This window comes from Protomyctophum bolini (genome assembly GCF_963924005.1).
Source record: "Protomyctophum bolini genome assembly, chromosome: 2".
Lineage (NCBI taxonomy): Eukaryota > Metazoa > Chordata > Actinopteri > Myctophiformes > Myctophidae > Protomyctophum > Protomyctophum bolini.
This window is the reverse complement of record NC_137863.1, coordinates 42,586,681-42,658,769: the sequence shown is the minus strand read 5'-3', so window position 1 is coordinate 42,658,769 and position 72,089 is coordinate 42,586,681. Positions and strand designations below refer to the sequence as shown.

At 42.3% G+C, this 72,089-nt stretch overlaps 3 protein-coding genes across 5 annotated transcripts in view; 2 read left to right on the top strand and 1 right to left on the bottom strand.

The window, feature by feature from the left end:
* Nucleotides 1–2,502, top strand: part of chd6 (chromodomain helicase DNA binding protein 6) — a 54,213-nt gene extending 51,711 nt beyond the window's left edge. Inside the window, exon 49 of the mRNA XM_080783135.1 lies at nucleotides 1–2,502. This exon is cut by the window's left edge and continues 565 nt beyond it. Coding sequence (XP_080639261.1) covers nucleotides 1–338 — 338 coding nt within the window. The 3' untranslated portion in view covers nucleotides 339–2,502.
* A 25,148-nt stretch (nucleotides 2,503–27,650) lies between these two features.
* Nucleotides 27,651–64,680, top strand: LOC308328822 (uncharacterized protein). Of its 2 annotated transcripts, XM_080782930.1 has the most exons (8): nucleotides 27,651–28,123; nucleotides 42,183–42,227; nucleotides 43,007–43,067; nucleotides 55,050–55,087; nucleotides 56,228–56,291; nucleotides 58,010–58,225; nucleotides 61,808–61,930; nucleotides 63,428–64,680. In XM_080782930.1, exons 1-8 carry the CDS (start codon nucleotides 28,043–28,045, stop codon nucleotides 63,559–63,561), a joined length of 762 nt encoding a protein of 253 aa, XP_080639056.1. In that variant the 5' UTR covers nucleotides 27,651–28,042; the 3' UTR covers nucleotides 63,562–64,680. The 2 variants fall into 2 exon arrangements, with proteins under 2 accessions (XP_080639056.1, XP_080639057.1); XM_080782931.1 differs by lacking the exon at nucleotides 42,183–42,227.
* A 6,368-nt stretch (nucleotides 64,681–71,048) lies between these two features.
* Nucleotides 71,049–72,089, bottom strand: part of LOC308323658 (dual specificity calcium/calmodulin-dependent 3',5'-cyclic nucleotide phosphodiesterase 1B-like) — a 21,742-nt gene continuing 20,701 nt past the window's right edge. For both annotated transcript variants that reach the window (XM_080775423.1, XM_080775424.1), the window contains exon 14: nucleotides 71,049–72,089. This exon is cut by the window's right edge and continues 267 nt beyond it. The gene's annotated coding sequence lies outside the window, so the exon portion shown is untranslated.

The following is a 72,089-nucleotide window of genomic DNA, read 5'->3' as shown; positions in this document are numbered from 1 at the left end:
ACGGCCTGCTCTACCCCCACCACATGTTCCTCCCCCCTCCCCCCCACGGGGGGGGTATCATGGCGCTGCCCGCCATGCCCCCCCTGCCCCCCCACGGCCTCCCCGCAGAGAGACGGATCAAGACGGAGGAGCGGGACAGTATGACCCCGCCCACGGTCTCCTCCCTCGGCCAATCAGAAGAGGGAGTCGCTTCCTCCCTCGGCCAATCAGAAGAAGGAGCCACTTCCTCCGTCGGCCAATCGGAAGAGGGAGCCACTAACTCCCTCGGCCAATCAGAAGAGGTGGCGGAGTGTCAGACTGAGGAGGGGGAGGGTCAAAGAGAGGAGGCGGGTTCTTAACTGTGACTGACAGCTGATCTCCAAGCTCACAGCCAATCACCATCACCGCACGTTGTGAGCTTACAGATCGATAACAGCGGTGGGCGTGGCTTACAGATCGATACAGCGGTGGGCGTGGCTTAGTTTGATACAGCGGTGGGCGTGGCTTAGTTTGATACAGCGGTGGGCGTGGCTTAGTTTGATACAGCGGTGGGCGTGGCTTAGTTTGATACAGCGGTGGGCGTGGCTTAGTTTGATACAGCGGTGGGCGTGGCTTAGTTTGATACAGCGGTGGGCGTGGCTTAGTTTGATATAGCGGTGGGCGTGGCTTACAGATTGATACAGCGGTGGGCGTGGCCCAGTAGGACTCTAGCCCCTCCAGTGTGTTTGTACCACATAATGTGATGATTTGGTTGGCCGAGCACGGAATGTGATGATGTATGATGATGAGAGCGCCCCTCACTTCACACAAGTGTGATTGTTTTAAATTGAGCTCCTAACATCGTCCCTCACATCACCTCAATCTGAGCCTCAATTCAGAGAGTAACACCGCTAAAGATCCTGCTTGTAGTCTATGTGGACGGAGTTTGGGGATGTCGATGACGTCACACCGTGGAAGCAAAACGTTGCCTAGCGACGGGAAGCCAAAATACAGTAAATATAAAAGTATTCATTGTGGATTATAGAAATCAAAGAATGACGAGATTCTCGTCATCTGGCAGAGGCGGGTTTTAGCGTTATACACGAGAAATCTCGACGTTGACATAGATTGTGTTAACGGTCCCACTAACCACCCAGCTATAGCGCCCCCGTGTGGACAGTAACGGCGAACCAGCGATGTTGGCACGATGGAAACAACAGATCTGGCTGGGGTGAGTTACGAGGGTCTCTTCCATCTACCGGAACAAAAGAATCGTAACTCTGTTATTTAGTAATAGTATAGTTGTAGGCAGTTGAAAATAGCTCGTTTTCACCATTTCGTCATTGGGTATGTGATACAATATTCTTTTATTTAAATATCCTTTTTGGAAAACCTGCTAAAATAAAACGTGAAACCGTCCTTTTAGTCAAATATACTAATGCCAATGTGTATGAACTCCTCACAAAGAGTTCGGAAACGAGGTACAGCTTGTGAGAACCGGGCATTCATGGAAAGAGCAACACAGCTAAACGTGTGGATAGTGCCCCTTAAACAATTGCCAAAATGGCAAATGGTTGGTATTCACCCTTGCTTTGAGTTCCACTCTTCCCCAAAAAATGACACATATTGGCCATTTTTACACTACAATTTTACACTCGGTGTTAGGGAACTCAGTAGCGTGTGGAAGATCCATACGCAGCAGATCCATAACAGCTCCTCATGCTGGTCACCAACCTAGACACATTTTGCTGTGGGATGGCATCCCATTCCAGATGAATTGTTTTTATTCTTTTCTTAGATCATGTTAGTCTAAAGGAGATATCTTTATTCTTTATGTTGTACTTTTCAGACAGTCCCCTCTTTGCCCAGAGGTGGAGCCTAACCATGAAATATTTTGCACAAACAAAAACAAGAAACATTGTCAGCCAGGCCACACGGGGGTGGTAGCGACTCGCGAGCAGGTCTTATAGGGCCCGACAAAGAGAAGGACAGGAAGTAGACACACGTAGACACCCCATTGGTTGCTGACGTTCATTGGTTCATATATTGGTACGCCACGCCTAACCCTAACGGGTGCATGTGTTTGGTCCGACGTACAACAGTCCTACAGTCATGAGTCAGACTCCCAACCCTAAACCTAACCGCTATATTGGTTCGCCACGCCTAACACCAGCCCTATTGGAACAGGAAGTCCCATCCCATACCCTAGATGTTACAGCCAGGTTACTGTAACCCTTACGTCGCAACTTAACCCAGGACTGTGATTGGTTGCACCCCCTCATAAAACCGAAGGGAAGAAATATGCCACAAAAAAAATTGAAAAAACATACAAGGTACAAAACAAAAATGGTCACAAGGACGACGTCTTGAGTTCCGGTTTTCCATAGCGATGCCGTCCTCGCCTTGCTTTCCCCTCCCAAGGATGGGATGGTTTCCATAGCGACGCCGTCCTCGCCTTGCTTTCCCCTCCCAAGGATGGGATGCTGTGGAGCTTAAAGGTTAAATGTTAAAAGGGAAGTGTTTTGTCTCTGTTTTCTTTGTTGTTTTTTTTAGGGGGGGGGGGGGGCAGAGAAAAGGAGAGCAAGACTGACATAAATATTAAGCCGTGGGGGGAGGGGAGGGGGGCATAGAAATCTGAATCTGTAGGAGGGGGGGGGGGGGGCAGAGTATAAAGGCTTGATATACTTTGTAAAAAAAAAAAAAGAAATAGCAGATGTACAAACACCACAGCACTGTGTGAGCTTGTAGGTCTGCTATCCCTCCCTCGAAGCGACCTGTTCTGACATAATGTTTTAATATCCTGTAGACTAAACTTTATCAATATGTAAATCTATCGCTGTATATTGCTGTTTTTTTTGTTGTCGTTGTCTTGTTTACGAGTGCCCCATGTTTATTTTTATCGCCTTTCATTTGATTTTGTCACTGATATATTACTTGACATTTAGTGTTTCCTTTTGTCTGCGTTCTAATCAACCCCCAGTGTTTCCTGCAGTCAACAGACTTGAGTGTACTGTACTGTACTGTACTGTAATGTACTGTACATTAATGCATATTAATGCAACATGCTGGTTTCAGTTAAACCTGTACAGCATCACATGAGTCACATCATGACCACACTTTAATTTTCTGATATGAAAACATTTTTATTTGCACAGTGTTTCTTCTCGGTGGATATGTACGTTGTATGTTTTTGTTTTTTTATCATGTTTTTATTGTGTGTGCGTGTGTATGTGTGAATGCATGCGTGCATACACACACACACACACGGTGTGTGTGTGTGTGTAAGTGTGCATGCATGCGCACACCTGCACACAACCTCTCGCCCACGTCCACAATGTATTTCTTATTGTCTTGACCTAAAAAAAAGGAAAAACCTTTTCTCATTGAAAAGACATTATTGTTGCCTTGTCACAACTTCGGTGGCTACCTATAATTTATTGTATTCTGTTTTCTCTTGCATTGCCAAATCTTTCACCAAATATGTTTTTTTTTTCTTCTTTTTTTTATCCTTGTTTTCATGGCGTATAATCAAAGTTAAAAAAAATGCCTTATTTAGCTAGTGCTTTTTTATATAGATGTTTGGTTACATCTCCATATTGGAAGTTATATATCAAGGTATTTGTGTTTTAGTTGGTTTGGTTGTATGCATACATGGCCTCGGTGGTGTGTTTTAATGTGTCAATAAGGGTTATGGTTAACCCTTATTGACAGAGTTAGGGTTAGCCTAACCTTAACACCTAATGTGTCAATAACACGTACAGCTTATACTTATATAATTATACTCGTTAAAAGGCTCTCAGTCGGTGTTTATGTTACCGACACTTCAGCAGTTAATCAGTCAATCACTCCAAGCACAAGAGAGTTAACAAGACTGAATTCTTAAACAGTGCCTCCGAAATTAGTTTCTCTTCACTATTTGCTCTTTATTTGCGCTTTACACACATGCACTTACGGTGATGACATCACACTGTCTTGGTGACATCGCGGATAGAAGAGTCGCGTCGGTTTCCTGCGGTCTCACGAGTTGATGATGTCATGATTTCCGGTAGTGTTGGCGAGTCAAAATCTCTTGCCATTCTCTCTATTGTACGAGGCCTTCAGTTCAATAGTTCCAGACATTCTCTCTATTGTACGAGGCCTTCAGTTCAATAGTTCCAGACATTCTCTCTATTGTACGAGGCCTTCAGTTCAATAGTTCCAGACATTCTCTCTATTGTACGAGGCCTTCAGTTCAATAGTTCCAGACATTCTCTCTATTGTACGAGGCCTTCAGTTCAATAGTTCCAGACATTCTCTCTATTGTACGAGGCCTTCAGTTCAATAGTTCCAGACATTCTCTCTATTGTACGAGGCCTTCAGTTCAATAGTTCCAGACATTCTCTCTATTGTACGAGGCCTTCAGTTCAATAGTTCCAGACATTCTCTCTATTGTACGAGGCCTTCAGTTCAATAGTTCCAGACATTCTCTCTATTGTACGAGGCCTTCAGTTCAATAGTTCCTAATATCTAAGTCTGGCCATGCCAGGCTAAGTTATCACATCCAGGAAGGTATGTATACAACTCAAGGTTTTGGTTTGTTGCGCTTGTGTGTCTAAAAGATTAGGCGAAATAAGGCAACAATGTATCGAAATGGGAAACTGATTATTGTACTACAGCTACGGTAGATGTACGTTTTTTAAGAAAAAAAAAAGAAAAAAACACTTTAAACTCCCATAAGCCCCACAGCCTGTCTCACGCACATAACTTCCTGTTACTGGCTTGTTCTTGTATAAAAACCTGAAACAAACTCATGAGTGCAGTATATGACTACAAGGTCAAGAGTTTTCATGTCATGATGTGCATTAAGTGTTTGCTTGTTCCGTTTTCAAGACAAATATCAATTTTTGGTAAAACTTTTAAACGTTCTAAAGAAGGGTCACCTCAATTTCAACTCATAAAATAATGTAAACATTTATCTCTTGTCATAAAACATGTATTTATTGTACAGTCCTTATCAGCGTTGTCACATGATTGTCTCTTTTACCAAATATTCAAACTTTATATATATTTATCCAGATAATTTTGTATATTTGCACTACTACAATATGTAATGGACCCTTCGCTAAGCCCCACCCACTCCACACTGACCCTTTGCAAAGCCCCACCCACTTCACTGACCCTTTGCAAAGCCCCACCCACTTCGCTCTGACCCTTCACTAAGCCCCGCCCAGACCAAGGCATGCTTAACATGCTTCTGACCCATTGATATGCATGTTAAATAACGGGATTTCTCCATTTAAATAGTCGGTCATTTTAGTAGCGGGAGCTTCAAAATGCATTCTAAAGGCCTGCAGTAGGCCATGCACTGGAGAAAATGTGCATGACATTATTTCAATAAACTTCCCCACCTTAGCGACAGTCGCTAAACTATTTGGATTGGCATTGGACAATCGTTTTTGGGGCGGGGTTTAGCGAAGGGTCCATTGTTTTACAAAACAGACGCACACAATACTTAAAAGGGCAAAAGCACTTTGGTAGAGGTTTGGGTTGTGTAATAATTACCATGCCATGATGTAACTCCAAAATGTGGACAAGAAATCTAAAATAATTGTTCCAGTGATTAGGTGTGCGTTCGTGTTACAAACCTACAAGGGTCCATTTGGTACATTTTGCTTCCACTCAGAGTTACACAGACCTGTAAGGCCTCATACACACGTATCAAACGATGCCATTCCAATGGCAGTCACATGGTTTGACAAAACATTTTGTGTTTGATTGCTGATTGCTGCCCCATCAAACACAAATGTTTGGTCAAACCATGTGACTCACATTGGAATTGCATTGTAGCAGCCATTAATCACAGACAGCACAGAACATTCGTTTGATATGTGTCGTATGAGGCCTGGTAACTGCTTCATTCACTGTCTGAAACCTGGACTCTAATCATCCAGACAGACTATAACTGCTTCATTCACTGTCTGAAACCTGGACTGTAATCATCCAGACAGACTGGTAACTGCTTCATTCACTGTCTGCAACATTGAGGCAAGATGCTTTTTATATCCGATCTCTGATTATTAGAACACAGTTTGATTAGTTGGATCAAATACATCTGATCTGTTTAGTAGACTACTGTTGGATAGTTGGATCAAATAAGTTTAGTAGACTATACTACTGTTGGATTAGTTGGATCAAATACAGATCTATGACAGTCTTGATCCAAGGCTATACAGTTTAATAAATAGTTTATTTGTGAGGACAAAGAAAGACTGAACAACATCTTCCACAAAGCTCTCCTCGCCATGACGTCACCACCATACTGTGAGTATTTTATTGACTTATTTAGCTATTCTTATGGTCTGTATCGCCCTCAAGTGGACAGACTATACATAGCAGGCTGACAACATTAATCAAAAGGAATTGATCTGCACATCCACCTTGACTGAAGTTTCTCAAAGTATAATAATATTATACTTTGAGAAACTTCAGTCAGAGGCAAATATTATTTGCCTCTGAGATGTACAGTAGAAGTAAAAGTTCTAAAATTTGGAAATAATCCAGTAAAGCACATTACTTAAGTAAATTTACTTAATTACCTTCTGCCACTGCCTCAACTGTGACAATAATGAACCAATAAAATGTCATTAAAACACATTCCACGCGTTATAGTATAATTGACAAGATACTGTGACTGCCGGTTTAATTACCTTTGGAGCATACGCCGAAGTATTTGCGCCTTTTGATCCATGAAAATCCCCCTGAAAATAGTCCCACGATTTGTTATTGAGCCGACAAAAAAAAAGCCACTTCTGTGATCCGCCTCACAGACAAAGAGCAACGCGAGCTAAGATTGTCTCTATACCTCCGCATTCACTTTGCATTGGAGTCAGTTTCCCAGAAGCCCTTCCAAGTGAGTTATGTTTCATTTCCGGTTATGTCAGCCTCGTCACTATATGTCCAAAGACGGATTTCCATAAATCTAACGGCGAATTAAACACAAAACAAATAGCGTGTTCAGCGTATTACGCATGGAAAGACAATGAATAAATGTCGTGTATGGCGGGTTGTGCGGTGTTAAATCACATAATTCCTTGTAAAAAAAAATATATGTACTTGTTTTTGTCATTGACAATTTGATTTGAATCAAATAATATTTAGAGTTCATCTCACAGGTGTTGGTGAAAAGCACCCTTGGAATCTGTTTAGCAGCAGCATGCATGCATGCATGAACACAGGAGTATTCTGTGGCCATTATGAATCTGGTCCTGTTTAGCCAGATATCTTTTTATTATTTTAAAGATGACATTTCTGTCTGTCTGTCTATCTGGACGTCCGTCCGTCTGTTAGTGTGCATGTGTCGTGTGCGTTCAAGAGGGGCGGGGGGGTACATGTTGCATCAAGGTCTTGTTTAAACCATGGCTGTGGTAATTACTAATTGGTAGAGCCACATGGGGATCCACCATTTGCCAAACATAAACCCCCATGAAAGATGACTCACCACTGGTGATGTCACTGTCCCCGTACTGCTCAGAGGTCAAGGCAGGGCCAAAATTAGCCTTGGGCCGTTGTTGGGGCTGTGGCCCTTGGCTCTCAGGGGCCATTCAAGGAAACTGGACTGCGCAGTACTGGGTTTGAGACCCTGAAAAGGGCTCCAGGGGACCTTCATTGGCTGTTGATTGGTAAAAAAGAAAATTGGCACACACGCTCGCCATGGGGCCCCCCAAAAAACATACTGGCCCAGGGGGCCCCGTGGGAGTTAACCCGTCTCTTTCTGCTCCAACTCCAAATGGAGGTCCAACTTGTCTGATAGTGACGTCCAAACAGCAATTACATCTAGTTCTGTTTCTTCTACACTAATCTATAACTCTGAGGGCGTACAAGTTAGGGTCAGTTTTAAAGTGCAGAGGTGTTCATCAAACCATGCAATGTGTTCACAAACCACACCTACTAAATACCAAGTGCTGGACATTACAACACATTTAATATAGAAACTATACAATACCCTGCATGCATGCTGGCTTCCGTGCATTTATTTGATTACCAGCAAGGTGACATTACAAGCGCCTATGCTATTCAACCTCGTCCGAGGCACTATGAGGAGAATGCAACAGAGTTTACATCTCACTTTTTATATTGTTGAGCTCCAATGACTAATGTCTGTCTATGTGGTCGCATTCGGGTCACACACTGTTGAGCAGCCTGAAAGGGCCATTCACACTGAGCAGTAGAACTATAACTGTTCGTAAAAGCCCCCTTGGAATTTGTTTATCACTTATCAGCATGTATAGGTATAGTTGGACCTTGGGATATATGGAATTAGGAACATTGTCACCTTGTGGACTGGACACCATGCATCTAGGCCTGTTTAAAAGCCTCCATGATGAGTATAATGCTGGACTCTAAACTGTCTAAACGGCGCCTGATGGAGGGGAAAGAAACTGGTCGGAAATAACGTGTTCCTTCCACGCGCCAACGTCCAACCAGGGAAACTCCCCCCCTGTCAGGTGAAAAGGAACAACTTGGACACTCAGGCATGAAGGAAGCATGAGTTCAAGTCCGTTGCTCTCCCCAGGTTAAGGCGGAGGGTGTGTATGTGTAGAGCCCAGGATCACATTAGATAATTGACACAGGGGTGAAAATGTGTGTGTGTTAAGACTTAAGAGTAAGACCACACAGAGCAGTCGCATCAAGTCTCTGCTCACTGTCCTCTTCAATGTTAATGGTCTGGAGCAGTTTGTAGAGTGTCTATTGTTATTACTGTATACATATCTCTATCTTCTAAAATGATTGATTCTTTTCTCGCTTTATGAAATCAAAAAGTATAATTTGGCTGTTGTTGATGAGTGTTTCTCTTGACGTCACACACAGCGCGCAGAGACGCATATAGACAACAGCTAGGGACTGGTGGGGGGGGGGGGGGGGGTCCACTTTACTGGGATTTATTAGTTTAATAACTGGGGGACTTGTGTTGTTACGAACCCAGAGGACCCAAATAATGACGTACTATAGCTCAAAGTCATCACTAATGGCCTGATCCTGCTAAATGGACCTGGTTAACCCATTCTGAACGGGAACCCATTTTTGTGTCAGCATCATGTTATGCTTTAGCTATTGAAAAATAGCAGATCTACAAGCTCATAGCGCGCCACCGAGTGGCGCGCTACGAGCTTGTAGGTCTGCTATTTTTGAAAAATCAGAGAACGACTGACATTTTTTAGAATCTGATCTCAGGTCAGAATGGGTTAATCAGCCCAGTGTGTGTCCAGTGGAAACCTCGTATGAATCTGATCTCAGGTCAGAATGGGTTAAGATCCATATTAAGGACATGCCTTGTCCCTTTAGAGCATCCGTGGCCTATACTCTTGGGGGTCTTCAAACCGGCAGGCGTATAAAGCCGTATAAAAAAAGGCACTGAGGCGATGCAGAGGCAAAGAAGACCCGAGTCATACCACATCTGACCCCGAACGGATCAGAGCCCCTCCGCGTCCTCCTCTCCAACGTTTGGATCCAGCCGACCAACCATCTGTAGCCGATAGAGACTGTCTGTCTCTCTGCACTCTGACAGCATGGATACAACACAAGGTTACAATAGTTTTGGTTGATTTTTCATTTTAGTTTTGACATTAAAAAAAAAAAAAAAAAGAGTTTGTTTGAATGTGTTTCTAGAGCGGATTTGCTAGTTTTTATTTCTTTGAAAATGCTAATATTTTGTTAGTTTTTTATACTTGTCAGATTGTAAACATGTCACGTCACGTCACCGACCGCAAGGGGACACAGTGCTGCCGATTTACTTTACAGCGAAATATTTGGATTATAGATTTCATATAATCCCAAAATCTCATAAATTAACAAAAAACTTAAAAGGGCTTTTTGTCTCGTTTGTTTCAGTTACACACGAGTTTACAGTTTTATAAACACACAATACAGTTTCGGTTATAGTTATCTTTTATTTCAGTTAACGATTTTTTTCCCCTTCTCATTAGTAATAAAAAATAAATAAAAAGTATAATAACGTTTGATATTTTCCGACAGCAGCGGTGACGGTCCTCACTGTCCTCCTGGCCGTGGCCGGTGTCAGCCAGGCATCTCTGCAGCAACCTCTGGGAAGCTCTGAGGAGATCACTGTGGACCTGCTGGGCCCGGTGAGAGACACTGTTGATTTGGACAGCACATTTTGACTTTAGTTGTTAGTCAGTCTTTTGAATAATTTTCATTGTGCGTGTGCGTGTGCGTGTGCGTGTGCGTGTGCGTGTGCGCGTGTGCGTGTGTGTGTGTGTGTGTGTGTGTGTGTGTGTGTTTTCCAGGGGAGTGAAAGCATAGATGACAAGTTTGATGATCGTCTGTGGAGCTCCGTGCTCCGTGGTGTCTCTCTGCTCTCGCAGAGAGACACCAGGAACCCCATCGTCGGTTTCCATCAGCCTCAGAGGTCTGTGAGCGTCACATTTTAACTATTTTGGAAAATGTTAACATTCTTGAAAATACTAGAAATGTCTACACCATGGGTAGGAAGTGGTAATAATAACACTGGCTTGATAAGCAGGATTGTACAATCTTTGGTGTGTCTCAGTGAGTATCCTGTGAGCAATATACAAGTCTGCCAGAGAGCATGAGTCAGCAGTAGTAGTCAGTTTGTCATATCAGAATTGTTAAAAGACACATAAGGGCTCCATCTTGCGCCACCCTTATCCCTTATCCCTAAACTAATTTGCCATGTTTTACTATTTAAAAAAAACTGTTTGAAATAGTTAAACTAGCCGATACATTGAGACATTGTGAGCTTGTAGATCGGCTATTTGAACTATTTTTAAAATAGTAAAAAAATGCAAATTAGTTTGGGGATAAGGGGTGGCGCAAGATATAGCCCATAGTGCCTCACATAGGCTTAATTGTATCCTGAATTTGATCATCTTACTGGAAAAACAATCAAAAAGAGAGGTTCTGTTCTCAATCTCTTGACTGTTTTGGTTACATAAAGCACTGTGTCAACTCCCATTGTGAGTTGTGGAACAATTTGTTCACTCTCAGAGTTAAATGAACACAAAATGGTATCACACGGGGTCCTGTGTGGCCCTGATGCATATCAAAATTGGTGCTACTTGAAAATAAAAAGATATAGAAGTTGAAGATACTGCAAGAGAATCACTGAACTTAACTGCACTGGAAGCTATTCTCTAATCCGGAGTGCCTATTTAACGAGAGTGTACAAATGGGACCAAATGGACCAGTAAATTATTCAAACAGATAGAAAAGAAAACGGGCCGAACAGGTACTTTCCTGTGTGAAGGGGGGCAGTATTTCTTTAGGTTATGGTTTGGCTGAGCTATAAGAGTCAGCCATTGTGGTTTACGTCAGTGTCGTGTTCATATACAGACGTCGTGTTACGGTGGTTGGAAGTTATTCACTTCACTATTGTAAGTTCATCTTCTTTTGTGCTTTTATGAAACTTTGTTGTAGTTTTGTTACTTTATTTAGTTTACACTTCTTTGTAAGGAATACAGTTTACTTATCCATTTATATGAGCGAATCAGCCTACTTATAAGTTAATGTTTATTTTTTTGTTTGTATTTACTGCAGGGCTTCTTCTTTGTCATAAAAAAAGAGTGCATTATTTCTTCACTGTGTAATCAAATCCCGTATCCCTCCCTTTCATCTTTCTCAGGTTTGGCCGCGGCTCCAGAGGCGGGGTAGTAGGAGCCGGGCCTGTGGAGAGGATACAGTCCCGGGATGGGGAGAAGAATGCCCCCGGACCCATCTGGAGCATGGCTATACCGCAGAGATTTGGCAAGAAATAGACCAGTACCCCCACCCCCCTCTCTCTGCTGTGAAATAGACCAGTAGTAGCCTACCACCGGCCCCCTCTCTCCCCGTGCATCACTGCTATCATGACAGCCAGGGGGTGACACAGCAGCATTTACAGCCAACGCTGCAGAGACCAAAGTGTTAACAAATAAAACATATGTACAGTACATAATGAAGCTCTCGTCTCTGTCATTTACCATCACTATAGTCCGTTACCACTGAGGCCTATAAGTACATATTGATCTGCATGGGGTTTTTAACCGTTTTTAGATATGTTGGGTATTGTTATCTTTGTTATGTACTTGTAGGCCTACATCCTTGTGCCACTAAACGACAGGAATGTTGAATCCCGAGTGCCCTCCTGAAAATAACAGATTTATAAGCTCACAACAATGCATTGCATTATTGCGGCACGATGTGAGGTTGCAGAGGGCTGTGTGTGGCTGTGCAACGCCCCTGCACAGTATAGAAAGCATCCATCATCCATCTTTGACACATCTTTTTGGACCCACTTGACACCAGTGGAAGTACACTTCTAAGTACAATTTGAAGGTAGACCTAGCCTATATGTACTTTACTTGAGTGTTTCCATTTTCCAGTACTTTTAGTTAGTTCTACGTACTCCACTATCTCGGATACAAATAGTGTACGCCTACTCCGCTACATTTATTTGAAAAGTTGTGTTACTTTGCAGATTTCGATTATTACAAAACTTACATTATCCACTTCAGTCTTCAGCAACTTCAGCCATATACATTTCGGCCATTTGAAAACAGCTGATCATGTAATCTTTTGAAAATAGCTCTACTATTTCCAAATTATTTTTATACATTTGAAAACGTGTCATGATTAGACATTTTAGAGGTTTATAGGCTACAGTGAGTTAAGTCCCGCTCTCTTCCAAAAGAGCTCCTGGGTCCTGACAAGCCACTGGCACCACCTGCTGGACAAAGTCAGAGAGACACTTTGCTGCTCTGACTTTGAAACCAAAAATCTAAGTCGAGTCAGGTGCGCAGATGAGTCTGGGACCGAGCTAGGCTAAGTCAGGTGTTCCCGTTACCGTGTTCCCATTGTGACTTTTGAACTTTGGGTGTGCCTTCATGCAACAAGTAAGTGGTAGGCCTACTAGTAAGAGTTCATTCAGACACCGTCACACCAGGGTATATTTGTGTGCGCGTGTATCCTTTTGTACGAGTAAAAATGTAAAAGTCAAAATGTCCTCACCCTGGCTAACATGTTGTTGTCCTTCCCACCCCGTGCCAGGGAAGTTGTTGTTGGTTCGAGAATCTCTCTGGTTCGATTGAGATGGATAGGAATCATAGGATAGGGAGGTCTTCTCCGTGCAGGAAGTTGCTGTGGTTGTGGTCAACAGACAAAAAGGGGGCAATAAGCGGGGCTTCATCATGTATGTGAGGAAATGTTGTCTCCATCGGCGTTCCTGCTCCAGCAGGGCCTCGCCGGCTTTTCTCTGCAAAGGCAGTGGACTGTGGGCAGGGGTGGGGGGGGGGGGGGTACTGGGTGCAGTCTCTGACCAGTGGTTTGAGTCACTTCCTTATTTGCCCACTTAATTGGTGGCGTTTGGAATCCGTCAGCAGACAAAAAGTTACACGAACCTAGTGCAGTATGCACGCACACACATGCACATGCACAGTGCATGTGTCATTCTGGTGTAGGCTACTTGAATGCAAATTGTTTAAATTACTAGTTTATATATTGCAAGTTATCTGACATTCAACAATTCATATTGTTGTATGATGATCCCATGGGATTATGTATGTTATTATTATATTAATATGGACATATTTCATTTTCCCTCTGGTGTTTTGGGTGTGGACTTCGTTAACATTAAGGAAGTATTTAGACAGGTACATGGGTATCTTGGTGGTATATCGAAACTTGTGGACCAGACCCATTGCAAGATGCTGTCGTCGACCCTAAGCCATTCCAGCCTGTCAAAGTGGGCAGGGGTGAGGTGGGTTCGGGGGGTTCGCCAAGTAGGAGCTAAAAGCCTGACTTCATATCGTGGCCAGTTGGCCACAATATATAGGCCTATCTTGTGGGCGCAACATGGATTCATGCCCACATGTTCATTAAGTCATGGCCAAACAGATCATGGGCACAACATACAGTTACAGTAGTATGGATCTTCTGCTTCTTGAAGTCATGGCCACAACATACAAATCTCGTCATATGTTACTAAATCTTGGGCACAACACATATGACATTACCATAACACACACAACCATTCCATTGTTACGCAAAGATGACACTGTTGGTGATTTTGGTGTTTGACTTAACATCATCATAACCTTTTAATTAAAAAGTACAATTGGATTTACCCAAGGAGGGCAGAGATTACATTTTTAAGGATTTCTGGAGCTCACTCCAATCAAATGACAGAGAATGCTGCTTTGCCCAACTTTGTGTTAGCAAAAGCAAAAGGAACCCTGAGGGTCAAGAAGTCACTCGAGCGGGTCTGATAGGCACCAGGATTCTGATCCAACATAGAGCAAATGTAAGGGGGGGGGGGGGGGGGGGGGGGCATTTCTGAGCCTGTGTTCTCAACTTCTCATATAGTGTACAATGATGTGTACCATAACTGTCACCAGTAACCCATCTTAGGGCAGAATGGTACACCGCGTCGTGTTTTCAAATGAAATGTAGCTTCAATTATTGTCTGTTTACATGACTTTATGATTACCTGAACCTTCTGCAGCTTATTATTTTCATCTGTTTATGTAACAGATACAGTGTCTGGCCATGGGAAAACACAAGGCAGCTGATTATGGATTTCAGATCTTCATCAGAAATAAGGTAAAAAATCACACCCGTGTGAACTGAGTGGTGCAACTCCCCTCTCCCCCCTCCTCTCCTCTCTCTCTCTCTCTCTCTCTCTCATTAGCAGGCAACAGTGCAGCACTAATACTATCTCTCTCTGTTTCTGGCAAACAGCGCCCCTACTGGTACTCAGTCATACTCGTGCTCATTAATACATACATAGGTGAACACATGTGACATGTACACGGACATTGCTTGCACCACTAAAAAAAAATGTGTATGATGATGTATGACAATTGTACTGTATGTAGCCTATAGTTTATGTTACATTGGTTCACATTACTCCAAGCATTCATAACTGTGTGTGTGCATGTGCGCGTGTGCGTGCATGCGTGTGTGTGTGCGCGCATAGATAACCATTTTGGTGCTTACTTTAAACATCATTGCGACCGCAGAGTGCATTTCCCGTCAGTCAGTCGTTTGTTTGTTTGTTTGTTTGTTTGGTTGGTTGGTCACCCCAGGCATACAGTATATGGCCAGACCTTGTGAGTCGTGACATCATAAGGCAGGAATACACAGGACAAACAAATACCCAGAATCTACAGTATCCACAAGCCTCTGTGAAGAGCTTATCAGGAGCTTGTCTTTCACACACAGAATGCTATTGGCTATGCATGTGATTGTGATGCAAGTAACTGCTGGCTGACTGACTGCTGTGATGAAGCAATCAGGGCCACAAACACATTGTCAGCAGAATTGAGCAGGCTTCGTACACACCTACACAACAAATGTTCGGTCTGTGTGCGATGTCTGATTGCTGTCTGATTGCTGCTCCAATTCATTTTCAATGGGAGTCACATTTTTGTTTGATGAGGGGGAGAGCAATCAGCAATCGGCAATCAAATTTACACTTGCTGAAAATAGCCGATCTGCAAGCTCACACATTGTGAGCTTGTGAGCAACCAAGTGTAAAATGACTTATACTGAATCTCTTGTCCACTAGTGCCTTCCTAACATTTTAGTCTAGTTGTTATTTGTTGACTAAATTGTCAGTACACATAGTCTTAGTTTTAGTCACCATAGCTGGCATCAAGAAACGGATGGGTTTTACCTCCTTGCTGAAAGCTGAGAGTGCATTTGGCATAGCTAACAGCGTCACCTCCCAGCAAGGTGGTGGCTGGCTGGCTTGAACTGCTGACTGCTCAGAGAGCAGTATCAGCTCTATCAGCTCAGCCATGCCTCCAGCAATCAGCACTGAACAAGTTAACTAACTAGCCTTGCAAGCCTTTATTGAGAGGGCCCTCAGTCCGGTTGCTTCTAATTGGAGACCAACCGATATTTGGCCGATATTTCAACAATAATTTAACTTTTTTGGAAGACAGTATCGGCAAATTACTGTATGCAGCAGATATATCCTGTTTCTTAAACACTTAACAACTTGGCGTTACTATCGTAAACTAATGTTTAAGTGGTTAAATAAAGTTCAGTGTATGTGTTCATTGTATAATTAAAATAAAATGCAAATGCAATAAAATTGCAATTAAAATAAGTATGATCTGTCAACGTGTTTTGACCGTACATAGGGATGAGGGAACACCTATATGCACTCCCAAGCGTAGGTTTCACTCACTTCAGTATTCTGTTCAAACACAATAGTATCATTAGCATGGACATGCAACAGATATTGATGTGGAAGTGCTGTTTGTGTTTGTGCCTGCCAGATTTTAATTCTGTTGGTTACTGTATTGTGTGTGTAAAGGGGTTTTCCCTAGGGTGCCTGCCTGCTGCCTGGGGGTGCCTGTGGTGAACCTGTGCTGGTTTTATTTAACACATCCATTTTGTCGCCGGAACCACCCAGTACAAATGGAAAACAGTCGATAACAGCCTAGATGGAAAAATCCATCCGTATTGGGTGACAGTGTTCGTGTCAATAGCTCAAAGGACCCCTGGACCGTTTAGTGTGGTCAAAGTATACTGTTGACTCTCGCCTAGAATTTCCATGTAGTTTTCGTCAGTGAAAAAAGGCAGTCGACGATCATTTTTCGACTTAGTCTTAGTCGACGAAAACACTGTATTGAGTGAACTACTAGCCAGTATTGAGTAGGGATGTGTTTCAATAATGAAATGGTAATTATTAAGGATGTATGTTTTAATAGTTGCTGTAAGCTTCAACATAAAATGCGTGATCATGCAAACACTCACTCACTCACTCACTCACTCACTCACTCACTCACTCACTCACTCACTCACACTCTCTCTCTCTCTCTCTCTCTCTCTCTCTCTCTCTCTCTCTCTGAAAGAATGGACATCGTTTACTCTGCATCAATACCAGTATAACAGCCCTGGGAATCACCATTAGGTCGAAGAATCCCTGGCCTGGAGTTAAGGTGAGTAATATTGGTGTTCCGACTTGTTTGTCTTTATAACTGAGAATATTACACAACATTACAATTCATCGGCATGGAATGAATGAATGAATGAATGAATGTTTATTTCAAACATTAAAAAATTCACAATAATAATGCATTAAAAACATTTAAAAACAAAAGCAAAACATAAAATATTGAACAATAATAATAATAATCACAATTCCAATACAATTACGTAATAAAGTAATATGTTCGAAAAGGACTAGGAATGAAGTGAATTGTTTTTTTTAGCATTTCAAAATCAACTTAAATCAGGTCTCCATCAAGGTTCTATTTGTATTAATTTGTTAATTTATTCAATCATTCATTTATTAACCCATTCTGACCGGGCACCCATTTTGGTGTTGGCATCATGTTATGCTTTACCTATTGAAAAATAGCAGATCTACAAGCTCATATCGCGCCACCGAGTGGCGCGATACGAGCTTGTAGGTCTGCTATTTTTGAAAAATCGAAGAACGACTGACATTTTTCTAGAATCTGATCTGCGGTCAGAATGGGTTCATCAGACCAGTGTGTGTCCCGTGGAAACCTCGTATGAATCTGATCTCAGGTCAGAATGGGTTAATCTGAACCATACTGAATCAACAGTTTGTATAGGAAGTATAGGAATATGCTGTGTCAATCTCTTTAATATTCTGTATCATTTGTACTTGTGAAAGCAATGCTGGTCTTGGTCTGTGACTTTGACTTTGACAACCTCAGAGTCTCATGGGTATCAGAAGGTTTGAGACGGTAGCTTATACATAATGCTTACTGTACGTGTAAACTTGAGCACATATCCATCCATGATGTTCTTCACTCACTCTGGATGGAGAGTGCTCTCCCCCATGGGCGCATGCACGTCATACCGTACGTCATCAAGCATAAGGATTGACTTGAAAAACCCATGAGCGTGAGTTCTTAACCCATTCTGACCTGAGATCAGATTCATACAACACAACACACTGGTCTGATGAACCCATTCTGACCTGAGATCAGATTCTAAAAATGTCAGTCGTTCTTCGAATTTTTCAAAAATAGCAGACCTACAAGCTCGTAGCGCGCCACTCGGTGGCGCGCTATGAGCTTGTAGATCTGCTATTTTTCAATAGCTAAAGCATAACATGATGCCAACACCAAAATGGGTGCCCGGTCAGAATGGGTTAAATTACTTTGCCTACAGAGCCAGGATCAGATTTACTTCTTAAAATCTGTATTGTGAAAAGCCGCAGCAGCCGTGCTTCGAGAATTGCTATGTTTTGGCTATATAGGCCTATGTGTTTAATGTTTCACTAAGAGCGAGTGAGACAAACATTGCCAACAGTCCCTTGAAATACGGAATCGTCCCTTATTTGGAAACTAGACAGGGCTGCATACATTGGTTATATGGTATGGTAAATCAGGTTATGGATGCTGGTGTCTAGTGCTTAATATATAATTTGCAACAGTTTTACATTATATACAGTGAGATTTGATCTTTTCCTGGTGTCCCTAACTTTGTTTTTAAATAAGGTTATAGGCAACCCTAATGGAGTAAGAAGATAGAAAGACAGGGAGACAATGCTGTTGGTATTATTGGGTCATTATTGAGTCATGCCTCTTGGTGGACATTAGCACTCCACTCCACACGCTTCCATTCTCTGCTCAAATAATGAAGGCTTCAAAAGGGTGAGCTGTTCTTATAGTTGGGGCGCCAGCCAGTGTGCACGCACAGGAAATAGCCTAATCTACAAGCTCACAACACGCTGATGCATTTTGCAGCTTGTAGATCGACAATTGTCTTTGGCTGCGTGACATGCCTATAACACAGCCATGACTAATTCAGAGACTAAAATACAGCCCCTTAATTTGCTCCTCGGATACAGCCCCATGAAATTGCGCCCCTCCAACCAATACAACCAGGAAAGCATCTGTGCCAGACGCTGTCGGCTACAGCACCCTATAAGAAGTCTGTGATCATGTCTTATTGTGGAGCACCAGAACGAAGACTCATGAGCAGCCTGCATCCTTTCGTCTAAATTCATTCTGACACACTTACATGTTCCTCTGAGAGATCAGGGAGATAATACATTACGACACACACACACACACACACACACACACACACGCACGCACACATGCAGACACAGCCAGACAGACATGCAGAGAAGCGTGCATGCACGCGTGTGTGTGCTCGTGCACACCTTGCACTGAGCTTACACAACATGCAAGGTAGTCGAGAGTTTGAAGTTATTGAACATGTTATGCACATGTAGATCACATACACATGAACACATTATAGATCGTAAAGGTATATATAAATGGCGACTTTCATCTTTCTTTTTAATATACAGTATGCACTGCACATACTCTCTCTCTCACTCACGCACGTGCGCGCACACACACACACACACACACACACACACACACACACGCCAATTTTAAGTGGGATTCAGGAGGATAGGCGAGGATAGAATTATGTTCTACATTTCACAACATCTGCAGGGCGTTGTGTTTGGATAAAACAGAAATAGATGAGGATCCAGGGGTGAAGAACAGAAAGATAAAACGCTGATGGTTAAATAAACATATCTTAGTGGTTTCTTGCATTTAAAAAAAAACACATGCAGTGAATTCATAGGTTTAAGTAGAGAAAGCAAGCAGCTGAACCTCGTCACTTAATTGTCCCTATGGACCATGATGGAACACACAGCAGCTAGTGTGCATCGCATGGTTTAAGGGAAGTGCAGTACAAGAGACCTTGTCCTACTTATATAATTGTTCTTCTCTGGCAACTCACTTATCAGGTAACATACTGTATAGAAAGTCTAGATGGTTACAGTTTGACTTCGTGTGTGGTCCACAACACCAAGTTTGACTCTCTTAGCGCTAATTAAAAGATGGCAATGTACAATTAGAGTACTCTCAGCATTTTACACTTATCTTTCTCTTTTATCCCACAATTTTCTAACCCTTTTCTTTTTTTTTCACCCGGTGCTAATTGCCTAAGCTGTAATCACGGGCGCTACTCTCCCTCCGCCAACCTGGGGAGAGCCCCAGACTGAGCTCATGCTTCCTCCAATGCATGAGGAGTTCCTTTCCCTTCCATCGAGCCCCGTCTGACCAGGAGTTTAGAGACCAGGATTACTGCAGGTTTTTAGTGAGGGTACCTACTATCGGGGACACGGGGAGAACATGCAAATACCTCACAGAAAGGCCCTGTCGCCATGGGTGCTGATGACGCGGAGAACACACCCACAGCGTCTCCAGCAGGAATCGAACCCGGGACCTTCTATAGGCTTTTGAGGCGACGGCGCTATAGCAACTGCGCCACCGTGCCCCCCACTTTACCCTGTTTCTGCGTCCAATTGCTGGCAAGGCATGCTTGTTTTCTGTTCAGAGCTCTTCTGTTTCTGTTCAGAGCTCAGATTCACAACAAGGTGACATGACACTTGGCAATCACTTGCAGCAGAATTCTCCAGAGCTGAGGTTTTGCTGTACTATCAAACTGAGCGGGCTGCGGACCATCAAGGCAACGAGCTGAGACCAATTGCCGTTTCCCCAGCAACGGCTCTTCGCATCGTTTGAGGTCTTTGGTCGTGATGTCACTCCAACCTACTTGATATGCAAACTCCAGTGCACCTGACGGCGCGTAACCTTTCCTCCTGTATCTATTTAGTGATACTGTATATTACACTTTATTATTAATGCCTAGTTGGAAGGGGGTTGGTTCTGGAGAACTGCTCATCTAGATCGACTTCACACATTCAACTCGTCAATCAGAAACCCAAAAAATGTATCTCAGGATGATTGCTCTGTGAATGATTTATTTAATATTTCTTTCCATACAGTACATAGTATAGTTGAGAATTGTAGTCCATGGGCTGCTAAAACATGATGCTGATCGGTCCAGTAATTAGCCCTTCGCTAAACCCCAGCCCAAAAAGCCACTGTCCAACGCCAATCCAAATAGTTTAGCAACCGTTGCTAAGGATGGCAACCTTTCGTCACCTCATAGCTGTCAGTGTTATTTTGCATGGCTGTGTTGTTGAACACACACGACTCACCCACCCAGGTGATGACAGTAATACTAATCACCGTAGTCTTACCATTCATTGCATGAAAACTCCTATACGTTAAGTTGATTGAGTTGGATACTTCTCCCTCTAACATGTCCTCGTATTCCTAGCTTATTGAAATAATGTCATTCGCATATCCTACTGCAAGCCTTGTTGATTATAGACTTGGAAGACATTTTGAAGTTCTTGCTACTGAAATGATTGAATATTTATGTCATTTAACATGCATTTCAATGGGTGAGAATTAAGGAAAGCTTTAGCTAACGTGCCTATTGGACAAGGACGGGCTGGGGAGGGACTTAGCGAAGGGCTAATTCCAGCGATAAGCTGCAGACAGTCGACACACAGATGGATGAAAACATAATCCTCCTGGCAAAGACAATAACAGAGAATGACAGAGAATGACAGAGGCATAAAGCGAGAGGGAGAGTTCAGGTGCTTCGTTTTGTTGCTGCTGTCGTTCCTTGGCCTCTAATTAGCACAGCTGGAAACGAAGCAGTGCTCATCTCATCTGAATTTTATGAACTGGGGAGCCTGCAGGGAGTCACAGGCAGGGGTGTGGGAGAAGCACTCGTTTTTAGTCAAAGTAGCAATGCCACAATAATGTAGAAATACCTGTAGGTAGACAAGCAAACGTAGAAAAGTATTGGCATAAAAATGTACTTGAAACTGCACCAAAAGTAAAAGAACTTTCTGAATTTGTCAAAGCTTTTTTTTTTACACCTTGCCTTTACTTGTATCTTTTATTTCTTCTCTGTCACATCATAGATAGATTGATAGATGGACCTGCACGGTAAAACCCTCTGGAAGTGAATAGACCCTTATACGGGTGCAATGGCACACAGAGGATGTACTGACTACTGTACCTTTACAGTATATACTGTACCTCTCGCTCCTCTTTTACAGCCATTGTCTGGGAGTTTGTCCGGTGGCCATCTTGGGCTACATTATTATACGGAGTGGTCTCACGACATGATGACACGGCACAATTTGTCACACAAATCAAATTTAAAGCTAAAGCGTCTATATTTAGACTGTCTATATATAGCTCTGTTGAAATGACATTGCCTAATCTAAGCCTAGACAGATAGAGAGATAGAGAGACGTCCATTTTTATACTCTCACTTCAGCACCATTGGGTTGCACAATTAATCAAATTATTGATATTTAAAACTTTTGACGCATTGTGAGCTGCATTGTTAAAATGTATGTCCAATAGTGAGGTTCAGCAAGTATCAGTTTAAAATCAGCAGGTTCAGCAGTTTTATTCTGCATCCGTATTCCGTAGGTATAAGGAATGGAGTGAAAGTATTTTGCCCATAGCAGATGCAACATGAAAACAGTGATATACTGTAAAAAAAAAAACAACGTCACTACTCGGTGAATAATCGTGATGAATAATCGTGATGAATAATCGTGATCTCATTCTCAATATTGGTCAAAATACTGACAATCATTTATGGCCATAATCGTGCAGGCCTATACATTGGCTATTTTTCTATGTTTTTGGACACACAAAACATAGAAAAATAGTGTGTGTGTGTGTGTGTGTGTGTGTGTGTGTGTGTGTGTGTGTGTGTGTGTGTGTGTGTGTGTGTGTGTGTGTGTGTGTGTGTGTGTGTGTGTGTCGTAATGTATTATCCCCCTCTGATCTCTCAAAGGAACAAGTAGTTAAGTGTCGGAATGAATTTACATGAAAGGATGCGGACAAATAAATATTGATTTGAGGGTCCTTGACATGAAAACGTCTGAGAATCACTGTTGTACACATTATATGCTTTAAAAAGAAAATCACGTGACTCAATGAGACTTCCAAGGTTGTACTGCAGAACCTTGCTCTCCTACATGACTAAATAGAAAGTGGATTTTATTTGCACATCATTCTTCAACCACTGCGGCCATATAATATAAACGTGTTGTTATTCTGCAGATTGCAACATGCTGCGTCGTGTGTGTGTGTGTGTGTGTGTGTGTGTAACATCCTCTGTAGCCTGATTTATGCTTGGTCGACAGTCGTGTGTGCGTGTGAATATTCATTGTCTACAGTACATATACCAATGCTAAAAGTCTTCAAAGAGCAGCCTACAGTACACATACTGTAACTCAAGGTCTAAGTGAAGTGGAGTATACTGATTGCCTGAAGGGAAAGTGTTCACAAATAACCTCAACCGAGCACACACTGCTGTAAACAAGAATCTAGAATTGTGGGTGGTGCACTGTTATAAATTAGTTATAAAACTAATAATGGTAGACTATGTTAAAGTCCAGCTACAATGGCTTTTCCTTCTCCTTTGGTTTGTGTTTTAGAAAATCAGAAGTAGGGGCGCACGATTAGGAAATTATGACCGATATCCTATCTCCGATTATTTGCAGGGTCCTATCTGCCGGACTGCCGATACCGATTCTGACCGATTCAGAAGAGATATTACCACAATGGAAACAAGCCTATAGGGGCTTGACCCAAAGCCTGTTAATAAAGTATTCAATCAATCAATAAATAGCGTATACACTCTTTTCCAAGTCTGTTTTCACAACTAAATGACTACTGAACGAGATGAGTACACAAATTAAATAAAGGTACATTTTAATAATTTTATTAGATTTTCTTTCTGGTGAAAACCGGTTAAATAATTATTATTTCCGATTATGCTACCGATTTAATCGTGCAACCCTAATCAGAAGCCATGCACCCGTAAAAGACCTGATGGTCTCCTTCTCTTACTGTAATAACAATACACCTATAGAGCAGTGCTTCTCACACTTTTTGGGCATTCTTTACACGGTAATTCCACCAGAGTTCAACCAACTGTCAACTACTGTCCACTCCTTGTGTTTCTCCAACCCAGAGAAGAGTCCAGAAAGCCCGCAAAGTGTCATGGGTCAGTGTATTGGAAAGTGTCTTGCCCCAGACATCCAGAGGACCGGAGTCCCAACGCTATCTTCTGATAAGGTAATGACAAAAAATATATGTGCATTGTTACGGTATTGTATTTCACTATAACGTCACATCTGGATAGGGATGGAGCTCGAAACCTACCCCGTCAATGTTATTTTCCAAAAGTAATGCGTTCTATTGCCTTCCGTCTGTTCTTTGAAAAGTACTGTATTTGAAGGCCCTAGTAAAATGTAGTCCAAGTGATATTGTTTGGTTAAAGAAATATGCATTTTATGTTTATAAAGTACTATTCAATATAAAGCCATTTAACATGATTTGAAAACAGTCAAGTGGCATTTCTTCCAACGCCTATAGTGGGAATATTGTGTTTCACGACAATCGCTGCGTTGAGTAGTTGTGGCGATTTGTACAAAGCGGGTACAAAGCAGGCTACTCCTGAAAATTTTAGAAGCCAATCGTAGCCAATGAGGGTGAATTATGAGAAATCAAACAAACCCGTCTTGATCACATGAAGAGCATGTGTACCGGTTTGCGTGAAATTTGGATAAAATCTGAAGGAGTAATATTAGAAAATGTGTTTTACATATGTCGGCCTCCTGGTGGCGCTATAAAATCCAGGCAAAGGTTTTTTCTTGGCCTCTAGGGAGTTGGCATACAAAGTTATCCACAGATCCGTGCAGTTAAAGGTAAAACACTTTTCGGCCAGTTATAGCGCCACCATGAGGCTGAGTTGAAAATGTTCATGTGGCATTTCTACCTCGGCCTAGTGGGAATGTGCGTGCACAATTTCACGGAAATCACACGATGTGTTCATGATTTGCAGCATTTTGTTTGAAACTGAGCACTCCTGCGAACTTTGGAAGCCAATCTTATAGCCAATTCAGGATGGAGTCTGAGAAATCTGAAAGACCCGTTTTGTTGAATGGCTCTAGACTCGTCTAGAGTCATTCAACAAAACGGGTCTTTCAGACTGTGTACCAATTTGCGTGATGTTTGGACAAAATCTGTAGTTGTACTTGTTTTGCACAAAGCGGCCTCCTGGTGGCCCTATAACAGGCCGTTCTGGAAATTCTGGGGCAGAGGTTCATCGTTGGCATCCAGGGAGTGTGTGTGTGCAAAATGTGGCATCGACCGGGTTAACGGTGCCGGAGATTAGCTGTTCACAGACGGAAGGACGGACGGACACACAGACGGACGGAGTGCAAAACATACTCTCTCCCCCCATGCCTTCGGCCTGGTGGAGACAATAAGTTAATAACCATAACATTACTGTCTCATCAATATCTGTTGACCCTTGAGAGATCTAGCTTGGATTCCAAGTAATGAATAGATGGAGTGCAGTGGCTCAGGAGTCAGAGGGGCCATCTTGGAATCATATAAGTAAACATGAGTGCTGAGTGCAGTGTTCATTTGTTTTAGCAGATTTTGATTTAGTCTTAGTCTATTCTTTTGAATAACACGATTTAGTCTAGTCCTATTTAGTATTCTGAAATCTTTTTGTCTTGGTCGACTATAGTCTTTTTTTAATCATTTTGACAGGAAATATTTAGTGTTAATCTTCGTCTTTTGAAGAACACATCAGACTAAATGTCAAAATCGAAATGTCCCTGCACACTGCTGCGAATTTCAGAGCCGCCATTTTTCCCCACAATTTTCCAAAAAACGCATCAGTCTGCAAGGACCTAATCTGAAAGGTGCAAGCTCCTTAAGTCTTTTAGTCTTCGTCATAGTCAACAAAATTAACACTGGGTGTGTGTGAACGGGTGAATGTGAAATACATTGTAAAGCACTTTGGTGAAAGGTGTTGCCATTTTTATTAAACTCATAAAATAGTATATACACACACACACACACACACAATCCAAAAGAATAAACACAATTAATAAAGCAACACAAAGTACAGTGTATGTGGCATTGCCTAAATATACACATACCTGACTGCACCTATCAGACCAGCACTAAAGCACACGCATGACACACATCATGCACACACACACGTACGCACGCACACACGCACGTTCATTAATGCATGCGCATACACACAAGGCGCTCATTTTTCTTGTAAAACAATTCTGGAGGTGCTTTGGTCTATATTGTCCCGGTCGGTGGCAGCTTGTCAATCATTCTCTCCGTCACTCTTCCACTCTCTGCAACCAAGAGGACAATTTGTATTTTTTCTTTCTTTTCTTTTTACATAAACCCTTTGCATAATTATGCCAGGACAACATAATGATGGTCTTACTGGAAAAACAAAAACAAAACAAATTCCAAATTAAATCACGGAGGGCGTTTGCCAATTGTATTTCTCTGCAATCCAGAATCACACGAATACATTTGATTCCTGCGTCAAACCGGTTCTCGGCAATGGAATACAACAAAATATTATTTCCACACCTCCACTCCCCCCCCCCCCCCCCCCCCAAACTCTCATTGATTTATATCGACGTACTACTTGCATAAGTAATTGGTGTGAGGTACAGTATTAATCCCTTCCACCTAATGTAAATTATTGTGTGCATATAGATTTATTGCCAGGTGGTTATGCAATTATTGTTTCAGAAGCTGCACCTTGCAAAAAAACATTTAGTTTTCACAATATGAGGTTTTTTAGATTAATTTACATTACAGTATGTTTCCAGTACTGTAATCTGATCCTTCTGCCTTGGATGGTGTAAATTCTGTATCTTGGCTTCTGTATTCCTTCTGCAGGATTTATAAAGTGTAACATTGTTGTCGTTTATCAAACCACTCAAAAAAACGAATTGAACACAAACAATATTATAACTCCTGATCTGAGATCTGAGCTTCCATAACAGCATGCACAGAATCATCAAGGCTTTCGAGGTATATTGACTGCCAGGAGGCTCTCTCTCGCGTCCAAATAGTATGTTTTGTAATTAAAAACCCTTGGTGTGTCACGGCACGGTGTCAGGTATCAGAGCCCATTGTTTGCTTTGGGGGGGATTTTCAGGCACTTCTGAGGAGATCAATAAAAATGGATAGTCGCAGACTGACAGCTATTGGATACACAGATGAATGCAGCCTTCTATACTAGTGTCATTCTGACCTGAGATCAGATTTAAAAAAAAAGTCTTCTACATCCTGACAGTTTTCTGAAAAAGTCAGTCGTTCTTCGATTAAAAAAAAATAGCAGACCTACAAGCTCGTATGAGCTTGTAGATCTGCTATTTTTCAATAGCTAAAAAGCATAACATGGCTAGCTGGTCGTGTCATTTCCATCTTCATCTTCATCTTCACCGTGTCCCAAAAATAGATGCCACTCTTTAATTTTCTCCGCAATATGCTCACCCGTTTAATTAAACATGTCAATACGCTCAATATACTCAAAAGTTATCCTTGGCTTGCGCCAGTGAATTGCATGACTTGAAGTGCATAACTGGTGTATAATGTGTATACTGGTCTGCATATACCGGTATATGCACATGCTGCATTGGTACATATAAGTGTGCAAGATGCACAAACACATGCATCTTTATTATGTCTTGTATAGCCTCACTCAACCCTCTGTGGTGCGGAGGAAGAGGGAGGGGAGGGGGGGGGGGGGGGACATTAACCCGGTGCTCAGACAGCCAACAGAGATAAAGAAGGGGGGGGGGGGTGGTGGGGTGGGACTTAAGTCGTCTGAGAGCGAGGCGGGCACAGCCAATGAGAGAGGCAGGGAGGTGGTTCCCATAAGTGCCAGAATGCCCTTTTGCTTTCAGCAGCACTGAGAGAGCCGGCAGATATGCAGAGATAGAGCGCGAGGCTGCACACTGACGAACGAGAGAGAGAGAGAGAGGCTGTCACAGCGGCGGCAGGTGCTCAGGATTTGTTGTGGAGGGGGGCCGGGGGGGGGAAAGGAGAAAAAATAAAATAAAAAACGTAGATAGAAAGAGATAGAAAAAAGAGCAAAAGGGAAAAGTGAGTTCAGGAATATCCGGAGAAAAGAAAAGACTAGATAGAAACCAGCATACTCCCCGGGGGGGAGAACTATAGGACCACAAAGCCCCCCATTTTGATCTGCTTGTTTCAGCCACCGTCTCACTGACTGAACCTCTCTCCTCACCTCCCCTATACGGACCCCCCTGGCTGACACTCTGCCATCCCGTGGGACCACCACCTCCTCCTCCTCCTCTGTCTAGTCGCTGAGGGACAGTGCCACCATGGAAACCGGCAGCCCGAGGAAGATTCAGTTCACCGTCCCCCTCCTAGACACCCACCTGGACCCGGAGGCTGCCGAACAGGTAAGGGGAGGGAGGAGGAGGAGGAGGAGGAGGAGGAGGAGGAGGAGGAGGCTAGAGGAGCTAGGTGGCAATTAGGGAATGAGGGAGGTTATTGTGCATGAGATGGGTTTCTTGTTTTGTGGGACCTTGTGTGGTTCACTGTCGGTGTGCAGTGGTGAGTTCAGTTGCTTATAGTAAGAGAGGGTCTGAAGGTTGGATAGAAGCGCTCCATTTAAATCTCCTTGAAAGCAAAAATGAAAGAAAGCAAAAAAGTGAGAAAAGTCTTATTTTTAACCAGGAAAAGTATTGGCCGGGGGAACAATAGTTTTCTCCTCCCATGTGTGTGGAAGTGAAAACAACACCAGCTGCTAGATAGTTATTCCATCAAACATCAGCATGCAGAGTCGTTTGGGTATAACCAGAAGTGCAATAAAATACATCTCACAGTTTTGGCTGTAAGTATGCTCTTCTGGAAAGCTACTTCCTGAGAGGGCATTCTAGGTCTTGCGTTCAATTATTCTCTCATTTTAATGCACTGACAAGACCCTTTCAGAGATAGAACCCTGACGAAGACCTTTTGGTCGAAACGCGTAGGCCCTGTTTTTTTATTTGCCTTGCTCATCAATAAGTTATAATGAATCTTTTGCCTTGGATTCCTTTTTTTTCTTTGCAAGTCTGCAATTTACACCTTTGGGAATTAAGCAGTATACAACTTGAAGGAAAGATACCTTTTTGACGAGACCCATTATTGCAGCAGCTCTGAAATGACTAAACCGAACGGAACCATTAATTATTTCCCCAGTCGCAGTATCTTAGAGACACGTTGTTTTGGTTGACTGGAATGACAAGGACGGCGCTTGCATGAGTTGCAGAGACGTACAAAAACACTGATGTGCAGTCTCCTCTACATGTTCAAGGTCAAATTAGATGGCATTACGAATAAAAATCAAGTCTATTAATGAACTTCAATATGAGCTTACAGTATGAGGGCATGGTAAAAAAATAAAAATAAAGATCTAATAGATTTAATTAGAGGAGGACTAAGCCAATTGGGAACACAGATACTGTAGTAGGCGAACTAATGGCAATGAAGACATCACAAAGCTGCATTGGGTGCATCATTTAAGATCCTTGAAATCGGGGCTTGGTGATTATATATCCATAATATCGATACCATGACATGTAGACTGGGATTTGGGTCTTTTTCCTCGTTTTAAAGGAAAACAGTATTGCATTACAGTAAAGTGAATTGTCTGAACTTACAGTAGACTATTCTAACTGATTGCATTATCTGACAACCAAGGAAATAGAGGCATAATTATGTTATATTATTTGCCTCCATGTCTTTGGTTGTCACGTTGTCGATGTCGAATCCTTTCAAGTAATTTCAAGAAATGACAACATAACTTGTGTTCCAATGGACCCAACAATGTAGTTATTATAATTTAGTCACAAGCTCTCGTTAATACTTTTCTTTGTTAAACATGTATAAAAAGCCACAGTCGGACATAATCACTTCAAACCTGACATCCCTATGTCATTATCAGTGAAAGGTTTTTTTTTTCTTCTTTCTTTTTTTGCATCTCACTTGCACATTTTTCTTGTGTGCAAATATCTTCTGAATACCTTCCCTATTTTTTGTCACATCATTGATTTAAAACCACTGTCATATACCACACCTAGGAAGGCTTAATATACCCAGTGTCACGTCTTGACATGGAGCCCAAAAAGCACCTCCTCCCAGCAGTATAGGTGCTGTGATTGAAGACAGCTGTGAGTGAACAGCATGTGGCTGTGTTAAGGGGCTGCGATGAGGGACGTGTCCCATTAACTCTCCTTTCTAACCATATACATACTATGAATAGGACACGCCATTCATTATGAAATGATTCAGTATCGTCTCCCTGTCTGTCCGTCCGTTGCTCAACACACATGCAAGCACTGCACGGCACGCACAGGCGCGCACACACACACGCACAGAAACCGGTGGCTAACATGCCGATTGGGGGCATTTGCATATATCTGGGCACCCGCCGCCACCTGAGCTGATAATGCGTGGCAAAGCATAACGGCTGCCGTTGTCAGGGTTGAGAACGCGTATACGCCACGATTCACCAATGTCCAGTCCATGGGGGAATACGGTATCTGTGCACCAGTCACACACACACACACACACTGTCACAAAAACTCTCTCTCTCTCTCTCTGTGTCTGTCTGTCTCTGTGTCTGTGTCTGTCTCTCTCTCTGTCTCTCTCTCTCTCTCTCTTTCTCTCTATCTCTCTCTCATTCTCTCGCTCTCTCTCTCTCTGTCTCGCTCTCTCATGTATATCTCCTGCTCTACTTTTTCTCAAGGATACTAGCACTTAGAGAGGGAGAGTGAATATTAGGGTTTGCACTGTGAAATTGTTTGCAAGAGGTGTGTGTGCTTGCTTGCATGCGTGTGTGAGTGCGTGTGACGTGCGTGTTTCAATACTTTTGAACACCATTTATGTCCGTGTGTTGGTTAAAAAAAATATTGAACCAATGCTAATAAAGTATTAAAAAGCACTTTGGACAAAACCTCTTGACTCGATTGGACCCTCAAAAAGATTTAAAAGTCACAATACCAGTTTTGATGATGAGGCAGTATTGCTTTGTTTTAAAAAATAGTTTTCTGTACATTTTGGAGTTAGATGGTTTCTTCCAGACAGCAGAGATTATATAATTGAGTGGTGCGACCACTTCCAAGAAACAGCAATGTCCGTCCTAACCTATGTGACTATGTTTATAGTACCAGTAGGGGCAAAAGTGGCGCTGTTGTGACAGAAACAGAGAGAGAGAGATAGTGTTGCACTGTTGCCTGCTAATTACAGAGAGAGAGAGAGAGAGAGAGAGAAGCAGGGGGAGAGGGGAGTTGCACCACTCAGTTCACACGGGTGTGATTTTATTTCATCATAAATCATTAAGCCTATTGTAAGTTCATTATATAAACGTATACATTATAGATTTATAGTGCCATTAATGGGTCTGGTCTCTAGTCTGTCCGTAGTTGCATAATAGCCTGTCGGTCAATGAGAGAAACAGATGCTATAGACACAGGACACCATGAATATGTAATGTGTAGGGCTGGCCATTAGTCCTAAAGCCCTTGAACGCATTGGAACACATTGCATAGCGGTTGTGTAAAGTACATGCACTTAAGTACTGTACAATTTTGAGGTATTTGTACTTTCCAATTTCCATTACTTTGACTTCTATATTCCACTACATTTCGGATCCAAATATTGGAAAAAAAACATATACAATAAAATCAGACACTCAGGAGTACACATTATTCACGGTTTAAAAGCCAGGGAATAGAAATGAGTTTTAAGATGTTGTTTTAAAAACAGGTATAGTGTTGGAGCCAGCCTGACATGGCTTTAGGAAGCATGGTTCCACAGTTTAGGAGCAATTACTGAGAAGGTTCGGTGCCCTCTTCTCTCACACCTTGCCTTGGGGATGACAAGGAGCATTTGTTTGGCTGACCTCAGTGACCTAGATGGAACGTAGGGTTTTAGGAGATCGGAAACATAAACTGGCGCTGATCCATTTTTAAAGATTTAAAAACAAACAATGCAATCTATAAAATGGATTCTAAAAACCGTACTGGGAGCCAGTGGGAGTGCAGCTAAAACGGGAGTGATGTGTTCATATTTCCGTGGTTCCTGTTAAAAGTCGTGCGGCAGCATTGAAAATGAAAGACATATCCGTGTATGCAATCTTATGGTCCATTTGTTTTTTTTGTTTTTTATACCTTTATGACCCACATCAGATTCTCAGCAGAGGTAATATGGTGGCCATGAAGGTGTCCTTCTTTGTCCCTCAGTACAGTCTGCAGGGCCTTCCACAAATACTTGGCCTTCACATTAACCCATTTTGGTGTTAGCATCATGTCGTGCTTTAGCTATTGAAAAATAGCAGATCTACAAGCTCATAGCGCACCACCGAGTGTCGCTCTACGAGCTTGTAGATCTGATTTTTTTGAAAAATCGAAGAGCGACTGACGTAGAAGACATTTTTAGAATCTGATCTCGGGTCAGAATGGAAAACTGTCACGATGTAGAAGTTTTCTTTTAATCTGATCTCATACTGCAATTTAGAAATACTCTGTTAAAGTAAAAGTCCGGAACTCAAAGTTATGTTGATTAATACTCATTATGCATAATGTCCCATTTTTAATGTATGCAAATCTTTTGAAAATAGCAGAACTATATTCTCAAATGGCTGAAAATGTATACAGGTATATTAAGGGCTGAAGGGGTTAATGTATGTTTTGTAATAATAATCAAAATCTACAAAGCCAACTGGTAACTTAAAGTTTTCAAATAAATGTAGTGGATTTAAAGTACAACATCTGCAGAAGACAGAGATGAAAGGAGACATTCTATTTCCCATGCAGGGTCTGTGTCTGAAGACTCTCAGACTCAAGGGAGTCCTCATAGCTCTCAGCCTGAAACAGCGTGACCAAACCCTGGCCGCTTGCCACCGGGAGTTTGCCCCATTTTCTTTCTATTTTTCTTTTTTTGGCTCTTTTTTAGAGAGACAGGAGGAGGACACCTCTAGGGCAGAGATTAGGAGACATTCAAGACACCATGGTATAGTTGGATTCAAACTCGAGTCTGTGGCCCCGTTTACACTGGCAGCCTGAATCAGATCTGAATCCCATTTGTTTTAAAGAAGTCTAAACACAGACAAGTCGCATAATATAATGGAATAAGATTTTCACAAATGCGACTTGAGCCACATTCAGAGGTGGTTTCAAAGTCTGAACGCGGTAACCTGCAGATCTAACCCACCCAAAAAAAAAAGAATACAAATCGCATTCCATGTGACTTGTCTGTGTTTAGACTTATTTAAACAAATCGGATTCCAGTCTGGACGTGGCACAGATCTGATTCAGGCTGCGGATTTAGCTGCCAGTGTGAACACAGATCTGTGACGGATCCGAGCTGGTCAGTTGCAAATGCAGTGTGGGCCAAAAGACGGGATTTGGCAGTCTAAAGTGGCCGAGCCACCTGCCACCATGGACCTTTGACCTCATTTTAATTGTAAGACCACTGTGACCCGCCACAAGTGTGTGTGTGTGTGTGTGTGTGTGTGTGTGTGTGTGTGTGTGTGTGTGTGTGTGTGTGTGTGTGCACGCGTGTGTGCACGCCCCCACAAGATCAGTAGAATCTGAGAAAGACACTGTAAGAACCATTCCTCAGCAAGGGCCGTCCTCACAAGAGAAATGGTTGTTTTAGCGTTATAGAAACACTGTGAAATGGCATAGCGTACGTGACAATAATAGGTCCTATAGCTAAGGTCTTAGATGATGGTTATTTAATTGTTTTGTTTTCTATTCGGTCCTTGCGGTCTTGTTTCCATTCATGCCCTACAGTATGCAATCAATTCATAGACATGACATGAAGAATAACAACGAAATTCAATATCATCCATGACAACAAAAATTCTAAATCATTTCAGGAACAAAACAAGAATGACACGTCAGGTGAAACAACCGCTCTATGTCTCCATTGTCCATCTGTCCCTCCGTTTAAATTTTTTTCCCCTATTTGTTGTTATTTTTGTTTCTCTGTGACAACCTCGTGCCTCGTTTTTTTTCGTTCGTTTCCGACATGCTTCGGTTGGTTCAATCACTGTGTTTTGTTGTGTAGCTCCAGTTAGCTCATAACATTAGCCGCTACTCTAAGGTTGTGAAACTTGTGATGCATGAGCTCTGGGTTAACACCACACACACACGCACGCGCAACCCTGACGTTAGTACTGGCAATTTCTTGAAGTAATTAAAGAAAGTGAGGCAACTCAATTAAACAATTGGCTGCTGCTCGAACCAAGCATTGATTCTTGGCTTTGCGTGTCTGAAAGTGCAGTGATGTTCTTTTCTTTTTCCGCGGTCCCATGCCTTTTATACGGTGTTTTTGGACAGTGTACCGGCCGCAAAGATGTTAGGCTTGATTTATATACTGTGTGAAATGCTGTCACTCACCCCAAATAGCCGATCTACAAGCTCACAACCGATACGAAGCCTGCGACGCGTTGCAAGTTTGTTGGGTTGGTCGCGATGCAACACATTCTGAGCTTGTAGATCTGATATTTTCAATAGATTTTTTTAATACATTTGAAAGACTGGAAAGTTGAAATGGGACATTCTGTGCAATGACTACTTTTACTTTTGGTACATTCAGTACCGGACTTCTATATTGCAGTATTAATACTTTTACTTTAACACATTTTGGCCGGGAAACCCTTTTGGTGTTAGCATTATGTTATGATTTAGCTATTGAAAAATAGCAGATATATAAGCTCATAGCGCAAGCTTGTAGGTCTGCTATTTAAAAAAAAATCAAAGAACGACTTACATGGAAACATAGCTTTTTCAGAAAACTGTCAGGATGTAGACATTTTTAGAATCTCAGGTCAAAATGGGTTAAAATATATATATATTTTCCACCACAGACAGTCAAAGAGAAAGAGAGAGAGAGAGAGAGTCAGAGGTGTTTGTGTGAGAGTGCATGTACAATACGTACAGTGTATATCCCAGGGGCCCTAGCTCACCCATGCTTCAGTAATCGCCTGATTGACAACACCTGCAGCAGGGTGCATCAGCCTCATGGGGAGGACTCCATCAAAACACACTCTCTCTCTTGAGATGTGACACTGGGAGAAACGGCCACTTATCCACAACAAGACTATAGACCACAGCCTACAAAGTAAGGCTGGACTAGTGTGTATGAAAAGCTAGAGAGCCTTTCAGGTGAAAAGAATTCCGAGAAGACCTGCGTGTGTAATAATACCACTCTGTAATAATACCCACTCAAGGACAATTTGAGACCCACTGGTGTAGCAGAGGGATGAAGAAAGTAAAAAGGAATAGGCTCAGCCGCTCTAAATGACCCCTGACGATGTACAGTAATAGAAAACAGTAATTTCAGTCAGCCAGTCGGGTCACTCTCAGACACATTTATTGGAAGTAAAGTGGATATATACATCAAGTGGGCCCACCTAAACCACCGTTTAGGTGTCGTGACTAAGTGTGCCTATAGTATCAAAACCACCGTTTAGGTGAAAACGTTATAGCCTATCACCTAACTGGAGTATGCGTGAGCCTTTACTGTATACCCTTTGCCACCAATTTAAAGTCATGTAATCTCTGGACCATGACGGAGTAGTGTGCAGGGAAATAAGTCTCCCCCTCCCAATCGCAGCTATAAATACTAGGCAGTCCAACTAAAACATGTGAAAATAATTCAGTTCCACTCCAATGTCCTTTGCTTTTAATCGTTCAATATGTCCACAAAACGGGTACAAATTCAACAGTTCCCAGCATACTATCATACAAAACGCACTTGTGGTCAACTCAAAATGTCACTCACTCTCACCCCCGCTCTTTGTCCAAATCCCCACAGGTGAATACCAGCCGTCACAAATTACGCTGAACACGCCCACCACCTATTGCCAGTTCAGTGCCCGTGACAAAAAAATAATAATACTTTTAATTGAATTATAAAACACAAGACTTATACACAATACTAAACCGCGCATCAAAGATGCTTCCCCAGTTATGACCAAATTCAAAGGATTTGACTGTGCAGTTAGGATGATGGAACGTGACATTTACGGAGAATAGTATTCCTAAAGAGAGGTTTCACACCTGAGACCTGAGCCCCCTTCCTCATTCATCCTTCAGTCACGTCCAAAGTGTGCTTCATGATAAATAAGACCTGCCGTTTTCTAAAGACACGGATTTCAGAGTGGACTTGATTTATAGAACAAGAGAGATCTCGCCATGCATACCAGGCTGTACATTAAGGTTAAAGGCAATCCAGTCCTGCTTATAGGAAAAGCGATGGCTTGAATGGAGAAGCGATAAAGCTGTGCTCGGGAATAAAATTGTACATAACGCGGGCTAATGTATATTACACTTGGACCTTTTTACCGTGTCATGATTTAATCTGTATTCCACTTCTTTTGACTTTAAAAAGCCTCCTCATTTGAACGATATATAGGAGATCACTCCCTTATTGGTGTTATAACGGCACAGACACAGCGAGAGCAACAGAGAACATAATAAGGTTAACCCATTTTGCGCCGGAACACATTTTGGTGTTAGCATTATGTTATGCTTTAGCTATTGATAGCAGATCTTCAAGCTCGTAGCGCGCCACCGAGTGGCGCGCTACGAGATTGTAGGTCTGCTATTTTTTTTAAATCGAAGAACGACTGACATAGAAACATGGCTTTTTCAGAAAACTGTCAGGATGTAGAAGACCTTTTTAGAATCTGATCTCAGGTCAGAATGGAAAACTGTCAGGATGTAGAAGACCTTTTTAGAATCTGATCTCAGGTCAGAATGGGTTAATAATGAAACTGTCAGGATGTATTATTAGGTAATAGACATTTTTTGAATCTGATCTCGGGTCAGAATGGGTTAATAAGGAAAAGAAGCTCATCTTCAAACTTAACAGCATAACCCGCATAACCCCGGGGGCTTCTACCAGAGATGGACTAGACGCTGAGGCTTTGATCACCGTATACTCAACCTCACGTTCTCACCTCATCCTTCTGAGATTTACTAGCTCTTTTTTTACTTCTGTGTGTATGAGTGAGCATGTTAACCTCAAGCGATTAAATTACAACTCACGTATTGAATCGATATCTGACCCACGCACACACACACACACACACACACACACATCTTAGCTGTCCATCGTGTCCGATGATGACGCTTGCTGTCGAGGCCGATGCGCGAGCCGCAGAACTTTCCACAGGCGGAACACACACACACACACAATGCATTTAGTTGGCAGTGTGTGTGGAAAGTAGATTTACTTAAGTACCGTATACTTAAGTACAATTTTAGGTAGCCTATTTATACTTTACTTGAGTCTTTCCGCTTTTACTTCTACTCCACTACATATCCAGATCCAAATCTGTTACTCCACTTCCTTTTATTTTAACTTTAGTCACTAGTTACTTTGTAGATTTATTACAAGTACAAGACATATTTAACACTTCAGCCCTATATTTCGGCTGTTTGAAAATAGAGACATTAAGAGACTATAGGAAATCCCTTCTCAATTTAATGTGTGACCGCACTGTCCAGAGTGAGAGCTAACTCTGAAAGTCAAAGTGTATAGTGTGTACAATAATATTCCTGTATTCCATTTCACGTTTTATGCAGTATGTTTGCAGTGTGGAGAGAGACAGAGACACAGAGAGAAGGTCACGAGAAAAGTCCAGTCCAGTATAGTTCAAAGCATCGTGCTATTCCGTACGGCTATATTGAACGAATGGAAAAGATTCCATGAGCAGATTTATAATGGTGGGTGCTGATATTAGCCCATAAGGTGACAAGATCATATTTCATGTCATGTGGCATGATGATGAAAGATGAGAAATCGCAAGACAGAGATGGATCTTTCTTCTTTCTTTTTTCTTTTTTTTCTTTTACAGTGGGGAATAATTGGCCCACTGATTGCTATAAGGGAGGCTGATTTCTGTGCCCTTGAGCACAGCATGTCCTCCTTTGCCTGATAGCTTCATAGTGTAGCGTTAGACATCCAACGAGGAAATAACGCTCATACTAGGGATGTCCTGACACACTTTCTTCGCTCCCGATCCGATCCCGACACCACAGTTTCAGTTTTTGTCCGATACTGACTCTTAATTATTATTTGTCGTGGCCAAAGCTGTTGTAAAAAACACTTGAAGTGTTTCAGAATGTTCGATTTTGTTGTGATTTTGATTGATTCACAAAAACAATTTCCAACATTCAAACAACATTTTAGGTGAGAAATAGGCCACGCAGTTTCATAATACTGACAGATTCTTCTTTAAGAACGACAAGCTTAATTGTCCTTCTGAATGTAAGGCTGCATATACTGTGTCAAGCGCTTTTGTCGTCCAGACAGTCTGGGACTACTTTCAAGTTATTCCCGTAGACAAATTGTTAATTAAAAATGAATAATTGCCATAATTATCACGTTGGCATATTTTATTAAAGCAAAAAAGCCACCCGAGGCCATGGTTTTCAGTGATTGTAGTGCAGCTAAGGGGGGCGTCATTAGGCGCCACACAGAGCTATGCGCAAAAGCTTAATTCTCACACATTCCCCATACACCATAATATCATTCAAAGACGCTGCCTGCCCACCGCATGTTAGGAGAAAGGGCCCTTTTGTATTTTGTTGGGAAAAGGATCTGAGCTGCATTCTAAACGGAACGTAGGCTGGCATTGCCAAAGGCTCCCGTGGGCAGCGGTATGTGTGTCTCACGCACTATAGGGTGCTGCTTCCATGGTGCCGAGAGTAACAATGAATCAGTTCTGCACAGCTGCGGATGATTGAGGCTGAGTGACGCACTTGCCGGAACTGAGAGAAACTGTCACGATATCAGTCTGTAGCACATTTTTACTGTTTAGTGATGTCGTAGTGTTTCCTGTTTTACCTAGCTGTTTGCCCGTCTTGTCTTACCTCCTTGTGATTACTAGTTTTCTCCACCTGTGTCCTGTTAGTCTCCCAGCCAATCCCAGTGTTGATTGTTTGTTCTGTTCACCTGTGTGTTCTTAAACCCTCAGTCCCTTATGTTCCCTGCTTGACTAGATAGATGTTGTTATGGTGTTCTGTTCCCGTTAAGTTCACCTAGTGTTTTCACAGTATAATAAATACTTTAATTTGATGTTCTCTGCTCCTGCCTGCATGTCTGTTCAGCATTTTGGGTCCTATATTACTTGTCTTGAGTCGCACCGTGACATAAACTAAATGTAGTCATGGCTGCTTATCCAATCTCCCAAGTAGACCGGAGTCCCATGGGTTCTATAATACTACCTCTCTATACAACAAATATCTTTATCGAAAATAGCCGATCTACAAGACACGTGAGCTTGTACTGTAGGTTGGCTATTTTTCGGAAAATGTTTGTCCCAAAATATACTATGGTTTACGTCATGCATACACATCCAGTGCACACATGATATTTCACATGTATTTCAGCATAATTAGACAGTACTATATACGTCCCAATTTAGATTCATAGCAATGAAAATATGTATGCTAATACAACACAACAACAACAACAACAGCATAATTAACATTCACAGCGGCCTCCGGCCTGCAGCGCTGAAAGGAAACGAAGCCTCCTCTAGTCTGAATATCCAATTAGGCAGCACTATCGGCGAGAGAACACGGTACAGAATGCTTGTTTCCCCCTCGCGTCTTTTGAAAGATAGCAAAATGCTCATTACATTTGTGAGCTCCCGTGCAGCCAAAGCATGAATGCAGTATCCTAGTATTGTGTGTGTGTGGTGTCAGTTGAGGACACACAGCCAGATTGAATGGACCGTCGTCCACCACACCAGAAAATGAGAGCTAAAAAGATTGTTTTGAAAACCGTTCTCACTCAAAGGGATGTCCGAGTTCACAGCGTAACTGTGACAGTGGTGAACTATAGTTATTGTGTGTGTGTGTGTGTGTGTGTGTGTGTGTGCGTGTGCGTGTGCGTGTGTACGTACGTTGTCAAGAAGAGTCTTGTCAAGAAGTACTTCCAAGAGAGGGGGAGAGGTGGTGGAGTTAGCTGTTTTGGCAGACAGGTTGAGGTTCCAATGGAGTTAAGAGGTTTTGTCCGAAGCGCTTTTTACTACTTTGGGCATAAATTAGGCATAATTCCAACTCTTATCTTATGACAAACCTAACTCTATACAGTTTATCAATTGGCGAGTGGCCTACCACCTGCTTATTTCTGTCAACTCGTTAAGGATTTCAGCTCTCGAAAGCCTTATTATAGCAGGGAGAGATGGCGTTAAAGCCCATGTAGGATTTTATAGCATATCAGCAGCAATTGCTGCTCTAGTGTGAATTTGAAAGCCAGAGAATTATGTCAGTCAAGGTACTGTATAGTTTAGTAGCCTCATAAGACCTCATAACTGTCTATTTTTTAATTTCCTCCTCCAACTTTAATTAAATTCCTCCTCTGCTGACCTTTTTCTTTCGGTAGACAAAATAAATGTCAGGGGTGTTTATTCCCTTTCGGTGCTCATGAAAACTCTCTCCCTGCAGAAGGTGCACCTTTTCTTGTATGTTGTTTTTCTTTTGTCTGAAATTCTTCATTAGGAACAATCCCTTGAGATGAACCATCTCGTTTTCAAGGAGGTCCGCAATTCACAAAATACACTTCATACATAAAGACACTTTTTTTACAAACAATTCAACCAGACCAAACCGGTTTTCTATGAGTGCAGTCGGCAGTCCATCGCCCTTGGCCGAGGCGCATAATAAACAGGTGAGAGAAGGACAGCGTACAGCAGGAAGTGAACTGAAGCGTCGGCTGTGAAGGCTGAGCGTCTTTTCACCAGCAGAAACCGTCCGCACTGAAATAGTCCTAGTTTGACCTTGATGGCAATAAACGTCCACCATGATGTGCCGAGTGCTGTGCGTGCATTTTTCATTAGAATCTCACCCCAGTTGTTTTGTGCTTGAAAGATGAATAGAAACGGATATTTGGATATTCCCAGAAGATGCACAAAGTGCTTATATTTTCTCATTTAAAGACCTCACAAGTCATCTCGTTCATTTTGTAAAGCAGTGAAATGTGAACATCATTTGCATCATAACGGGCTTCGGCCGCCCCCTTCATTATAGACCTTCAGTTTCATTTGTATACTGAACAGGTGCACACTTTGCTATACCAATATTGACATTTTATAAAAACACATTTGAATGTGCAGCATGGAAACAATGAACGGCGTTGCCCTCATTGTTATTACCATATATAGCGCACGTCGCACAATGGTCCGAGTATTTGGCAGCATTTGTGCCTGGCTGTCACAGAGGACGAGGCTGCTTCCTCTCATTACGTGAGCAGCGTTTAGAGAGATGCACGGAGGACAAGAGCACACATGACATTTAGCATTAGTAAGCAATGCTGTCAGCTAGGTCCAGCCGTGCGTGCGTGAGTGCGTGCGTGCGTGACACTATTCTTTTCACGTGGAGTAGGTTGTCTCTCCTACCCTGTCACACTACACATAATTGATGTGTGCAGACTGGAATAATGCTAACGTTTGCAATGCTGTTTTTCAACATTTTCTTTGTCTTCTGTATACATTCATCTTCTCACTGAATGGAAATGTGTGTACAGTGTCGTTGTACGTACGTGTTTGCATTGTTTTGCATGCAAATGGTTGTTTACTTACGTTCCAGTTCCATGTGCCGTATAGTAGCAGTGAAATGTATTCGCCACAGCACTTTTCTCACGTTTTATGAGCACCACTCTGGAAACAGTTTATTGGTTTCAGGTGTGCATTTTAAGGACACGTGGAATCAGAGGCACCGCTGACGAGACAAAAAAAACAAGCTCCTCACTATAATGTGTTTTTTAAACACATCAGCATATATTTTACAAGATCAAGTGAAAGTTAAGTGTGTGTGAGACGTATACATAACTTTGTGGTTGTGAGGGAGAGATGGAACAGGTAGACGGAGTCTTGTACTGTACAGACTACTGTACTATACTATATACGGTATACGCGGTATGCTTTAGTACACCGTTTCCCAAAGAGTGGGTCGGGACCCGTTTGTGGGTCGCGACATTTTTGTTGGGGTCCCTTTACTCCCTTATGTATTGTTTCCTATACATTCAGTTTTGACTGAATCAATTATTATTTCAAAACGTTTTCAACAAACATTCTCAAAATTGAAACCTTTCCATGAATTAATAACAAAATCCAATGTATTTTTTTCCCAGTAATGTCATGTAGAAATGACATTAATTAGAATTATACTAAAGAAGTGTCATGAAGAAATTCCATGAACTAGAACAAATATTGACGAAGTAGTGAAAATAGCCGATCTACAAGCTCACAACGTGGCGCGAAGCGACACGTTGTGAGCTTGTAGATCTGCTATTTTCACTACTACCCGGGGCGAATATCTCATTTCTGTTGTGGGTCGTGGGCTGAACAGCTTGGGAACCATGCACTGTACTTTAGTACAGTGAGCCAATACATAAACATAAACATACAAGTACTGTAACAACACATGCTCTACTTCCTTCTGTTCCTTCTAGATAAGGAGACGCCGACCCACACCTGCGGTCTTGGTAGTACCCAAGGTAGTTCATAAAAGGAAAAACAACAAATCTACAATTAAATCAATCAGCAAATCAATTAACAAAGTCAATCAAACGAATCATTTTAATCAATGTAAAAGAATAATCGACTCACGTAAAAAAACTCAATCAATCAATTTAGTAGAACACCACTCTGATTTATGTGGAAAAATCACTCTTTATTTTTTTCTCCTGTATAGCTTTAGAAACGTCAGTGCTTGAACAAATGAACATCAAGTGAAGGTTACGCTGTGTGTGTGTGTGTGTGTGTGTGTGTGTGTGTGTGTGTGTGTGTGTGTGTGTGTGTGTGTGTGTGTGTGTGACATCGAGAGATGGATAAGGCATGAGGATGACATGATGAGACGTGGCAAGATGAATTTGAATGCGTTATGTTGATTTTGACAGCGAACTTTGAGGTTTTGATTGTTTTAGTCAGATATTTTCATTTTGAAAATAGTCGATCTACACAGGCTCACATGTAAGTAACACAGCTCACAGACACAGTGGTGAGCTTGTAGATCTGATATTTTCAGATGCCAACACTCAGTGCCAACACCCGAGCGCAACCAAACTAAATAAAATCACTTGGTCTTTTAGTTCTATAAAAGACCAACATTTTAGTCTAATTTTTAATTTGCTGATGAAATTGAAAATATATTTTGTCTTATAGTTTTAGTCATCATTATAGCTTAGCTTTCCTTTATAGTTTTTAGTTTTCGCCGGTCTACGAAATCAACACTGGTCACATTGAGCAGCGGATAAACACCTTCCTTCTTTTGCAGATAAGGAGACGCCGACCCACACCGGCAACCTTGGTAGCATCCAGCGACCAGTCATCACCAGGTGAACTAATACTTGAGACACACAATCACTCACATGCTGCTGTATACGCAGTACTAGGCACGCACGTGCACGCACCACACATGTATGCACATACGCACGCACAACACACGGTGCATACGATTTGGCCTGGGAGAGGCACCATATACTGCAGCAGGTGGTGGTGGGATGTTTGTTGAATAATGGCATTCAGAAAACACTTCCAAGAGATGAAAATATAAGTCACCAAAGTCATGGATACTGTATGAAGACTGCAGGAGTCTTTAAACCCATTTTGGGGGCGGGAACCCCTTTTGGGCATGTTGTAAGCATTATGTTATGCTTTAGCTATTGAAAAATGGCAGATCTACAAGCTCATAGCGCGCCACCGAGTTTCTGGTGCCCCCTACTGGTGCTCATTAACCAACACATAGGTGAACACTGAACACATGGGTGAACACACACGGACATAGAGCACCGAAGTCCTGACGTAACTCATCCCGACGATTCCCCTGGTTCGCGGAAGTAATTTCTCTATGGAGAATAACATGGGGTGATCTTAATATCGTCTACTATAAGCGTTGTGGTCCAAAAATAAACAAGCTGTCTCGGCGTTATTGTTAGGGAGGTGTCTCTGTATCGTTTGCAACAGTCAGTCACTCATATATGATACAGTCTGCTTCTAGCGAAAATATAACTAATTCAGCAGCAGTAACATTAGCGTTTTCTCTCAGTCAGTTGATTCTTCATATCCATATGAGTGAAGCGGCCGGGGTGACATGTTTATTTTTCAAACACAGTTGTTATATGAGGCGATCTAAAATCGCCTCAATGGGGATTTCAATGCAACTAAACAAATACATGAACCTGGGGACTGACGCCCTCTACTGAAAGTGACGTCAGACTTCGGTGCTCTATTGCTGGTTGTAGGAGTGGTTGCACCACTCAAAAAATACACTATTCACAAGCAAGCTCCAGCCATGTGCAGTATAATTGACCCAAATCACGGAATTACGCAATTCCTCATTTCCATATCATACGATCTGTGACGCAGTCTCCCCACTTGCTTAGGCACTATAAACATAACCCTCCCGCTGAAGTCTTGCCATAGCAGGCTTTGCTACGAGACAGCCCAGTGCATCTCCTCTCATGGGAACTCAGTGATCAAACACAACAGCAGCACACCTCTAGAGAGATTCCTCCATCACACTATATGATATGAGTCGGCCTTACAGGATATACCACCCTGCCATTCTCTGCCCTTTTCAAGGTTATAGGATATACCATGTATTTTATAATAAACGTTTCATCCATTTTGACCTTTGGTTTTCAATTATTATGTAATAATAATTTATGTAATTAAATACAATATAGGGGAAAGATACAGTATTCAACATGGTCAGAACAATAGCAAAACTATCAGATCTAATGAACTTGTACGAGCTTGGAGATCTGCCATTTTTGCTATTTTAGAAGACTTTTGACCACGACTAAAACTACAGACAGTTTCTATGATTTTAGTTCGTTTTAATTTTGGTTAGTCATAGTTCTTTTTTTCTTTTTTAAAGCCTCGTTTTTATTTCGATTGCAGTCAACTCAAATGATCGACTTTCCAATTCTAGTTCTCGTTATTTCTTTAGTTTTAGACTATAATCATAATTCCATAATTCTTTCATCCTTTTCTGCCTTCCTCCTATACCCTCATCTCACTGTCTTCCTCTGCCTCCAATACCTGTCACACACACTCACTGTACTCTTGAAAGTACCGTCCGTACTGTATATATGTACCGTACAGTATGTGTGGGTGTGGTGTGCACCACTATGCAGTAAATATCCTCTGCATTAGACTGAAACCCTCGAGAGTGTACAAATGTAACCGAATGTTACTGTACATCCGTACACTCTGGAGACCAGAGTTAATCTAATGTCGGTGATTTGACTGTGCACAGAGTGGCGCAGTAATAATAATAATAATAAATAATATATATACGATTTATATAGCGCTTTTCTAGGTATACCCAAAGTCGCTTTACAGAAAGAAGTACAGACATATTTATTAGGAAACAAATGAAAAGGTTTAAAAGGTTTAAAAACTAGAAATAAAATCAAAAGAGGGGCAGTAGGAGTTAGCCAGCAGGGAGCTCACTTTGCACATTTTCATTTCTCTCCTGGCCTACTTCTCAGCTGAAGTTACTGCAACAACACAAAAAGGAGAGAGAGAGAGAGAGAGAGAGAGAGAGAGAGAACCTATGATTTGACAATAAAGTTGAAGTGTGCGTACTAGTACACGTGTGTGTGTGTGAGAGAGACAGAGAGAGGTGGGGTGGTTTGAACTGACTACATGAGCATTGCCATCCTTGTGCTCTCATCAGTGGGGCTGAATATAGTATACACACACAAAAGGAACATGTATTTTAAAGGGTGCACGGCAGGTGGGTGTTATTACTGTATTTGTATACTCATCAAATACAGCAGCAAAAGTAAAACAGGAAAAAGGTGGAAATATTGGCCTGGTGGTGAATTATATGGCACAATTATACCTTATATTGTTATTATGCTGCTCTTCACCTTTTGCCTTATGTTGTTATGTTCTGACATATCCTGCATATTATAAGAAACAAGAGATTCCCACGGGACAGACCTTGTTATCTATAGTTGTTTTGGGTATACAGCGTACTTGTTTCCGAATGACGCAACCACCGGTGTCTCTCTTATCGTACTGTATAACTATAGCCTGATCCCTTCTGTACGTACGTGCATGGCACTGCAGAAAGTGCTTTAGCAGCGGTCTGTCAGACTCTGTGTGTGTCTAATGTACTTCTCATCATGCTATCATGTGATTAAAGCACCACCACCACCACCACCAGTCCTCCACCACCACCACCTTGAAATTGCATCTCAGACTCCTCTCGCCTCATTGATCCAGAATTGCTCGACAGTGGGAAAAAAACCATTTGTCAGTCAATCAATGCAGTCGAGTTCGTCCTGCAGGGATTTATTTCATGGCAATCTACCCATTCATTACCCAGGATATTTTGGACTATAAGCGTCGTGCTATAGCTGGAGGAACCATCCCTCCATCCTACTAGGCTGAGGATTCAGGAATATATCACACCCTTTTCACACTGGCCTGTTATAGCGCCACCAACAGGTGGATCTTTGCAAAACACATTTTTGGAACATAATGCCTCAAATCATCCAATTGCCATCAAAGGCGTATAAGAACAAATCCGTTCACATTGGCCTGTTATAGCGCCACTAGGAGGCCACAACCTGACCTGACCTGGCCTGGTGGAGACCTGTGCACAGAGGGGCACTTTTTCTAGTTATTGTTTGTGTTGTGGTGCGCTTGTAGATCTGCTATTTTCACTATAGTTTGGGTCCCAGGCAAATGTCTAATCTTCATGGGTCAGGGGAGCATAGCTTAGCCAGCTGCGAGCCATGCAGTGACCCATAGGACAGGAGAGGAGTGTCAGTGGTGGAAAAAGTATGCTACTCAAATGTTTATGTAAACTTATAATGTTTCACTATATAAGTAAAAGTATCAATACTGCAATATAGGAATACTCTGTTACAAGTACAAGTCCAGGAATTAAAATTGTACTTGAATAAAAGTACTGCCCTGCAGTCACTATACTGGGGGTGCAGGAGGAAGCAAAAGGAACAGATTTTCTCATGAATAAATTGGAGTGGGGAGAGAAAAAATCCTTAAGTGGCCTGATTCATACTCAGTCATATATAGCATGGCGCCCCCGCGCCAACTATCAATCATTCATACTCAGCATACGTATAGCATGGCCCCGCCAGGGGCACCGAATCATATCAGTCGTAGCATGGTACCCCCGCGACAACTATGAATCATGATTCATACTCAGTTGTACCATGGTAGCATATCGTGCCAACTATGAATCATGATTCATACTCAGTTGTACCATGGTAGCTCTGTGCCAACTATGAATCATGATTCATACTCAGTTGTACCATGGTAGCTCTGTGCCAACTATGAATCATGATTCATACTCAGTTGTACCATGGTAGCTCCGTGCCAACTATATGAATCATGATTCATACTCAGTTGTACCATGGTAGCTCTGTGCCAACTATGAATCATGATTCATACTCGGTTGTACCATGGTAGCTCTGTACCAACTATGAATCATGATTCATACTCAGTTGTACCATGGTAGCTCCGTGCCAACTATGAATCATGATTCATACTCAGTTGTACCATGGTATAGCTCCGTGCCAACTATGAATCATGATTCATACTCAGTTGTACCATGGTATAGCTCCGTGCCAACTATGAATCATGATTCATACTCAGTTGTACCATGGTAGCTCTGTGCCAACTATGAATCATGATTCATACTCAGTTGTACCATGGTAGCTCCGTGCCAACTATGAATCATGATTCATACTCAGTTGTACCATGGTATAGCTCCGTGCCAACTATGAATCATGATTCATACTCAGTTGTACCATGGTAGCTCCGTGCCAACTATATGAATCATGATTCATACTCAGTTGTACCATGGTAGCTCTGTGCCAACTATATGAATCATGATTCATACTCGGTTGTACCATGGTAGCTCCGTGCCAACTATGAATCATGATTCATACTCAGTTGTACCATGGTAGCTCCGTGCCAACTATGAATCATGATTCATACTCAGTTGTACCATGGTAGCTCCGTGCCAACTATGAATCATGATTCATACTCAGTTGTACCATGGTAGCTCTGTGCCAACTATATGAATCATGATTCATACTCAGTTGTACATGGTAGCTCTGTGCCAACTATGACTCATGATTCATACTCAGTTGTACCATGGTAGCTCTGTGCCAACTATATGAATCATGATTCATACTCAGTTGTACCATGGTATAGCTCCGTGCCAACTATATGAATCATGATTCATACTCAGTTGTACCATGGTAGCTCCGTGCCAACTATGAATCATGATTCATACTCAGTTGTACCATGGTAGCTCTGTGCCAACTATATGAATCATGATTCATACTCAGTTGTACCATGGTATAGCTCCGTGCCAACTATATGAATCATGATTCATACTCGGTTGTACCATGGTAGCTCTGTGCCAACTATGAATCATGATTCATACTCGGTTGTACCATGGTAGCTCTGTGCCAACTATGAATCATGATTCATACTCAGTTGTACCATGGTAGCTCTGTGCCAACTATATGAATCATGATTCATACTCGGTTGTACCATGGTAGCTCTGTGCCAACTATGAATCATGATTCATACTCGGTTGTACCATGGTAGCTCTGTGCCAACTATGAATCATGATTCATACTCAGTTGTACCATGGTAGCTCTGTGCCAACTATATGAATCATGATTCATACTCGGTTGTACCATGGTAGCTCTGTGCCAACTATGAATCATGATTCATACTCGGTTGTACCATGGTAGCTCTGTGCCAACTATGAATCATGATTCATACTCAGTTGTACCATGGTAGCTCCGTGCCAACTATATGAATCATGATTCATACTCAGTTGTACCATGGTAGCTCTGTGCCAACTATGAATCATGATTCATACTCGGTTGTACCATGGTAGCTCTGTGCCAACTATATGAATCATGATTCATACTCAGTTGTACCATGGTAGCTCCGTGCCAACTATATGAATCATGATTCATACTCAGTTGTACCATGGTAGCTCTGTGCCAACTATATGAATCATGATTCATACTCAGTTGTACCATGGTAGCTCCGTGCCAACTATATGAATCATGATTCATACTCAGTTGTACCATGGTAGCTCCGTGCCAACTATATGAATCATTCAGCTCAAGGATTTCTCTCTGGAGTATAAATTAGAGGAGACATAGCGAGGACGCCAACAGGAGGAAAAAGAGACAAAACACAAAACGCTAGGAGATAAGCGAGACACGGGACTGTGCAAAAAAAAGAAAAGTAATAAAAACAAGGGAGAAATGTTGAAGAAAAAACTAAAGGAGATGATTTATAGTGAGCAGGAGGAGGAATAATGTTCTCAGTTTGATCCCATCACTCATTGGCCGTCGACGCGTTTTGAACTTGTAGATCGTGCTATTTTTCCCAATTAAGTCGTGGTTCACTCATAATGTCCATTGGGTCTTTGGCTGAAAACATTCGGGAACACACTGACAAATATGGACCCCTGGGGTGACCCCATCATAGTCAACCAAGTATATATAGGATTTATGTGGCTCTGGGAGGGACAGCATTATCATTTAGATTTGTTTCTCCTCAGACACAAAGCAGATATAGACGGAAACCCGGTGCTGAGATGGAAGCATAGCATATAAAGACACAGATTTGAAACAGATGCCAGAGACAGAAGAGATGGCATGGGGGGGGGGGGGGGTTCAGAGGACGGGTACATTTATGAGAAAAGACACGGTCTGTATTGGTGCAGCGGGTCTGCTGTGCCTACGGAGCCCTGCATTATTTAAGGCCCTGCGGAATAGCACTGCTCTATATGCACTGGGGGGGGTGGGGGGGCTGACAGAACATCACAGGGACATATAATGAATCCCTGATTCAAACCTTCACTCTGTTCGTTGTTCAGAACGGAGATGTTTGTGATGCACTGACTAGAGGGAAAAGCCAGATTTAGACTTGTTGTGTGACTGTGTATATAAATTAAGCAAAAGAGGGAAGAGAGAGAGAGAGAGGGAGAGAGCGTGTGTGAGAGAGAGAGAGAGAGAGAGAGAGAGAGAGAGAGAGAGAGAGAGGCAGTGACAGAGACAGAGAGACGAATGAAATAGTGGTGAGTAGATCGAGGAAGGAGTAATGAGCTATTCTGGAAAACGAAACTGTTGCAAAGTGTTTGTGACAACCCGGAGATGTGTGTGTTTAGGTACTAATTTAGTTGGTGATTGAGCCACTTCAAGGGAAAAGGCCCGCTCTACTCAGACAGTTTTGTATAGTTCCAGGCGTGTGCTGCATGGGTGCAGATTCCAAATGAACACATAGAAAATGAATTAAATCCGCACGTCCAGTCGAGTCAGTGTCATTGTCGGTGTCATTTTGACACTGACTGAAGGCCTGCGTGCCGAAACGCGTTTGTCTGTCTATGGTATATGACTGCTGCTGCGGAGCACTATCTTTATTAATAAAGACTCTTATACTCGACTGGAAGTGCGGATTTGATTCATTTTCTATATGAGCCAAAACACTGTCGTGACATGATTATTTATTTTGATGATTAATTATTTATAAGTAATAGAGCTGAGAGCTTCTCTCCCTCAGGCGTCTTACTGGTTATTATAATTATTATATTTTTCACAAATTTGCCAAAAATGGCAGCTCTACCAGCAGATATCTTTGCTATACATACTACCACAGGTGTCCATTGGGATTCAATAGTGCAGTTCATTGCTGTGGTTAAAAAAAAAATGGGAAAAAAGTAGTAGAACTTGTGAGCAGACGCAATGTTCCGATAATTCAATTTTTGAGAGGAAACCTTTGTTAGCATAAAAACAAGATAACGTGGCAGAGAAAAATGGAGGGCTATGGATCATCTGTTGTTATTATAGGACGGATGGCAAGGCAGAATTTGCAGATGCTATCTGCTTTTTTCCCCTCTTCACAATGTGCATAACATGGTGCATATAGTCTAATCTTGTTTATGTCTGTGTTTTTCTTTTAAATAATATATCCCAGTGGTACATCAGTGGTACATGACTGACCAAATACTTCCAGGGGGCATTTGTTTTTTTTTACAATGTGTCTGGTCTGGTCTGGACAGAGCAATCAAATTTGTTTGGTCACAACAGAGGAAGAGCTATACTATAGCACAAGTACAACACGTCATGCTATTCTCTCTGGGTCTCTTTTCTTAACATTGCTGTCGGGCAGAAAGCTTAATTGTATCTCCGACGTATTTCAATATTTTGGGGAAATGAATGCCCTACCTCGATCATTGTACTGTACAAATAAAAGCAACGAAATTGCCAATCTACAAACTCGCGATGCTCCGCCATGTTGTGTTATTATGATCTTGTATGCATTGCTACTGTATATCGGTATCGCAATGAAAACACAACTTTTGTGACATGAAACAATGGGATTTGTTGGAAAAAATAATGGAAAATTATCTTTTTTTTTTTTTTTTCACTTCCAGTACAAGATTTCAAATCCAGCGACTATAACTAAACATGCTGGGTTGTTTGTTTTCTTCACTCACTGATTCAAGGTCATCTCTGCAGATTCTCTACCATTAGCCACCTGAACCACCAGCGTCACAATTTGGGGGAGATTTGTCAGTGAGAATACAGATCTACATGCTTGTTCATCAGTGAGAATACAGATCTACATGCTTGTTCATCAGTGAGAATACAGATCTACATGCTTGTACATCAGTGAGAATACAGATCTACATACAGATCTACATGCTTGCGACGCGTTGTGAGCTTGTTGTAGATCGTCTGTTTTCAGCAAAGATATTTAGTGTAGAGCGAAAACAGTATAGAAGCCTAGTATAGAGCCTTGGGGGACTCTGGTCAACTAAGTATTGAGTTTAAGTGGTTATACACGGCAGTGTTGAAATGTAATAGGAGGGAGGGGGGCTGGGAAGGTGGTAAACGCCTTTATCCAAGGCGCTTTACATAGATTGTGCATCACATTCACCCATTCACACACACATTCGTACACCGATGGCGGCGGAAACCATGCAAGGCACCAACCAGCACATCAGGAGCAATTATAGGGGTTCAGTGTCTTGCTCGAGGACACTTCAACACTAACTCTGGGGGAGCCCACAGGGTTCGAACTGGAAACCTTGCGGTTACCATCCAGCCACTCGACCCCTGAGCCACCGCCGCCCCCAGGTACACGAGTTAGGTTTTTGGGGGCTAATAATCTTGATTCCTTCCGCACTTCCATCGCCCACTGCCTGGCCAATGGCCATAGGCTGGTTCACGTCTATTTAATAGTCCAGCTGGTGCTAATAATCTTGATTCCTTCTGCACTTCCATCGCCCACTGCCTGGCCATGGGCTCGTTCACGTCTATTTAATAGTCCAGCTGGTGCAGTACAACAGTGGACACGTTATTAGTGTCCAATTTGTTCCAATTTAATAAGAGGGCGGCTGGCTGGGAATGAGGTATGAGTTAGTTTTTATGCTAATGAAGGGGAATGTCATCTTGCCCCCCTGCCTGCCAATGTTACACAATTTATTTAGGATTCCTATTAGCTGGCCCAATGCAACAGATATAGTCTCCCTGGGGTCCTTGACATAACACGAACGTGACAAAGGTTCGGCTGAATACGGTGACCGGCAGGAACTGAATGCTGAACTCAATTAACATTCTCATATAATGTGTTCTCATTTGACACCAGAATGATACTCTTTTCTCATATTAGCCACATATAGATCTATCCGCTATAGGCCTGCTGCATCCGGATATGGCTTGCCTTAACGCAAGAATATTTCTTACAGATTACATTTTCAGTTTCGGTGAATCCAGAGAGGTTCAAAGCTCCTCCTGCAGCACCAGCAATGTTCAATTTAGATTAACGAGGACAGACAGAGCTGGCATTACGACGCACCGCCATCACGACTATGTGGCTTCCACGCAGTGTTGATTCCGTCGACTGCATACTATGAACGGAAAATGTTCGTCGACTACCTTTTTGACTGACGAAAACTAAATGAAAACTAAGCTATGAAGAGTTGAAGACAATATATTGACCATTTCCATATAGCCAATCTACAAAATAGCTGATCTACAAGCTTGGTTTTGATTAATAGTCAGATGTATTACTGTCATTAATTACTTAATTAGTTGAATAAAGTTGAATACTTTGTTATTATTCACTGAATGTTGGGTATATGATTCTTCATAGCCTCTATCCATTACAGTATATATACTGTGCCTTTCAGATATGCTGTGGTGCGTGATATGACCCTATAAGGTAAAACCCCCCTGGCCCACTGCCAGAGCTCCCAATACAAGCCTTTTAACAGTTGTCCATCTAAAAGGACACATTTATAGCCCTATATCCTATACTATTATGGGCTGCTTGTTGCACTTATACTTGAAATGCAGTCCAAAAGTGGGCCGTTTAATTTTACTGACTCATCTGCTCGAATGCTGAGCTTGAATGGGCATCGTGACCTGGTGGAATTATAGAGAATGCATGCCGTTAAAATGAAATACAACAGGTTTCAGACACCACTCAGGTTGTGTTTGGGGCGCAGGGATGATAATGAACAGGCACTTTCAAGAGGCTTGCGCAGCATGCACTCTTTAGTGCGTGCGTGTGTGCGTGTGTGCGTGTGTGTGTGTGCGCGTGTGTGTGTGTGTGTGTGTGTGTGTGTGTGTGTGTGTGTGTGTGTGTGTGTGTGTGTGTGTGTGTGTGTGTGTGTGTGTGTGTGTGTGTGTGTGTGTGTGTGCACACTGACACTGTGATACCAGGGGAAATATAGGTTGCCAAGCAACAAGGTGATGTCCTAGGAAAAAAGTTCAGGCTGAGCACACGGAGTTGGTTCAACAGATGCGCTATTGATCACATTTAATGGGTCCATTTTAATTGACTAGTTTCGTTTCTCAGCCCCCAAATCCATAACCTGACGCTGCCAGATCCAAGAAGCTTGCTGCACAAATTTGTTTCACAGCTTATTGGGATCTGGGATCTCGGAAGCAAATTCGATGACGGGGCTGTTCCTTTTTTTTCTCAAGATACTTGGTAGATGATTGGATGGGACCGTCTGTCTATCACCGTGTGGGCGTGCAAACACAACCAATCATATTGACGTGTCTATATATAGCTTCACATCCGGTTTCGCACATATGCCGCCCTAAGCTCACGCCGATTGGTCCGAACCACGGAGCGGTTTGGTGTTAGCTCAACTCCCTGAGAGATCCCAGATGGTTGCTGTGTTGGGGAACAAGGTTAGTGGTTACCCAATACCGCCCCCATCTGGCAGAGTCAGGTTACCAAATCCAAACCACACGGTGCAGAACTGACACTCTGATGAATGTATAGACCACCCCGGTGTGATGTCTCGTCAGGTGTTGTTTTAGTTATTATTGTATTGTTTCCATGGACAAAGTTTTGATTCTCAGTGATTTTATCTGAATTATTATTATATTTCCTTGTTTCCTGTTTTTGATTTCCGCCGAGGAGAACCACTTCTATACCATCAATTTTGGGGCGGGAACCCCTTTTGGTGTTAGCCTTATGCTATGCTTTAGCTATTGAAAAATAGCAGATCTACAAGCTCATAGCGCGCCACTAAGTGGCGCGCTACGAGCTTGTAGGTCTGCTATTTTTGAAAAATCGAACGACTGACATAGAAACACAGCTTTTTCAGAAAAGTGTCAGGATGTAGAAGACATTTTTTTAAATCTGATCTCAGGTCAGAATGGGTTAATGAAATCAAATCGGTCCAATCAATCTGATATGCTCTGGCCAAGTGGGGGGCCGGTTCCATCTTGGCACGGACAGACACTGACATTTGTGCCATCTGGTCTGAGGTCACCTTATATCCACTCTACTCTGCCCTGTTGAACTCTCAGCAGCCCATCTCGTTGCATTAGACGCCCACGTGTCTGAAGCTCAATTGTCCTTTTCATACCAAACATCCAGAGTGCATAATACTGTACCGTGTCATCATGACATCCACGCATGTGCAAAAAGAGACCCTTTGGATGTACGGCTGTATAACGCCTGTAAATGAGATGAGAGAAACCCAACAGTTTGTGAAACAAGCTTCTAAAATGATCTGAAACCTACTTTTTGTACAAGGGCCAGGGGTGTCTTCCTTTCTTCTTTCCTGCCTTGATCTCCTTACGCCGCCCCCACCCCCACCTTCTTCCTTTTCTTGTATTTCTTTGAAAAGATGACACTAATGGGAACTACCGGTATGCACAAAAACTCATTTCACCCACTTCTTTTTATTACTTTGATGTGTTCTGACTGTGTAACAGAGAGACATACAGTACAGCACACCCAATAACTATTTTTCTTTATGTCTCTTCCAGAAATAGATGAAGATCGTCTCCCAAACCAGCTATACAAGGTAATCATCTCTATTCAAATGCACAGCTCCAATGGTAACACATGAAACAAGGACCACAGATCTCTAAATTATTTAATTCCGACTCCCGATTTATTCAAAGATTTGAGACACATTTTCATGATTTTTCAAAAGAAATAGCAGATCTACAAGCTTGTAGCACAGCACTCGGTGCCGCGCTATGAGCTTGTAGATCTGCTATTTTTTCAATAGCTAAAGTGTAACATGGCTTCCGTGTGCGGTTAGGGTTACGTTAGGGTTCGGGGTAGGGTGTCAGACCAATGTGTGTCACAGACCAAAGAATATATATATAAGAAAATATTTGAACAATCGCCCGTGTTCATGGGAGGGAAGTCAGGCTAAGAGGGTGATCTCCATCGCTCGCTGCAGTAGCGACTCCTTACATGTTAATCAGGGCACAGTCAGTGGACCAGCTAGCATTGTGTTTCGTCCTCCCATTGAAACTCCTCACTGCTGGGTGAAAAAAAAACAGACTTGATGTTTCGTGTTTTAGAGGACACAACATCGTGTTTTGGAGGACACATAATTGTATGTGCTCTCCCTAGAACCAACTGTTATATAGTATTAGTTAGCAGTGACGAGGTATTGGAATACATTGGTGTCGGATCACTCGCCTACTGGTACGGGCACCTATAGGCTCCAATGCAACCTGACAGCGTGGCACGCGAATCCCAATCCCTGCATGGTGACGCTATAAGCGACCTAAGCTAGCATCTTGCAGAGCCACAAAAAATGGAAGAATTATTATGAAAATAAATTATCCCACGATTTTGTAACCCATTTTCTAATGTAATCGGCTTTACACTCCCTCTGCCAACCTGGGGAGAGCAACGGACTGACCTCATGCTTCCTTCCATGCATGAGGAGTCCAAGCCGCTTCTTTTCGCCTGACAGGGGGGGAGTTTCCCCCGGTTGGACGTATAGCACGAGGAAGGAACACGTTATTCCAACCAGTTTCGTTCCCCTCCATCAGGCGCCCCGGCTGGCCAGGGGGAGGTAGTTAGAAAGGGGAGAATTATGTAAAAGAAAAAAAAAATAATAATAATAAGGTTCCAGTTCTGTGGGGCATATATCACTGTTCTTCACTGCTCCCTGCTAATGAGCTTTATCCGCGTTTTGTAGGCAGCTTTGTTGAATTCTCCTCGACAGCGGAGGAAAGGGCAGAAAGGAACACCTACCATGAAAGGTGAGTGTTTGTCATGGGAATATTATCACAATGTTTTATATATTTGTGTTGCTCTGTAGCACTGAGCTCATTTTAACACCTCAAATGAGTTCCAGTGTGTATAGCACTGGTTCTCAGCGAGGGGTCCTTGCGGGGGGGGGGGTGTTCCAAGGGGTCTCCAGCTAATTAACACATAGTAATAGGAACCGCAATTGTAGGCTACTGTGACTGTGAACTGTATGTCTGTAACTTTGAGTTAATTGGGGTCCCAGAGAATCAAATCTTATCAAATGTTGTTGCCAATTTTGACCTTGCTGAACAGCTGCCTCAAAAGAACACAAAATGCTCTGCTATACACACGACAAAGACAAACACTACAGCTTCTATTATATTTAACATAACCAACCAACTTAACCAGTTATCTTTGTTTCTGCCCCGATCAGAGCCCCATTGACTTCCATTATACAATTAAAATATAAAAAAACGTATGAAACACTGCTGTCTTGTCAACATGTCCGTACCAATATTAGTCCGTAAGGTCCCTTTGTGCACACTCAGAGATAAAATGACAGAGTAGATTTGTTTACCGAAGATACAACTCTTATCAAACTGGGGGTCCTATAAATTGAAGGTTTAGAATCACAGGTGTAAAGTAACCAAACATATTTACTCAAGTACTGTACTTTAAAATACCAATTTTCAATACTCTACCCCACTATATCTCAGAGGCAAATAGTTGCCGTTTACTCCACTACAATTATTTGAAGACTTTAGTTACTAGTTATTTTGAATAATTATTACAAAACATTATATTAACCACTTCAGCCCTATAGCATATACATTTTCTGCCATTTGAAAAATTTCAAAAGATTGTTCTACATCTGAAAACTTGAAATGGGACATTCTGAGTCATTCAGAGTACTTTCTACTTCTGGTACTTTTAATTATATTTTCATACCAATACTTTTACTCACGTATATTTTGAACACAGGACTTCTATACTTGCAACAGAGTACATCTATTCTACATTGCAGTATTGATGATTGATTGATTACTTTGGGCCCCACCATAAATTTGAAGAAGTGTATTTTGAACACTCAGACCTTCATTGAGAATTCTGTGCTTTTCTGAATGGGCGTGCCTGAATGGGCCCTCTCATATTCTTCCCTTGAGTCAAGTTGAGTGACGTATGTGCCACAAACCAACACCGCCCGCCATCGTTTTCTCTTGCACACGTGAATTCAGTAGTAAAATGGCGAAAACCTTTCAAAAGAAAACATTAAAACCCTTTTTCCACCACTGCCTATTGGGCCTGAATGGGCTCTATGTATGCACACAGAATAACTCTTCCTACTTCCGGGCCGCTTCCCTATACTTCCTTCAGAGGTGTTACCAATGATACTAATCAAGGCTCTCTTCCATTTAGTGTGCAGTGGTTCTCAAACGTTTTAATTTCAACGACCCCCATAACTCTGAGAACGGGTCCATTTGGCCAGACTTACACACCCACACAGGGGCATTTGGAACCCACTCAAGGACACTTTGAAACCCCACCGGTGTAGCAGTGTTCCAGTGAGCCGCCAACACGCACATGTTTGGCCCGAATTGAACAGAGCCTTCATTAGTATCATCGGTAACACATGTGAAGGAAGTATAGGGAAGGGGCCCCAAGTTTTTTCCAAAATGGCGTGCGTGCATACAGCCCATTGGTCTCTCTCCCCCCCATCCTCCTCCTTCAGAGCTGCAGTTCATGGTAGAGCACCACCTGTACAAGCAGCAGCAGCAGGCAGCGGGCGGCGGCGGGGACGAGGTCTCCTCAGAGAGCTGCCTGTCCGACCGGCCCAGTCCCGACTCCGTCCCCGCCGAGCTGGAGCTCCCGCACGACGACGATGACGAGGAGGAGGAGGAGGACGACACCGCCGAAGCCTTCGAAAAGCTGCGCTGCCAAATGGAGGGTACGTACTGTACTGTATGAATGCTGGAAGACTCACCCCGGTGCGTGCCCGTTTTTTCCTCCCGGAATCTTCCCCAGTGAGGGGGATAACTTTGTAATATGCTATTGGCTGTTTGTATTCTTTTTGGAAAAATATAAAAAGATACTCCTGTGGAAAGGCTATATTATATTACTATTATTGACCCTATAAACAATTTAGTATTATTTAGTATATGTAAGGTTTTGCCCCCTCGTCAGATAATCCCCACATATCCCACAACAACTTCTGTGAACAGACTTCACTGTAGTAGCTTTTCATTTGTACTGCTGCTGTCTGCTGTCATGAAAGTTTATAGTTAGAGAAATTCAAAATCCAGCCGTCTGCTGTCCAGCCTCTCCCACCCCTCACTGGGGAAAATTCTGGGAGGAAAACAGAAACGGGGTGAGTCTTCTTGTTACCTACTGTACTCTTATGAGGGAGAAGTAGCAGTAAGTAAGTTTTATGTAGACATACAGTAGCACTCTATGGTGTATACTTATACAGCTTTACTGTAGCCTTCTACTGTTATAGGTTCTACAGATATAGGTTCTTAGCTTCCTTATGATTCTTGATGACTATTTTTTATTTATTTGATTACCATGTGTTGTTCTTGCTCGCTGTAAATCGCTCTGGATTAAGAGTGCCTGCTAAATGCCTAAATTGTAAGTAGCTTTGGGATACAACGGTTCCCAAGCCATATGTGGCGCCCCGAGCCTTTCTCCTGCTTCTGTAGCGTGAAGGTTAGCCTGTGATGTGCAAAATACACCCTGTGGACACTAGTGGCTAGTATGTTACATGGTAGATGGTACACCGTGACCTAATCCAACCCTTCAGTGCCAAGCAGGGAGGCACCATTTGACGAAATGGTGCCACCTTATGAGGTGACGAAAGTCACCTCATAAACCGATGGATTGTGCAGTCCCAAGTAGCGTCATCGGTCCTTCAAAACCCTGACAGGGTTGCGTAAAGACCTGCCCCCACCTGCCTCTTTGCTCCGTGGTTACCAGACAGTCCTCCGAGGTGGAAAGTCTAGTGACACCGTCACTGACACGAAATATTGCTCTGTGTTGTGCCTGACCAACCAAACATGAAAGATTATGATGCCTGACCAAAATACATTTACAAAAAGCAAGCTCCCATACTCTTACTTCGTATAAATTATACGAACACGAACTGTTCCGGGAGCTAGGGTGTGTGCGCCTGTGTGTGTGTGTGTGTGTGTGTGTGTGGGGGGGGGGGGGGGGGGGGGGGGGATGTAGACTTTAGGGCTTGCTTGCTGTTAAATGACGACGGGAATAACATAAGAGATAATGCAGGACAGACACAATCTAGATGTAGATCTAGATCTAAAAACAGGAGGGAGGAGATAAAAGGGGACAACAGAACTTTGAAGTGGAGACGAGCGTTTGAGGAAGGCGGGGTAGGATACGGGGGGGATGCAGACACATAAAGTGTGTGTGTGCGCGTGTGCGTGCGCGTGTGCGTGTGTGAGAGATTGAAGGACTTTACAGAGGAGAGGGAGTGATGGAGAAGGATGCTAGATGACAGATAAGGAGGTCACTGCAGTGATGAAAACACAAAGTGCATGAGGAGAGAGAGAGAGAGAGAGGATTAAAATATCTCTTTTCATAGCTTTGGCCACATAGACAATTTTTACGTTAATTAGCTCTGATTTTAGATGAGGCGTTTGTTTACATTTTCTCCAAAGTCATTAAAAAGCTACTGAACTTAACAGAATAATTGAGTTCAACGGCATTGCATGATGATGAATAATAAACTATGGGCATTTGGGGAATATTTTTACCCTAGATAAGGCCAAAAATAAAAGGAGGAGAGGAAGGATGAAAAGAATAATAGACGGCATGCAAGCGTGTATAATGTATGCGTAATGCAATGTAACGGGGTCGGGATACATAGGGGAGGATCAGCGGTGATAAAAAAGGAGTTGAGGAAAAGACAGGACTAAAGGAGTGAAAATGGGATTGCTGACGTGGAGATGCTTAAACCGGGCCAACAAAGTGCCACCTTGGCACTTCCTCACTCGTCCCTGACAGATTCATTACATTTAGCAACGCCAACGGATGGGGAAAAACAGAACACACAGCATCAGCATCACGGCTTTGACCAAGTGGTTCCTTTTTTACTACAGAACATGGAGAACATGCAGGTCTTCACATGTACTGTACTGTACTGTACTGTACTGTACTGTACTGTACTGTACTGTACTGTACTGTACTGTACTGTGGGCACCTTATTCAGTTGGAGCAATGCAGGGTGCAACAATAATGAAACTAATCAAAAGTAGGCTAATAAGTGATTTTTTATCTCATTGTTATAGAATTTATTCAGTAACAGGAATCTCCACGTCTCTCCAGCCCTTTATTAAATAAAAAAAACATTTTCCGGTTGGAATACCAATATTATCCAATCAGGATAGAGAACTCAGTCAGGATACAGATTAAACAAGTGAAATTGTAAGTAATGACACAAAGAAATGAGCAGACATAATTGGAACTGAAACACTAGAAATTAAGCTGATACATGGCACTCTCCTGATTGGCTGAACATTTATTTTCTGTTTATTAAAGAGCTGGAGAGATGAACAACAGCAATGAACAATAGTAATGAACAACAGCAATGATTACCAGAATAGTGCTACCTTTTAACAAATGTTTTTGTTAAAAGGTATCATTTAGCTACCTTTAATTGATTATTAAAAAAAATAACTATACTAATAAAATAATCAAAACTCAATTATTTGTTTATTTGGAAAAGTAATTGACAGAATAATCACAAAACATATGATCATTTTAAGCAATTTTCTTTGAACATAGCCAGCGGCAGCTTCTGAGAAAGCCCCAGAGCCCCTTTGATTGCAGGGTCACAAAATGAAGGCTGTGTTGTTGTTTATTTAACTTAAAGGTTACAACGGTATAGGGCCACACATTTCGATCCACACGAAAAGAGCAAGCCAGCTAGGTCAAAACAGCAATCAATGGTAATTAACACCTGTGTGGCCGACCGTGCACGGTTTCATTTTGTAGCCCAGCTTCAGCATGAAAGTAACATACTGGAATGTCTATAAATGTCAAACGCAATCGATTGATGGGCTGGAGTGGGCTGGATCGGTCAATACATTAAAAAGGGAAAGTCGTGGAACACCTGGTGACTGCAGGGTGGCTTTGCCTATTGGTGGAAAGAAAAGAGGAAACATGACAAAAACTACATGTTTTTTATGCCAAATGTGGCATAATAATCCAGGTCCCCCTGGATAAAAAGGGCTTTAATCAGTGGGGCTACAGTACACGATTGAAAATACACACTCGTGCATATCGGCTTATAGCTCTGGTCTCGCCAACACTCACTCACTTACACCCAACATTGGACTCTGGACCAGAGCTAATTTGGGCACAGCCTTCCTCAGGCTGTCTTTGCCTTTGATGTTATCGTCATTCATTCTGCTGCAGCCCAATGTGACCGTCTCTCTCTCTCTTATATCCCTCTCACTGTCACTGTCTAATTATCTTTCTGTCTTTCTGCTCTCCTCGCCTGACCTCCCGACAGAGTTTTCACGGGAGAGCCTTTTAGAAGGCGGACTGGAGTGCCCGCTCTCCAAAGAGGAGGTGGGATGTTCCAACCTCCCCGTGGGAGCAGAGTCCTCGTCACAACCGAATAGCACTCGAGCAGGTACAGTACTATGCCCATGGTTAACCCATTGTGACCACGAGACCAGATTCTACAAATGCCTTTTTGACAGTTTTCTGAAGAACCTATGTTTCTACGATATGTCAGTCGTTCTTGAACTATTTCATGTCAAGGATCCAAAAATGTATTTAATTATTTGGCCGCCGATGCCCATCTGAAAATATGTTGTTTCAGGGACCCCCCCCCCCCAGAAGCAAAGATTTGAGTTAAAACGTCCGCTGTGAAATAATATATATTCAAAGATTTGCACCACATTTTCACACATTTTCAGAAATAGCAGATCTACAAGCTTGTAGTTATGCTATTTTTCAATAGCTAAACAATAAAATAATGGTTAAAAGTGGTTAAATGCTAAGGTAACATAGATGTGTTCCAGGTATTAATTTAAGCAGAGAAACCCTGTTCAGTACACATCCACATTCACTTCAAGGCCCAAGCCCACAGGGGACCGACCAGTCATTATTTCACCGTGCTACATTTATTAAAGGATCACTTCACCACTTTTCTTTTCAACCTGTCTTCATATAATTGGTCCTCACTAATGATCATGAGAAAATACCACAATTATTTTATGGGCAGTTCAGAAACCCGTCCACCAGTGACATCATCGATGGGGAATCCAAGCTAATAGAAACTGCAGGTTTTCTATTCCTGAAATGTTGCAATGCGAAAATGGAAGCCATTGTTGTCCCGATAATAAAAAACATCTTGTTTAAAAAAAAATCTGCCTAATGATGATGTCACTGGTGGACGCGTTTCTGAACTGCCCACAGCCCTCCTATGAGACACACACAGGCCAAGTAGAAAATAAGTGTGGTATTTTATCATGAACATTAGCGAGGACCAATTATATGAAGATACGTAGGTTTGAAAAGTGGTGAAGTGGTCCTTTAAGGCCGGCTAAATAGTTCAATGCTTGACGTGAACTCATGTAATCGTGGCACGTCAACAAACATCTGCGGCGGGCTTTGATCTGGACTTCACAGAGCACGCAAATGTAGTGAACTATACCCCGGGAGGCTATCACATGTGAAAGTGAAAAGATGGAAGCGGCCCGGGCCGGGACATATACATTACATGATACCACTGAGCCCTGCATTAAAAGATTTCAGTTTCCTTTTCAAATTATCTGCTCTCAACGTGATCCTTCAAACATGGTTTCAAACATCTTTCAAACATATATTTTATTCAATTCAATTTTACTATAGTGCCAAATAGCTGTCTCAAGAGACTTTACGTGTATACAGTAGAGCAAGCACTTGATGGCAGTGGCAAAGAAAAGAAGGGGGGGAAAAAAATCTCCTTTTAACATGAAGAAAGCTCAAACAGAACCTGACTCTGGGTGGGCTGTATTCTCTGGGGAGGTCTTTCTTTCCTCTGTTTACTCTGCGACGCTGTGCCAATCTGGACAGATTTGCTCAATTGCCACTTATTCCCTCACCCCCTGCACCTTTCCCCATCTGTTGTGTGTCATTACAGACACAACAGTGGCAACAGCATCGAGTGCGAGTCAGACGCGAGGAGAAGCACTCCGGTCTGCGGACGGGGAAATAGACAAGTCTTCAGGACGCCACAACGCAGCCCAATCTGAGCCAGCCAAATGTAGTGACTGACCGGAGACCCGCAGTTTTTTCGTAATAGGTACAGGAACATCAGGGTATCTATAGTTCTCTACAGTCAGGCCTTAGCGACACCTTGACGACAACGTGAAGGTTTCTATACACTTTAATCTGTGTCAAACTTCGTAAAGCAAAAAGGGATGTTCAATTGTAATAGATTTGTTTTCTATATTTTAAAAATATCTGAAAAAGTTACATTAGATATTTCAGCCACCTATAACTGTACTGTGCTTTTTTGAAAATCTAGCCCCTGGTTATGAAAGGTCACACGGCACTGGGTTTACAATAACAGTCCTCTCTAAGACCAGGACGCTTATACGGTGCTTTGGTGTCAATGAGAAATAGTATAGTGACCTAGCATCCCTATTGTCGTAATAGGTGAACCTCCCGCGGGAAAAGCCAAGCGTTTGCCGGAAATTGCAAATCTACAAGCTCACCGTGTCACAATGTGAAACACTGTTGGCTTGCAGATCGGGTATTTTTGGCAAAGAGGAAAAATAGGACCAAGTATAGATCCTGGTCAAAAAGTATATGGGGTTTAAATAGGTTCATTGTGTACAATAAATTAAATAAATACAAAAAATCTGTTTTTGAAATGATATTAAGTAATAGACACACGTTTTAATTATTTTCCGACAAGCTGTCATTGTAAAGTAAACTCATTTTTACTTTTGTCACATTATATATTCCCGTCATTTGTATCACTGAAGTGTTATTATTATGTGGTTATGAGACAATCCTTTCAAAACTAGAGAAAATAATGAATGGATGTGTCGGCCTTCAGGTTAATTAAATTATTCTTTGGAAGGCTTTCTAGTTTTATTTTGTCTGCCACAACACAATTAAAATCCTAACTGCCAACAAATACTTACATTTATCAGTTTATTGTTCACTATGAACAAAATAACAGCATTCCTGTGTGATCTCGTTTGTTCTTTTGTGGTGTATTTATATACGTAGTATAGCCCATGTGGCGTTTGTTCTGTTTTGAATGGTAATCAATGTACAGTATAGGAAATACATCTGGGTTATTTTGGTTCATTTGAATTGATTAATGGTTACATCTGTTACATCTAAATTTGTTTGATACAATAAAAAATATTTAAATTGGAAGTGTTCCTTTGCACAGATCTTTCTTTCTGTCCTTCCTTCTAGTGTCCAGGCGTCGCGTTCATGTTTTGTCCATGGAAATGTCCATGTTTGGTTAAATAGTCCCAGAGAGTCATCTATTTTTAGAAAACCATCACCTTGACTGTGCAGGGAGGAGCAGGCTGGAGGCTGCCTTCACCAAGGGTGTATGATGCTTAATATACACACCACTGTGAGGTGGCATTGTGCAAAATGGCAGATCTACAAGCTTGTAGTTTGCCTGCACCGTCGTATGACAAAGTAGGGTTCTCTCTACTGATTGGATAAAATTGTTATCCCTTCCTGAAGATGTACTTTCTGATTACTAAAGCGATGGAGAAACAGGGAGACATACCCCTGTTACTGCGGTTTCCAGCCCGGTTCGTTTCAATCTGATTTGTTTTGTCACTTCGCTGATCAGTCTGCAGAGTCTCCTATCGACAAGGTAGGCGGGACATGCCAGATTGGTCTGTTTTGCGGGTTGGGACAAAAACACCAGTTTGGCATATGAACGCACAGCTACTGCTGTTGCCCTGCCATGTCCCCTAATCATTCACTAAACTCACCACACACAGCCAGCAGTATATTTACTTTTTTTAAGGGGCACGCCCCTCCTATGCCCAGCTTTTTCTGTTTGTGTGAACAGAGTGAGTAGCGAAGTGACAAAACAAATTAAGGAACAATGGGAATCAGGCTGGAAAACAGGCTACCGATTTACTGAACAAACATTCTATATCAATGATTAAATGGAATGTATTTCCCAGTTACATTTCGATATTCATAACTGTTAATAAAGCCATTTTTCAGATGACATAAATAGAGATGTTCTATTGAGATAAAAAGAGAGGTTCTATTGAGATATCTCTTGGAAATGTATAGCCAGGAGGAGGCTTGAAAAACATCCAGTGAAAGGACTCTGGCTGACATTATTGTACCATTACTCATGTGTAGTATTGAGGTAGACTTCAACTATTCTCTTAAAATAGCCACCATATCCATAAATTATTCAGTGGACCAGGAGGCATGAGCATAAAATTACATTCATATTTCATAAAAGGGCCCCCGTTTTCCCCAAATGCATTTTGTAATACTGCAGCAGTGTATAGCAGCCCATGTCTGAAAGACATAAACCTTTGTCTTGTTTAATCTGTTCATTTGATTTTTGCCATAATTCAGAACATAGAGAGAGTAACATTATGGAATCTATTTTAAATGATCATTAACACAGATACCGGTACATAAATACTGTCGTGAAAACATAAAACAATTAAGCCCAACAAGTTTAAAAATCGAGTTCCAGAATTTAGATACAATTTGGGCATAACCACTAACCAGAACATGTGGCCCAGAGTGGCAGGAAAGTCCTTACAACGCTCGCACATGGGGGTCCACGTCAGACGTCAGGATATATTCTGGAGAGTCCTTGATGGATGAAGACGATACAACACCTTGAACTGTTTTAGACAAGCATTGTCCTCCGTTGATACTGTCCTCAGTTGATACTGCAAGAAGAGGTTATCTTGGGTGAACTTATAGTGATTTGAAAGGAGGCTGAGCAGTTTGGAAAATAGGTCACTGCATGCTGTTTCTTACAGATTATGCTAGAAAATACATGCAGCTATTATGTCGGCAGGGTTCCAAAACCTCATTCTAAAACCTTAAAGGAACTTACTCAAGGACCCTTGGGGGGTCCCCAGAAGTTCAGAACCCAGGCATTCAGTTTAATTTGACTTATTTTACCATCCTTCTCAGGATTCCTATTGAAACTTTTTGATCTAAAAATAAGGATGATGATGAAGAAGCTATTCTTGGTAATAAGTGGGATACTATATTAAACAGGCTACTGAATACTTTATAAATTGCACACTGCACAGTTTTGTTTTACAATACCCGAAATTTCTCCCTTGGATGTTACTCCAGCATTTTAAAGACATTCCTCGCATACGTATATCTCTTTACTGCCTTTTAGCCGGTCTACTCGGGAACGATGGAAGTCGTGAACAATGCAAGTGGGTACTGGGTAATGCATATACCCATTGTTCATGTTGTCATGGTAGCCATATTACCCGTCTGTCTGTGGTCGTTTATGCCCATGTTCAGGTCACTATATAAGAAATGAAGTTCAGGGTTGCTGCCCTGTTGTCTCCAGTCTCCCAATCGCATACAGCCAGGGAGATTAGGAAGAGTGTAGATGGCAATGGCATGTGAGCTAGTGTATAAAGCTCCCTGGCCTGATGTCAAGCCCATTAATGGGCATGTCGATATCTCCACATTATGCTTACGTTTTATGGCCATATATGCATGGAGATCCCTGATGGTACCGGTCGGTTGTCAAGATGTGAAATGCAGAGGCATGTACACTTGCACAGACGGATGACGAACTGGTTGGAATAACATGTTCCTTTCAACTTCCAAGCGCTATACATCCAACCAGGGAAACTCCCCCTGCATGTCAGGTGAAAAGAAACGGCTTGGACTGGCCTGGGCTGTGGCTCAGCGGTCCAGGCATCGTGGCTGGTAATCAATCCAGTCTGGCAGTGTGCCGCGGGTTCGACTCCAGATCCCGACAGCCTTTACTGCATGTCTTCCCCCCCATCTCTCTCCCCTATTTCCTGTCAGCCTTACTGTCTGTCCCTCCATAAAAAAATATAAAATAAAGGCGAAAGCCACACAAAAGAAACATTAAAAAAAAAAAAAACGGCTTGGACTCCTCATGCATATAGAAGGAAGCATGAAGTCAGTCAGTCCGTTGCTTGCTCCCCCCCAGGGTTGGCAGAGAGAGTGTATAACGCCCAGGATTACATAGACAATTGACATTGGGTGAAAAAAAAATGGGTTACAAAAATCACAGGATGAAAAAAATATGAAATGGGGGTCTCTGCTCAAAACCTGTATGACCCTCGCTCGCTGCCTCCTGGATGTTCAGTTCCTCTGTCACCACCTCCTCTAGGGGTTTCAATGACGGTACATATGTGTTCTCTAGGGTGTCCTCTGGACTGGTATCTTTGGGTGACAGATGCCATCCCTGCACTCCACAACAGGTTTGGGGTACGATTTGTCCTGTCCTTATGAGACACCAAACCTTTTGCCCCTTCAGTGTAGCCTGGTTAATAAACCAGACCGAATGGCTACCTTCAGTGGGCTTCCTGTCTGCAGGTCACACACGTTACTGCAGTGAAATGTGTTCTCCACATTTGACCCATCTCTTGGGAGTGGTGAGACACAGCCCAGGAGCAGTGGGAAATCTACCTCATTCACAGTATTCCTTTTATTTTTCTCCTTATATAGTAGTAGGCTAGTAGCCAATTATTTTTTTTACCGCCTAGCCTTACTCTCCCCAATTTAGTCGTTATGCCAATAGACTATAAATTGGCATAACGCTTTCGCCTTTATTGTATACACATTTCTGTGATTTCACTGCTGTTGCACCCAGCACCCTGCACTGCCTGTGAGGAGCCCCCAGGAGGACGCGTAGCCTACTACTACTATAGGGCTTTCGTTCTATTCTTCCCGCTCAACACTCCCTGCTGAGCGCCCTCATAATTCACAGTATTGCAATTCAATGTGGCGAAAATATCAACGGTGCAAGGCAAGGGACCCATGAAGGGAAAAATAAATAAATAACAATAAATTAAAAAGCTGACGTGCCCGGTGTCCCTGTTTTTATGGGGTTAAATGCTGAGAGAGCAGGCAGAGCAGAGCCATGGCTCCTCCACCACCTATCCTTGATGTATTACTCTATGCTGATATGGAGCCGAGCAGCCAGCAGGTGGAGTGTATGATCATTTGTCCAATCACCTTGATAGCTGCGACCTGCCAGGCAGCGATGACGTCAGTTGCCTCGCCCCTTTCAGTAAGAAGGAGAAAAAAAGCGCGAGTAGATGAAAGTTTTGATGAATGTTGACAAACAAAAAGGGGTGCTATAGCTAATATCATCATGTAACATGTTCAAGCAAGCCCAAACATAAAAGCGGTGCGAAAAAGAGGAAGGAAAGAAAGGAGCAGGATGAGTGTAAAGCTAAAATTACCAAATTAGACAGGTTTTGGGTTTTGTTTTTACAACGAAGGCTAAAGCTAGCAGCAGCGTCGATACCTCTACAAATGAAGCGCCAGCCCCACCAGAAGCTATACCCTACTTCGCGCCTCTCAAGGCGGCCAGGAGGAGACTCCCAGTCCCTCCCCGCCCGAGTCCCTGGCTTTGGCCCCTGGAAGTTCTTCCCCCAGAACAGTCGGTGTCGGAGTCGGGCACTCTTGCCAAGCCACCCCGTCGCTTCTCCAGGCGGCGAGAAGAGGAGACTCCAGAAGGTCCTCGCCGCCACGCTACGGAGGTCAGAGTCGGTGAGTGTCACTGTGGCGTGGCCGCGGCCCGCGTGGCCATTGTTTGCACTGCGTTTGCATTAATGTTACATCTCACCATACCTGCGGCTGTCACTGTCGCGAGTGCAAAGCGCTCATTCTCAAAGCTCATGTTGATAAATACTTTTTTAAGGAGCAGCAATGCATGTGTAACAGTATTATATAATTACACAAATGTGACTTCCTTCTTGGAACGAGGTGGGTGTCTTTGTTGAATTCTCTGTATAACATGATAAGCATTGTACTTGCAAATTGATTTATACAGTGGTTGTTTAACCCTGTTTAGAGAGGAGTTGTTGCACTACTAAGAACTAACGTGGAGACGTGTCTGTTGTTATTCTTTGTCAGAATAAAGCGTGGTTTCCAAAGAGAGTTCTGGGTCCGTCTGTCCATTCAACACAACGCAGAGAGACAGATTACACCGGTTACACATGGGACAAGAAGACTCGTGGACTGGCTAAGATGACCTTCTGATGAGTGAGTAACAGCCTGCACATCCATTCTCCATTCATTGATGCTGTGTTTTTGTAAGGCTGGCTATGTGATTTTCTTGATGCTTATGGACATTCTGTGGAAGTGGAAGTGAAATATATATTTGTGTAGCTTTAAAAAGTGTCGGCTGTATTTTAATGTTTGATAGTTTGGAGACATCATCGGGCTGTGGTAGTTTGAGCCCAGGTCAGTACAACAGCAGTGAGTGGCACCAGTATATTCTCGACTAGCCCTAGAATATCTGTGATGTGTGATGTTACATATCATTTCATATATTCCACAATATAACTCTTCCATAGACTTACGTTAGCAGCGGCAGAACGGTGGCATAAATGTGGTCCGATACTTGCTAAATAATTCCAAAGACTTTCATATCCATGTGAAAGTTAAAATATATCCACTTTTTCACGAGCTGCACACAGACATCTTTGAAATCTCTGGAATGACAGCTGGACTGAATTGACCAAAACTTCCTCTGATCACCACAAACATCATCACAATTGACAGGTGCATTTTGAAATAAATGGTATGGGTAATTAATCACTAATATATTCCGTTAAGAAGAAATCTTTGGGACCTACTGTAAACTATACACACTTTCACTTCGAAACTCTATTTCAAAAAGGTTTGCAACTTGGACATGTTCAGCTGTGTAATCGTGCGGAATCTCATGAATATTTGAAATGCTTTGTAGTTTTTCAGAAAAATTTGACTTTCACCTGTCACTGTGTCACATCACCGTCACCTGCAATGTTAGCCTATACCATTACGGTGACAATAGCAGTTCTCTTGAAGCGTGCATGTATAAGCGTGTGTGTCTGTGTCACTGCATGGGGCCCATCACTATGCAGGTCCATACGCCACAATGTTTTCTATGTTTGTTTACCTATTTTCTATAAATAATATTGTGGCTGCTGTTATTGTGGATGCTGTTCACTGGGCGTCTATAGTTGTCTCTTTACTGCTTTATAATTCCATGGAATCACGACACAATACACAGCCATACACAATTCCATGGAATTATAGACCCAGTGGTTCCCAAACTTCTTAGCCCGTGACTCAAAAGATAAATTTGTCTTTGCCCGGGACTCAAACTAGTGAAACTATAGATCTAGGCCTACAAGATCTACAAACTATCTATACAAAGTTTGTAGATCGTCTATTTTCACTATCTTAACATTTTGTTTCCTAATTTCTTAATTGTATTTGTTTTGAATTCATGAAAGACTTTGCTTTTTCGGGAATGTTTTTTGAAAATGTTTTTAAATAATAGTAATTTACGTTCTGGCCCTGCCACTGGTACAGTATATGGTGTGTTACTGGACGTACTGTAGCACATGTATAATGGACCCTGCTCTGAGGGAATAATCCTGGCGCTGTAAACATTTACACAATGGTCATGCTTCACACTTCAGTCTACACAAATATATACACGGAAGGCACTTTCACTCAGGATATGAACAATAACATAGATTATGAACAAAGATGACATTTATTTAGCAGATCTAAGCACTCTGACGTGTTTCAGTTTGACTTGCAATATAAATCTGCTTACATGTTATTAGAAGAACTGATAAAAATCTACAGAATGCCACATCCTACAGTGAATAAGGCCAGCCTTAGTGCAGGTGAACTGTAAACTACTCTATAGTGTCATATACAGAGTACAGTCAGTACACTTTGAAAATCTTTTTCATTTACACATTTGATATTATGATTAAATGACTGATGTACAATGGGTACATCGTACATGTTACTTAGGTTTGATCAGGTGGTAAATTAAATTACATGACATCTACATTATACTTCAACATGGCCAGCATGTAGACTTTGTATTTAAATTACCATGGTATATATATATATATTCTAAATCATAAGACATGGAGACACGACAGTGACGGCAGCGTTCTGTCTTGTGATTGAAACCTTCAACCACCCCTCCTACAGTATGCTACTTCTCTCTATCTTCTTTTCTCTCTCTCTGAAAGTGCGTCCACACAGGAGGAGAAGATATATATGTTCATGTCGGTGGTAAAGTTATAAACTTTGCTCAAGTTGAGATATTGAGTGAAGACGGGGAAGGGGTGCGAATTGCACGCATTAAGTCATTTAATCGCCAGGTTTGCCTCGACATCAGTTGCGCTGCTGGTGTTGTGTCACGTCAATTCGCGTCTGTCTGTGCGTGTACTTTGTAAGTTTGTACGTAACCGCGCCGCACACAAATATCTTCGCTATATGTGTGAACACACACACACACACGCACGCTCTCTCTTTCTCAGCACATTTAACCGCCCTCCACAACCATGTCATCAGAAGGCATCATTCATTATTGTGTAGTGCACGCACACACACACACAGTGGATCCATGTTAACCTAACTTTACGTTTTAACAGCGGGCGACAGCCGAATTTTCCATTATTTGTCAACGGGACCCGGCAACTACTGCCGATGGAGGCGATAACAGGCGATGTTCGGAAGGTGGGCGGAGGAAAAGATACAAATAATTCATCTTTTGGGCGACGTCGCCCGGCGATATTGTGCGATAG

Bases quoted from the DNA above. Each gene is read 5' to 3' on its own strand.
- LOC308328822 (XM_080782930.1), top strand. From the start codon at position 28,043: ATGGAAACCGGCAGCCCGAGGAAGATTCAGTTCACCGTCCCCCTCCTA. The intron at 42,228-43,006 runs GTAGTTCATAAA...CTTCTTTTGCAG, and splicing joins CGGTCTTGGTAGTACCCAAG to ATAAGGAGACGCCGACCCAC. The intron at 56,292-58,009 runs GTGAGTGTTTGT...CTCCTCCTTCAG, and splicing joins AGGAACACCTACCATGAAAG to AGCTGCAGTTCATGGTAGAG.